Consider the following 72,089-nt stretch of genomic DNA (forward strand, 5'->3'; position numbering starts at 1 on the left):
ATCAGATGCCTTGAAGTTGCGAGTGAGAAGAGCTTGGATAAAACACAAATCTCCTTTTGACCAGCAAGAAAAGAAAACTAATAAAGTGATATTATTCTTTAAAAACATTTCATAACTGTTAAACATTCGTTACCTGTGTTACATTCCTTTGTGGTTTTATCGCTTAATGGTCATTTTCATAATAACCCAAATTACATCCACCAAGCAAATGCAATTTTTTTAATGCTTTGTTATCAACAAATAGCATGTACAAGAGTAACTTCCATATAGAAGTACACATCACGTTTTACAAAAAAAAAAAAAAAAAAAATAACAGAGAATAATAAATATTGTTGAATAAGCATAAATTAATACTTAATTGAGCGGGTGCTTGTTGATAGAATTTAGAGTTTATTTGAAGTTTTTTAATTTTATAATTGCACATTAAAATAATTTGTTTGCCACCTTAATGAGAGTAAATATACAGAGGGGTTATATTCCAAACAGACCATGGGTTTTGAAAATATTGTCCAAGCCAGTTTATTTTAAAAGCATTGTTCAGAAAGCTGAAGTCTATAAAATGTAGACCATGCAAGCCAAAAATAATTATACTGAGCAACTGAATATTAATGGTGATATTGCTGAGGACCCCAAAATCATTGCATGCATATCCTCACCAATTTACCAATTTCAAATAAAATATTTATCCACATTTTTTTGCTTTATTCCAACAAGATGAGATTAGTTTTTCTATGCTGGTGATTCTCTCATTATGTTGTAGTATTGAATTATTCAGTTTCCAGTATGCTGATTTTCTGTTTAAGTTTTACAAAGATTTAAAGGGAATACTTATAGAGCCTTGTGGTCTAAAAAATGGATAAAGTATTATATCGGTGATAATATTTTCTAAATACTTGGATGTAAACCAATAATCAATCCTAGACTGCCTTGATGATGAATTATTACTCCAAGTAAAGGATACTTGTGATGAGTGAGATTTTCTACATGCATCAACTAAGAAAACAACTCCTCCTTTCTCTTGAAGCTCATGAATTCTCAGATTCCTGTGCGAATAGCCTACCAACAAGGTTAGTCGTCTCTCTTGCTCCTTAGCACACTTGAACAGCTTGTTTCAGTTGATATTCTGCATGAGTAACTTAGCATGTCGTAAGGCATTGATGACGGTGCAAATAAACTCAGTTGTTTCCTTTAGTTTGGGGATTTGTTTCATGACTTTCATTTCATTAAACATGCTCAAGTTTCTTTCCACCAGCTTCTCCAGTACACCTGATCTGTTCTGCACCAGCCGAGAAAGTTCTGAGATCTGTGCGAGGATGACCATTGTGTGTCTGTCTACTGGGCTGCTTGAGGGCTCGAGACATGGAGTTTCAGGGAGAGATGGAAATTCTTCCTCCACCAGCATAAATTAATCCGGATCAGTGTCTTGTTTGAGATAATCATGCAGGTTGTCTGAAATCAGATCACTGGAAGGGATCTTCATAAAGTTTCGGCCATCTGCGTGCATTAGAGTTAGCTACCTTTCAACGTCTTCTTTGCAACAATGTTACAAGTCAATTTAAGTATTTGGGAATGCAGAGCTGATCAAAACACGTGCAATCAAGGAGCCATCTTGGTACCTCCCCAAAATGCTAATTTTCCCATGAGTTGTCTTGGTTTTTTTATTTAATCCATTACATAGACTCAATTTTCATCTTGGGTGGAGGCTGAAATCAATAAAACATTCCTTTGGTTCAATTTCTAGACATTTTCCAAAATTAAACTTAAAATGAACATATTGCTGACTTCGTTTAAAACACTGTATACTCACATGGAGTAGGGGAGTATTCATTCTGTGACGTCTCAGAGCCTCGTCCTGAATAAGATGAAATAAACCAGAATAAAAACACAAAATCACAATCACAAAACTGTAAACATTGAAAGAGCCTCTTCTAATGATGTTTGGTTTCATTTTCTAATTGAGCATCAAACGTAGTGAACTGGACTGTAAAACATTTACCAGCAGCACGTCTATTCCTCCATATGATGAGTGCAGTTACGATGAGAACAGCCACACACATTAACACCAGCACACAGATAACTACAGACAGACTGACGGATCCTCCTGGCTCATATTTATCTGTATCTGAAATTAAGGTAAAAAAACAAAAAAAAACAAAGGAAAATAAATACAAAAGCTAAAGATATGTACTAAAATAGTTTTTATTATTATTAAATCTATGTTGTTGATATCAAAAAGGACATTTAGTTTGTTTGCTTGCTGGTTTGGGCATTTTTATTTACCAAATATAATGTCCAGTTTGTTGTCCAGATTGAGGTGCTTCATTGTACAGTTGTATTTATGTCCTTCACGTAGTTCTTCATCGCTGATCACTAAACTCTTCCTCATCTGGTAAGTTCCGTCTCCGTTGGGCAGAATCTGTCCTCCTGTGATCTGATCATCATCCACAGGCTGATCGTCTCTGAACAGGGTCAGGTTAATGTGACGGGGGTAAAAGCCAGTGGCCAGACAGCTGATCTGAAGCCCTTGAGAGTCTGGGAGTTTCTTCCTCATGAGTCTGACTCTGGGTTTCACTACAGAGAATAATGAGAAGTGTTACTGTTGTTATTTATTTATGGTTCTCATGTTTTATAACGCATTCAGAGGCCCGCATTTTCTGTCAGTACTGCTGTCTGGGTCATATTTGTTGATTATACTTTTTTTTCTATCTTAATTATACTGAAGATAATCAGGTTGATTCTCTCACCTTTTCTCATCACATTGTTCTTTTCCAAATGCAGGAACCTCTGCAAAGTTTTAATGCAAATAGGATGATAATCATGTTCATATAGAAACTGTATATGAAGCTGTTTTACTTGGTCCCATGATATCATCCATGGCTTTTTCACATGGATATCATTTTTTTCCAGGTCATAGGTGAACTCCTCTATACATTGTCCATCAAAAGCATCCCAGGAATGAAGTGGACCTGGTTTATCATCATTCAACAGTTCACATCCAGCAAGTCTCTGATATACATGTACACCTTCAAATAAAATAAATGTATTTTTATTAGTCCTCACTCTGACACAATGTAAAATGTAGTGAACTGAAAATGAATATTATGGACTCTATGATTACCCTCTTAAAGTCTTACATCTAATTTTTTAAATAAAATAAATAAAACACATAGAAGCTACATCTGTTATTAAATGATTTGTTAATGATGATAATGTATAGTTCTCACCATTTGTGTGATTGAGGTGTTTATTAGCATAAATATCCCGAGTTTTCATGCTAATATACATATCTTTAAATACAGCACCAGCATCACTTTGCTCCTCATCATAGTATTTTGAATCACTGTTAGTGCGATAGACAGGTTTCCATGTGGTTGAGTCATAATATACTATTTCCAGATCATCCAACATCAGCACAACACTAAACTCAGGAAATGGTGTCTGTCCAACTATATATGTTGCCAAAGCCATCAGTGAGTGAGAACCTGTTGATACACAAGGACAAGAAATCTTAGTACAGATTAGTCAAATTAGACCATAATTCAATTCAATTCAATTCAAAAACTTTAGACCATACTTAGACCATAACACATGACTATACATTTCATTTCAGACTTATCTTCCTCTGGCATTATAACTGAAGAAGAAATTTTAACTTTAAGATGTGTGTGACCATCATATGACAATAGAAGAGTGTTGGTACGTGAAAGGAGGTCAAGGATAAAATATGATGAACAAGTCTCATAATGTTCCACATATGGTTGAAAACACCATCATTGGCCTTGAGACATTCTCACATTACATGTGATATATTAAATCAGTACACAGTATTTATAAATTGTAAAGTTGATTAGAAAAGTTGTCATCCACATTAAAATATTCAAAAAGTTATGTTCCTCTTGTCCTTGATGTGGAACAGTGAACCAGAAGGGCAAAAATAGGCAGGATGAATCAAGAGAGATTTGGATGGTTGCAGCATTTGCTGATAACGGGTGAAAGAATATATAAACAATATAGGCACAACTGGGATTAGTGTTTTCTGCTAGTTAACGAAGCATTAAAGAACCATATCAACTGTTAAATAACATATTGGAGATTAAAATAATATCAAATTTGAAATTTAGAAAACACCAAAAATAGACATGAAAAATTTGTCAGTAATTTACTTTTGCTATGGTTAAATAAATGTTCAGTGATATCTTCCAAAGATTGTGAACTTTGGCGCAATTTTTTCTCTTTATAGTGTTAATATGGCAACTAGCATGCGCGTAATTTGCACGGGGGTTACGGGGGTCATGACCCCCTCAAAAATCAGATCCAGCTAATATAACCCCCCCCAATATCATCACATCATTCAGATTAAAATAAATATGAAATATTCCTAATTAATACTTTTGTTCGTTTTCTTTATTAATTTCATTTGCCAGCAAGAAAGATAGTATCATATTTTTAAAAAAATCTGTAATGTACCCCCGCCCACCGCACCGACTACTTGGTATTACCCAACCCGCTTTCTCTACCAAGTTTGTTAACTATTTTGCGCAGTCGCTGGGATGAATGGTTGGAGAAGCATGCTAACGGATGGAAAGATGAAAAGGACACTGAAAGGTAGCCAGACAACGATTTTTCATTGTTGGTCGACACCAGCCAAAAAGAGGAAAAATCCTGACCAAACGGAGGTAGCCTACCCCTATATTAGCTCGGCGTTTCTCAAAGTGTGGGGCGCGGGCGCGGCCCACTGGTGGGAAATAGAGACATGACAAGTGGGGCGCGACAAACAGGATTTGTGCCCAACTTTTTAATTCCTTTATTTATTGACCATACACTCAAAACAAAACAAAGACACGTTTAAATGTAAGCCTTACTTAACCTTTACACACGTAAGTTTAAAAGTTTTTCAAGGCGACCGTTATTGATATATCACTTTATGGTTCCCATGGAGACGCGTCATTCATTGCTTGTCACACCGCAGCCGCGCTGAATGACTGATGATCTGCTTTTATTTCCTTTTTTATTCAAAATTTCACAAATTTGTTAGCTATAGCAGGATATATATGATATTCCGATTGTCAAATATGTGCAAGTGCAAGTGGATGTGTTTTGTTGTTCAAACACCTTTATAACGATCGCGTTAGTTGAGCTGTATGCGCAACGTATTTTAGGTAGCTGCTATCTTATTAAAATACCTAAAAAAAAAAAAAAAATTACGTACATTATTAGGAATTTACCACCTCCGGCTCAATTTGAGATTATTATTATTTAATTTTTTTATTATTATTATTATTTTGTTCTTTTTGCATGGAGTTTGCAAAGTGACAAAATGAATCAAAGCACAACTAACGTTAGTCCACACTTGTATTTTCTCAGTTTCTGAATTTGATGTTATCAGAGGCTAAATGCAAACACACATTTTTTTTTAATCTACTTTTGAGTCTTATTTCATGCAAAGTGATAATATAATTGCACTTTCATTTTCTCTATTTGAAAGTTTTTAATGCTGTTATTTGATGTACAGTTTTTAAAATGTGATGTTAATAAAATACATTTTAAGAGTTAAACTTAAAGCCTAGTTTATTAACATTTTGTTGGGGTGATTGGGGACAGGTGGGGCTCGGAACCCTTTCCTACCTCCGAAGTGGGGAATGGCAGAGAAAGTTTGAGAAACACTTAATTTAACTACTGTGTCATTATGGCATACATAGTCAAGTGAACAGCTGCATTTACATTAAGTAGCCTAAATCAGTAAAAGTCTCACAATGTATTTCTAATACAGGAACGGCAAATTAGCATTTTACACAAGAAAATTATTCAATAAATTAATTAATTAATAAATATGCCGCGAGTTTAACCCCCCCAATGGTAGACCCAAAGTTACGCCCTTGGCAACTAGTAAATACATCAATGCTGCGTTCGAAACCGCATACTTCCCTACTATATAGTAGGGGACAAAGAGTAGGCGAGCGAAAAAGTATATACGAATCCTTACTATTCATAAAAGAGTAGGCGGGAATTACCTGGGTGACGTACTAATTCTATCGAGATTCGGATGTACGCATACTAATAGTGCGTTCGAATATGCCTACTTACCTACTAGGCTATATAGTAGGAGAAAAAAGTATGTGAAAGAAAAATTATGTTCGAAAAATCAGTATTCATAAAAGAGTAGGCGAGAAGTTCCCGGATGGCTTACTACTTCCGTCCAGATTTTCGAGTGCTCAACCGATGGATACTTTTTCTATCCCAGGCAGGGCCGGAATCAACCATTAGGGCAACTGGGCACTTGCCCAGGGGCCCATGAGATCTAGGGGGCCCTGACAGGAAATTCACAGAAATTTAATAAAGTTATCAAACTCTTTTGTCTTCACTGCATAAACTGCATCTACGCGGGTTCACGCAGACTTTCCTCCCTCCCCGCTGAACGCCAGCGATTACTAATTCGTGAAATGCACTCCCGCTGGTTGAGTGCGGTAAAGTTCGTTTCAGGCTCGATATTAGCCGGACATTTGTTCTATAGGGTCGGTAGTCTAACAAAGATATCAATAGCAAGATTAGTTTTAACATTATGTGACCATTGTATATCGACATGATGAAATATTCGTTCAAAATCATTCATGCATTCATGCTGCATAATACCTGAGAATGCTTTGACGCGTTTCCACAGCGCACGATGCTTAAGGGAACGTCTGCCAATTCCACCAACTGCGGTAAACGTATTCTATAATTTGTATTATTTAAAATTACTTTTAACATTTAAAAACAGACGTTTTCAAATCCCAAAGCTTGCAGAAGGTTCCTAATGGCAATACTGACTTAGGCTACAACTTTCCTGGTAGCCTTGAGTAAATTAACATGTCTAAGAAAATGATTCATAAAACGTATAAATATCAGTTGAGCCTATGTTTACTTTCGTCACTGACACAGACGAAAATGAAAAGACTATCAGTCAAAGTTCAGCTTTAGGAGGGGTAGAAATAGGCCAGGATAAGAAGACTGAGAGAATAAGAAATATGAAGATGAGGAGAGAGCAGGTATTGACAAATAATCTAATGACAAGGTTTTAAAGCTAGCCTATTTCTTATAATTTTTTGGCCTTCAAAAGTCCTAAATTGCACATATGTAGGTCAGAGAAATCCAAATTTTCTCGGGGGAGCATGCCCCCGAACCCCCCTGTGCCCTGGGCAACAAGACTCAAGGCCCCCCATAGTTAGGGCCCCTAACTATGGGGGGCCTTGAGTCTTGTTGCCCAGGGCACAGGAAATTGTTAATCATATACATCTTAAGGTTACTTAACGAGCGCTAAAAGAGTAGGTAGCATACTTTATAGCCTGATCTCGTTTAGTATGAATGCGAACCGGACTGCTGCCATGTTGACGTTATCATGGGACCTACTACGACGTGTTATCACAAGCGCAACAACTGACAAGATTTGAACTAACTTACACGTTAATTCCTCTATCTGTAAATGTCTTGATATTGATTTAACTTGCTCATTTTGTGGTCTTGTTGGAGAAACTGCAGCCCATTTATTTTGTGAATACATTTAGGGTTGATTTAAGTTCTTATATTTTTAACCCTACTAATGTGACCCACCGTTTTATACGTCGTATCGATATTATTTATTTTTATAACGAAATCACAAAATCGTCATCTCTTGAATATGTTGTTAATTTCTTTATTTTATATCCAAACATTTTCATCAGCAAGCAAAACTGGCTTACTGCTTTGTTTTTCTCTTTTTCTTGTTGAATTTAACTCTCATTTCATCCCTCAGGCCTAGGCCTATAATAAATAACAACAAATGCATTTTTTTTAAACGTATTATAATGAATTATTCAAGAAAATTAAGATATTCAACCATGTCAGTTCTTTTTTCTTGTGTATAAAAGCTCATATTATGTACGCAAACCCATGACATGTGTGTATATATATATTTTTTTTTTTTTGGTCATTGTGATTGTGTACGTTTATTGTTAAAGATACAACCATGGTATCTTTCCCTGATCTTGTATAAGTTCTGCAATAAACAATATTAATATGAGCGACAGGTGCACTGACACCTCATAACATCAGTAACTCGACAGCCCTACCTAGAACGGTTTTCCTCAGCGTTTGTAATGTCTGCACAAAGGAGGCAGCTGCGCGAAGATTCGCCTTTGGAGAAAACTGTTGATTTTATACTCGAAAAATGTAAGTATCATTGAAATAAAAAAATTATATTACCCCAGAATGAACTGCATTGCTATCCCACCCCAAAACATACAATAATAACAATGATAAATGCTGACCAATACTTAGATAATTATATTACTTTTTACTGAAAATGATATCATTCAATAAAACAAACAAAATGTAATATATGTCATATGACATAGCTATGCATGAATACACTCTAGATGTGTATATAGTGAACATATCTACATTTTCAGTCAAACAATTAATGAATGCATTAATTAATTAAATAATTATATTTAATTTACTGACAACAAGAAGAAATATGAATAAATTAGTAAAAGAATGAAAGTCACCATCACACAATAAACAAATGCATATACAAGTCAACACATTTAACACAAGCTTTATTCAAACTACAATCATGTATGTAGGCTACATCTGTTCATCTGTCCCTGTAACATCCAGACAAGATTCACCTTACCTCTGTGATTTATGAGCTCAACACTACATTTACATGTTGAGGTTGTTTTAACTTTTTATCCAACATAAATGTTCCTCAATTTATCAACAGTATAGGCTACTAATGGACAAATAAAATAGATAAATTATGTTAAGTTACTTTATAGATTTGTTCTACATAATAGCACTCAGATGTATATTTCATGTTGTGGTGTGCTCTTCTGCAATAGGCCTACTTATTGAAAATTTTCCTATCAGATTTAAAATAAGCGTCTTTAAGTACTACCTACTCATTGAGTATGCGGTTTCGAACGCAGCCCAAGTTTCGTCATGCTAACTAGCCCCGCGTTAGTTTGAGCCCCGCTCTCCCCCTTTTCTTACCATATTATATGTATTGTCGTAATTATAAACACACTTGTTTGTAGCACAAATAGTTTTACTATTCTCACACGCATTAATAGAAAATAGCTTATAGGCATACTTCCGCGTTGCAAAATAAGGTGGATAGGAAAGCATTAAATGAACTTACCTGCATTGACAACTGTCAAGCATGACAGCAGATACGCAACCTTGAGCATTCTTAAAATTAACGAATCCAGGTGTTATGGATCATCTCTGTAAAAAAAAAATTACGCGCTTAATTGTCCCTTGCACGATCCCAGACCATAGTCCCAGACCCATACACACCCCCATACTGTCTATGATACACACCCTGTTTACACGAGAACGCTCGCGGGTGAAAACGTAAAAATATATCAGATGTGCGTTTTTGGGGCTTAAAAACCATAGACAGTATATAAACGGTTAAAAACGCAAAAAAGTGAAACCACCCTCCAGAGTGGAAATCTTAAAAACGCTCCACCGTTGCATTTCCGTCTAAACGGTAAAAAAAACCATAGACTGTAAAAAAATAGGTAAAAACGCAAAAGTCTGCAGTGAAGGCACCGATCAGTGCTTCACATTGCCACCTAGCCGCCTGGAGTGCATACTACATCGAATTTCACACACTTTTGCGTCACCATATGCACGCAGATTTCCCCCCATAACGCTCGTCTAAACGCAGAATAAAAAGTGATCACTTTTGCGTTTTCTCTCTTCAGATCGTTTCCGTGTTGACGTTTTTGGTGGGCGGATCTTAGGGGGTGGAACGATCCCTCTGGCCGCTTCACTAACGTTAGTTTGCACGTTTTTTTTTTTTTAACAATGACTGGAGAAAATCCGATTTTATCTTAATGTGCAAGGTCACTCTGTCCAGGACCACGATTGTTATTTGCAAAAGTTAATTTTAACGGACATCCCAGATTGGCTGACACGTAGGGGAGACCGGGGACAGTAGGACAACACTTTTCAGTAAGTGTAAAATCTGAGACTATTTGGACTTGACAAGCCAAATTTGTATATATTAAACTTGCATCTGTCTGCTAATTACCCATACCATTTAAAGATGATTACATATGACATATCGTTCACAGTATTTATTTGAATGGAAGAAGCCAGATGTTGCAACTAGTGATGTGTCGTTCGCGAACGAGCCGGCTCTAAGAGCCGATTCTTTGTCACGAACAAGAAGAGTCGAATCTTTATTTGGGACAGGACTTCACCATGCGGCCAATCACATGGGAGGACAGACTACGATCACACCATAGAGCTGGTAAGTCCCGCCCCTTCCGTAAAACCCCGCTGGACCTCAAAGTTGAAAAACCGTCAATGCAAGTGAATGGGAGAAAATAATTATTTTCTGGTCCCGTTTGAATTGTGCCATGAATGTGAACATATGTTGTCTGTGAATTTTTTATATAATCTTTCATGTTACAAGTTTGACAGTATATGGTATGATTCGTCGGCTAGCAGTTGTGGAAAAGACATAACGAGAAAGACTACATGTCGCCTATGTGACGTCACCCCATAAAGTTGACTTACCCGTGGTTTTCACCAACCTCGACGATTTTGTCCTCTCCCTGAAAGAAGGCGGTGAAGTGCACCAAAGACACAGCATGTTTAGCGGGATCCGTGAGCTAGAGCCGTGTGCTAGTGGTGGTGACGTTTCAAACGCGTCGAAAGCATGCAGCGAAGAGTTGTAGTCCACAAAGTGCTTTCACACAAAGTCTAACCGTATCAAACTTCTACCCGCTAAATTGTAGCATTCTTTACACGAAAAGTTCTATAAAAAATTCACAGACAACATATGTTCACATTCATGGCAAAATTCAAACGGGACCAGAAAATGATTATTTTCTCCCATTCACTTGCATTGACGGTTTTTCAACTTTGAGGTCCAGCGGGATTAGCGGAAGGGGCGGGACTTACCAGCTCTATAGGGACACTCCGAAGAGAGCGAGTGTAGTGGTGGGGGAGCCGGATTTAAATGCTAATGTTAAGACTTTTGCCTTTATTTATTTGATTTGTTTGCTGTGGTTCTGTGTTCAGTTGTTCAATTAAAGTTGTATTAAAATGTTAAATAATAGTAACTGTGTATTTTTTGTAACGAACAAATGCATAAAAAAATAAGGCTTTTATGAAAACACTGAATTAAAAATTGCTTACCAACACACAATTCATTCACAATTGCTAAATTGGACTAAAATATAAAGCTCCGAGTGATCCTAAAAGAAGAGCCATTGAACTATATGAAGAGCCGGCTCTTCTAAGGGAGCCGAGCCAAAAGAGCCGAATCTTTGAAAAGAGCCGGACTTCCCATCATTAGTTGCAACTGACCCCAACCCAGACAGTTGCAACACAACCATGGGACGGTTGCAACCTGTTAAAAATACCTTAAATTTCATTAATTAACTTTAGCTTTTTGTCTCAATATTTCTGAAAATATTAACTGTTTTAGGCCTACTATAATATTATAGTATTATTTATTTATACAATAATATTATAGTAGCCTATTATTTATTTATTTAGTCATATTTATCAAATAACAGTTATTGAGTTTTGTTTGTTTATGTGTAGAATTAGGCCTACATAGATTCAGTGTGCAGGTGTTACAGATGCTATTCAATCTCTCCACAGTTCAGTGTCAGACAGGAAGAATTGAACAATTTGCAAAGCAACAAACTTTTATTAAACATGCAATTTATAACTTGTTGCAACCGTCCCCAACCCTATCAGCCATGACAGAACATCATGTGCCTGCTAGACACACTGACTTTGACACATGCTAACCATGTCACTTAGAAGTCAACAAAACAATAATTCAAACTAAGTAATTTTTGATTAATTCATACAAAATGTCAGGACAGTATGACAAAAATACATCTCATGAAAAAAATTACTTTCATACCTCCAAAACAAGTTTCGTTCAATAAATGCAGCAGCAGATGCTGAACATGTCTACTGTCTTCTTGGTGGGGGGAGGGTCTAACTGTGCATGTTCAGTACAGGGATGGAAATTACTAGTACCAGCCACCAGCCAAATGCGGGTGATTTTGTGTTGTGGCTGGTAAACTCGCTTCACCTACCAGCCACCGTGGCGGGTAAATAAAAGTAGCATGCTGTTTCACCCGGACACTTTTAGAGGAGGCACACCTTAAAAAAAATGTGGCGTTACATCGTAGGTGTTAAGAGGTCTGCAGAGAAAACATCTCAGGAGACAGTGGGCAAAGAGGCGAAGGTCAAAAAAAGTTTTTTTAAAGAACAATGGAGAAAAGCAGACAATGGGGAGTCCCACGATTGGTTAGTTTACAACGAGATAAGTCTGACAATGTTCTGTTCGGTATGTCGTCAACACGCTTCAGAAGATGCCAATAAGAGAACTAATAGTTTCATTGTTGGGACTAAAAACCTAAAACTGGAAGCCATAAAAGGCCACGAATCATCCAAATGCCACATCCAGGTAAAAAAGATAGCAGGGAAAAGCAGTTCCAGAGAATACGGTTGTGGTTTAGGTTCATACATAACATTTCATCTACAAAGTCATGAAAGCATATAACTCAATGTTGTTTCATTATGTCCGTCTCTTTTCAGAATTTGGTGAATCAGAAGTGGAGGAATTAACTAGACACTTCCAGAGCATCCTGACATCCTCGGGGGTCGCTGTTGAGCTCATCCCACCGTACCATCCTCTACTGCAGACTGTGAAAGAGGCTTCAATCAAATGAAGTTATTGAAAAGTGACTGGAGGTCCCATCTTACATCCAGAAGCCTCTGTGACCTCCTGACTGTCCAGCTATCCAGTCCCTCTATTGAGGATTATGACCCCACCCCTGCTATCCAGCTCTGGCATCAGGCTAGCATCTGGCCTAGAAGGCCAGAGTTCATGGAGGGGAAGAAGAATGCTCAGGAAAGCACCTCTGAGACTTCAGAATCTGAGTAAATTGGACTCGGAATGGGGAGGATGGGTGGAGGAATGTTTGTTTTTTGTTTAATCTGCCCTACTCATTTCATGAAATGTGTATCAGTTCATGGTTTGTGTGTGTATAAGAGAGAAAGAGAAAATGTCAGTATTTCCTTGAGTCTTGAGACCCTATGAAATAAACGACTTAAGTATTGTAGATCTTGTAGTGTTAATTTTCACATGCAGTTACACATTGTCGGTTAAAAACAAGAAAGTGGCTGGTAAAAACGTTGAGTGGCTGGTAGATTTTGAAATCCATCAGCTACAGTGGCAGGTGGACAAAAAAGTTAATTTCCATCCCTGGTGCAGTATGAGTGTCATCACTCTAGCTTGTTTCTGATTGGAGAAAAATTACATGTTGCAACCATCCCCTGTTGCAACTGTCCCCAGTCTCCTATACACGCTCAGTCAATGGATACGATTTGACAGGATTAACGTTAACGCTACCTCCGGTTGAGAAACTGAGCGTAAAGAGAAACTGAGGGCATATATTTAGATACCTATAAATGTACTAAATGGTACGATCCGCAGTTCTGCCTAGCCAGCGCCAAGGCCAGAAATCTATTTTGCTATCCTCACATGGATATACATAAATGAACTATAGTGTCCTGCACCCAGTAAAAAAAATATATATATCTGGTGTCTGAATATTTTTTGGATTGACTGTATGTGGCGAAAACCATCAGTGAGTGAGAACCTGATATTCTGCTTTTCTGGCACTGGAATAATAACAACTGCTTTAAAACATGGGACTCTCTTATCGACCAGTTGAAATTTGTTCAAGCGTGAAATGTTCTACTATTACTATTTCTGCAATGCCTTAAGCATATAATGCTAGTTTTCTATTCTGAATTCAACCATTCAAAAGATAAATCTGAACTTTGGCATGTCACACATTAGATTACATAACGCTTCTTCATGCAGCATTTTTTGAACGCATGAGTGGCAATTTCAGTTTTAAGCTTACACAGTCAAACTGAAAATCTTACTCCAAAATATGTCATATGATAAAATGATCTTCCCTTGGTTTCTGGCACAAAATTCCAAGTCCTTTGCGTCAGTCTATTGATGGCAAAGGTTTCTCTTTGAAAGTAATATGTCACATTATGGGCACTTTGGGCATTTGTATAAGGATGCACATTTTTCTTCTTGGACATGTGACAATATCAGATGCCTTGAAGTTGCGAGTGAGAAGAGCTTGGATAAAACACAAATCTCCTTTTGACCAGCAAGAAAAGAAAACGAATAAAGTGATATTATTCTTTAAAAACATTTCATAACTGCTAAACATTCGTTACCTGTGTTACATTCCTTTGTGGTTTCATCGTTTAATGGTCATTTTCATAACAACCCAAATTACATCCACCAAGCAAATGCTAATTTTTTAAATGCTTTATTATCAACAAATAGCATGTCCAAGAGTAACTTCCATGTTACATAAGAAGTACAGATGTTTTACAATACAATAGAAAGAAAAAAAGAGAAAAGAAAAAAAGAAAGAAAACAACAGAGAGCATATCTATATATTGTTGAGTAAGCATAAATAAATACTTAATTGAGACTCCAAGCAGCAAGTGCTTATTGATAGAATTTAGAGAGTTTAATTTGAAGTTTTTCAATTTTATAATTGCACATTAAAAGAAATTCTTTGCCACCTAATTGAGAGTAAATATACAGAGGGATTATATTCCAAACAGACCATGTTTTGAAAAGACTGTCTAAGCCAGTTTATATTAAAAGCATTGTTCAGAGAGCTAAAGTCTATAAAATGTGGACCACCTTTATCATATGAATTTAATATCACTGATTTCTTAGTAGTGAACTTTGTTTTTTCATTCAAATTCACAGATTCTGTCAATTAATTTACATGTTTGTTTGTCAACATAAAGTGACTGAGCAGTAAATAAGCGAGAAATGCCTTCTGGTTTAGTGAGAAGAACTCTCCCTTGAGTGACAGATCTCTCAGAAACAAATGATTCAACCTTGCATGTCTTTTGAGGCAAAAAATGGAGGGACACCTCTTATCATCTTATTATCAAATTATTTTAACCCCCAAAAAGGTGATGCTTTCTCTTACATAAATGTTACAAATTGAGGACTCCAAGCAGTTGCCAACTGGACGCAGCTCACATTAATTGATATTAAGATAAAGACCTGAGGCTTTGGAAAAGGGCTTAAGAGTTTCTAATGCAATATCTACTCGAGAGACATCCTTCAGAAACAGGCAGTGTCATCGGCTAACTGACTTATCACTTTGGTATTGATTCCTTTTAATTCCCTTTAAAGGGCTTTCCTAAAGACTCGAAATCTTTATAATAGTCCAAAACAATCATTAGAGATCTATGTAAGATGTCCAAAACCAAACGTTACTATAACGTTATATATAATGCGCCTTTTTTCTTTTTTAAACAAATCAGATTGTTTAAAACACATTTCAGTCTTTTTGATAAAAGCAATTATTTTATAATCATTATTTAGCAACATATTTGGCTGACAACTATCAATTAAAATGGGGTCTTTATTTGGTTTTGAGGGTGATAAGTCCTTGACACATCAGGGTTGGAGGAAGCAAAGCTCTTTCAAGGCTCTCCATTAAAACTTTGAACAAAACAGGAGCAACGGTCTTTCTAAATGCTTTATAAAATTCAGCAGTTATACCATCCATTCCTGGAGACTTATTTTTCAAAAAATGTATGGCATCAATAATTTCTTCTAATCTGAGAGGGGCTTCGTATATTAGAATCCTCTATGCTAAACTGCTTTATGTTGGGCAAGGACTCGGAAAACTCAGTAGTAGATTGTTGACAAAAATTTGAGGTGTAAAGATAACTATAAAACTCAACAAAAATGTGCAATGATTTTGGGGTCCTCAGCAATATCACCATTAATATTCAATTGCTCAATATAATTATTTTTGGATTGCATGCCTCAAGTCTAAACAATAGGCAGAGCTCTTCTCACCCTCTTCAAGCCATTTTGTTTGAGATCTTATAAAGATCTTCAGCCACTCTTTTGTAAATTTCCTCTAATTTAAGTTTCTGCTCAGTCAGTTCTGTTTTGTCCATTTCAGAAATTTCCTCTATTTTTTTAGAAGATGGAAATTTTACCTAAAATTTTATCCTCACCAATTTTCCTAATTTTTGCCAGTTCACTACAATACTTTAAACAACAAAAGATTCCAATTTCAAATTAAATTTTTATCATTTTTTATCACAGAAAAGTTCTGAGATCTGTGCGAGGATGACCGTTGTGTGTCTGTCTACAGTGCTATGTTGTTTGGGGATGGAGACTTGCATGGAGTTTCAGGGAGAGATGGAAATTCTTCCTCCACCAGTATAAATTCATCCAGATCAGTGTTTTGTCTAAGATAATCATGCAAGTTGTCAGTAATCAGATCACTGGAAGGGATCTTCATAAAAGTTTCGGCCACTGCGTGCTGCTGCTAGTTTTGCTAGCAGTGTTAGCATTTACGCTTTGGTTGGACTTTCCAGTCTTCTTTCTAGCACTTTTCCTTTTTTCAGATCCACCCATTGTTGTGTCCGAAGAATCACTGTGTTATTAGAGTTAGCTATCTTTCAAAGTCTTCTTTGCAACAATGTTACAAGTCAATTTAAGTATTTGGGAATGCAGAGCTGATCAAAACACGTGCAATCAAGGAATCATCTTGGAACCTCCCCGAAATGCTCATTTTCCCATGTGTTGTCTTGATTTTTTTATTTAATGCATAGACTCAATTTTCATCTTGGGTGGTGGCTGAAATCAATAAAAAATTCATTTGGTTCAATTTCTAGACATTTTCCAAAATTAAACTTAAAATTAACATATTGCTGACTTCATTTAAAACACAGTATACTCACATGGAGTAGGGGAGTATTTATTCAGTGACGTCTCAGAGCCTTGTCCTGAATAAGATGAAATAAACCAGAATAAAAAGTCACAGTCACAAAACTGTATACGGTAAACATTGAAAGAGCCTCTTCTAAAGGAACATGATGTTTGGTTTCATTTTCTAATTGAGCATCAAACGTAATGAACTGGACCGTAGAACATTTACCAGCAGCACGTCTCTTCCTCCATATGATGAGTGCAGTTACGATGAGAACAGCCACACACATTAACACCAGCACACTGATAACTACAGACAGACTGGCGGATCCTCCTGGGTCATATTTATCTGTATCTGAAATTGTGGTGAATAAAACAAAAACAAACAAAAAAACAGAAAAATAAATACAAAAGCTAAAGATATGTACTGAAATAGTTTTTATTATTATTAAATCTATGTTGTTGATATCAAAAAGGGCATTTAGTTTGTTTGCTTGCTGGTTTGGGCATTTTTATGTACCAAATATAATGTTCAGTTTGTTGTCCAGATTGAGGTGCTTCATTGTACAGTTGTATTTATGTCCTTCATGTAGTTCTTCATCGCTGATCACTAAACTCTTCCTCATCTGGTAAGTTCCGTCTCCGTTGGGCAGAATCTGTCCTCCTGTGATCTGATCATCATCCACAGGCTGATCGTCTCTGAACAGGGTCAGGTTAATGTGACGGGGGTAAAAGCCAGTGGCCAGACAGCTGATCCGAAGCCCTTGAGAGTCTGGGAGTTTCTTCCTCATGAGTCTGACTCTGGGTTTCACTACAGAGAATAATGAGAAGTGTTACTGTTGTTATTTATTTATGGTTCTCATGTTTCATTACGCATTCAGAGGCCCGCATTTTCTGTCAGTACCGCTGTCTGGGTCATATTTGTTGATTATATAAAATATATAATCATATATAATATGATATAATATATGATATATAAACTTTTTTTTCCTATCTTAATTATACTGAAGATAATCAGGTTGATTCTCTCACCTTTTCTCATCACATTGTTCTTTTCCAAATGCAGGTACCTTTGCAAAACTTTAATACAAATAGGATGATAAACATTTTCACATAAAAACTTTATATGAAGCTGATTTACTTGGTACCATGATATAATCCATGGCTTTTTCACATGGACATCGTTTTGTTCCAGGTCATAGGTGACCTCCTCCATAGATTGTCCATCAAAAGCACTCCAGAAATGAGCTGGACCTGGTTTATCATCATTCAACAGTTCACATCCAACAACTCTCTGATGAACATGTACACCTTCAAATAAAAGACAAATGTTTTTTTTTTAAATTAGTCCTCACTCTGACACAATATAAAACGTAGTAAACTGAAAATGAATATTTTGCACATTATGATTACCCTCTTACATCAAAAGTTTTAATAAAATAATTAAAACACAAATTAAAGCTACAGTCAGAGGTGTAAAGTCCAGGTTCAGAAAGTAAAAGTCCTCCTCTGTATTTTGTTCCAATCACCTGGATTTGCTAATTAGCAGTTTTTCAGCCAGGAGATAGAACTAATTAGTGAAATCAGCTGGCTGAGTTCATGGGTGGAATAAACATATGGCAGGACTTTTACTTTCTGACCCCTGGACTTTACACCTCTGGCTACAGTACATCTGTTATTAAATTAAGTATGTGTTAATGCTGATAATGTAGGCTTTAGTTCTCACCATCTGTGAGATTGAGGTGTTTTTTAACATACAAATCCCGAGATTTCATGCCATCATACATGTATTGAAATATAACACCAGCATCCTTTTGCTCCTCATCATGGTATTTTGAATCACTGTTAGTGCGATAGACAGGTTTCCATGTGGTTGAGTCATAATATCCTATTTGCATATCATCCAACATCAGCACAACACTGAACTCAGGAAATGGTGTCTGTCCAACTATATATGTTAACAAAGCCATCAGTGAGTGAGAACCTGTGTACACAAGGACGAGAAATATTAGTACAGATTAGTCAAATTAGACCATAACATATGAATATACATTCCAGTCCAGACTTATCTTCCTCTGGGCTCTGGCATTATAAATGAATATTGTGGAACAAATTTTTATCTTTAAGATGTGTGTGACTAGCCTGGGTTTCCCCATGCTGCCTTGTGCGTAGCACGATTTTATTCACGCTGCTAGGCAGCCTGGACGCCATGGACCAGATTTTCGCCTCAAAAAGGGAACCAATCACAGAACGGGGAGGGAGCAGCAAGACGATGACGAGGTCTATGCGACACACTGAAGCAGTTTGTTATATCTATGGATCCAACATACGCAAAGTTACCTTTCGATGCAGCCTTATAGTGTTCTAAGTAGTTTAGTCGCTGAACGCCATCATGTACACATAAATCTCTGACCCATCGTCTTCTTCCTCGTCGAATTTCTGTCGCTCTACATACGTCACCTGGTATAATTGAAACGATTGGCTATGAGCTACGTACAGGCGCTTTTGATACACATTCGTAGCGCCCAATAAACGGCTCTGGACATTCGTAAACCACGCCTCAAATACGAGAAAATGAACATGTGGTTCCCAGACCACGTCTCAATGAGACGAGGTCTGACGTTAGCCAGGCTAGTGTGTGACCATCATACACTGTAAACCCGAATAAGTAAGCAGAACTTAAAAAAAGTGAGGCAATCAGTTGCCACAATTTTTTTAAGTTCATAAACTCAAACATTTGAGTACATCATCACTTATATTTTTGGAGTTTATTTTAAATATAATTTTAAATTATAATTAACTTAAATTTACTGATTAAGCAAACTCAAACATTTTCAGTTTCTGCTACTCAGAATATTTATTCATCTTTCTCATTGCAATAATTCAAGAGAACTTAAACATTTCAAGTTAAGAACAATTAAAATCAGAGTACACTAGTTCATACATTTAACTTAAAACCTTCATGTAATCTCAATGAGAACACTAGTTTTAACAAGCTAGTTTGCTAACATGTTATCATGCTAACAATAGTATGTTATACAGCACTTGCTGTATGAGTACTACAATATAAAGATTTTATTTGCTCTCAAATCAAGCCGCATGCACCACTTGTCACCATGATGGTAACTATCCTAAAACCAACAATAACAGAAATTCTACTAAATTAGCATAACAAAACATTAATCACTACTAAATCTCCCACTTAACATTAATATATATATATAAAAAAAAAACATTATATTACACTTAATTTTAGCATTTACTCTCCCATTCAAGTGACATCGGCAAAGCATGCTGGGAAATAGACATCCCAGCCGTTTCAGTTAAACTTAAGTTTGTTTAAATTAAAATAAATCATTTCATAAAACTCAAAACAATGAAACAGTTCAGTTTACTTAAAATATATCAGTTCTGTGAACTTGAAAGAAAAAGAAAGTGCTAAATACTCATAAAAGTTAATTTGACTGAACAAATTAGTTTAATTTAAGTTTGTCCTACTCAAACCAATTAATTATTTTGAGCGTTAGGGTTTACAGTGTATGAAAAGAAGAGTGTTGGAGGGCCTCCTGTCACGAATATCGTTGAAAATAACATCATTGGCCTAGACTAGAGAGACAAAAATCTGAGAGTTGAGGCTATAAAAGAGGAAGGATGCCCTCCCCTCACTGTCACTCTGTGTGACTGTATGACTGCTGACCTTTTCTTGCAAGAAAATTAACCTCAAAGTAAATTAGTATTGTCTCTTATTCAGGATTGTTTGTTTATTTGTTACCCACAACAATATACGTGTGATAAATATTACATTATAAATTGCTAAGTTAATTAGAAAAGTTGTCATCCACAATAAAATAATCAAGAAGTAAGGTTCCTCTGTTAAGAACCTTGTACTGGACCTTGTACTTGATGCAGAACAGTGAAACAGAGAAGCAAAAATAGACAGGATGAATCAAGAGATTGAGAGAAAAGATTTGGATGGTTATTGTAGTATTTTCAACCATGCTGATAACGGATGAAAGAATCATCAGCTAATTTGAGACAAAGTCCAAGCCAAGACCAGAGTTGAGTTTATGCAAGACCATGATACTTCAACTCTGTTAAAAATATTATCACACACACACACACACACACATATATATATATATATATATATATACACATATATATACACACACATATACACACATATACACACATATATACACACACACACACACACACACACATATATATATATATATATATATATATATATATATATATATATATATATATATATATATATATATATATATATATATGTATGTATGTATGTATGTATGTATGTATGTATATATATATATATATATATATATATATATAGAAAGCAGCAGGCGGCCATTGTGCAATTTTACAATTCACATATAGATATTTCACACGTATTAACAATTGTTTATGTAGGCCTATGCCACACAAAAAAAGATATTCAAATCTGAAAAACTGTCCAACATTCCCAGACAAAATATGAAAATTGCAACATTAAAGGGATTGGTCACCCAAAATTAAACTCTGTTTACATTTACTCACCCTCCAAACTTGTATGACTTAAAAAAAAAAAAAAACTAAAAAAAAAAAAACCCATCTGATCGTTGTTTTTAACTATAAATAATAAATTACAATGAAATACCGACAAATGATAAATTGCCATCATACTGTAAACAACTGTTTAGGTAGGTGGCTAAACATCACAATTAATATACAACCATTTGCACCTTCATGCGTACGTGCATGTCATGCTAGTTTATAGGTTTATAGACACAAACACTCAAAACCATTTGTTACCATCGACATCAAATATGTTTTCTTTCCTTTTTAATGAAATAAAAAGAAGTAGGCTATTTAGGCCTACCTTATTTTTAAGATCGGGCGCGGCGGCCATTTATATGTGTGGTGTCCACTTTCAGTTATTTTTAGCTGTACAACAGCTCGTTTTGCTGTTTGATGTTGCAAACTGGTACCTTTTTCTTACCATGTAGCCTATTGTCGTAATTATAAAAACACTTGTTTGTAGCACAAATAGTTTTACTCTTCTCACACATCTAACAGAAAACAGCTTACTTCCGCGTTGCAAAATAAGGTGGATAGGAAAGCATTAAATTAACTTACCTGCATTGACAACTGTCAAGCATGACAGCAGATACGCAAGCTTGAGCATTCTTAAAATTAATGAATCCAATTACTGCTCGCGCTTGTCCCTTCTTAACACGATCCCAAGTCGATGCAAAATCGGTCTTCAGACAAACAGGTGTTGTGTACCCTACTTCTATGTTCTTTGATAATGATCGTCTATATAACTTAAAGTAAAAGACAGTGACATTTTCTTCCTCAAGACGTTCTTCTTTCGTTTTATTTTGAATTCCACTTCTGTGTGGGTGGTATAGCCTACCTGAGGCGCATGATTTTGCTGTAATAAAGTTGTGATTATGATGTACCTAGTGTCATATGATCTCATATCTCGCGTGGGTTGTGCTTGGGTCGGAGTGTTGGCGAATGGCGATAAAGCGCAACGCGGACATTGCGGAGAATGCGGACATTGAATCCTATACAAGAGACTGGTAGGCTAATACTTTACACTGAGGTTTCATTTATTAATGTAGCCTATTGACTAACATGAACTAACCATGAGCAATATTTTTGTTTTACTGTAGGCTATAATCTGTAATCTAACGTTATTGTTAATAAAAATAGCCTAGCTATTCATTGTTTGTTCATCTTAGTTCACAGTGCATTAACAAATAGCCTACAACTATTTTTTTTAGTTGCATATAAGAGTGCATATAAGTCCCTCAAATGTACATATTGGTACCAAACGTGTACATATTGGTACCAAACTTGTACATATTATGACCTAAATGATAGCCTACATATTAGAACCCTTTTGAAGGGTACTGTCCCAGTGACAGCTTTTGTACCTTTTTTTCTGAGAGTGTAGGACTATAGGAGAATGGAACATTGCGTGAATGCTACTCTTTATCAGTGTTGCCAAAACGAAGATAAATATATGAATAGACTTGTGTAACCCAGGTCAGAATTGAGCTGATCAGAAAATAAATATAATTAGCAATAATTATATTTTCACTCAAAATACTGAAAGAAGTTATATAATGTGTTATCAAAGTCGTTCTGCTGCATTATGAGCATCAAAATAATTAAAATAATCAAAGCGTGACATTTGACAAAAGATGGGCGCTGTCTAAAGTAAAAGTAATTAAAAAGTGACATCAACCTACAATAAAATTTAAGTGAAGCTAATTAAAAATACAAATACTTATATAAAGATTAGTTATACTTATTTAGAATACTGAGAATTACTACAGCTTTTAAAGCAATAACAACATTTTTGGAGAAAGCAACTATCCCCAGTTTTAAATGATTGGTTAGATTTAGTCAACATATGAAGTGGATCAAAAAAGTTCATCAAAGTTGTCCTAAGAACTGGTACTGTTCAAAATTCATGTATAACTTTGATTAAAGGTTTTGATCCACTTGTTGACTACTATAGTTTCTAAAGTACACTATGCAGGATAACATGAAATTAAGAGCAAAAGTATACATTTTGATATGGGCACCTCTTAAATCAAAGACTCTTCTAAATAAATGAATACATATTACATGAATTACCTTTTTTTTTATTTACTCCCTCCCTTTTAATTTACTTATTTATTATTTTATTTATTATTGTTATTATTATTTGTTGTTTAAATAATATTACTTGAATTCCTTATTAGGAATTATGTGTAATTATAAGAGTTTGATATAAATATGTGAATGTTAATTTTTTTTTCCTTCTCTTTTTAATTTTTTAAATTTTTTCATATGTAAAAGTGTCTATTTATGTACTTATGGAAGCCCGTTTCCACCATAGTTGAGTAAAAAAAAAAAAAAAAGATTCTTTAAGTCATAATAATGAGAAAGTTTCTCATAACTAGATGTACCGCATGGCGGTACAAAATATGACCGCCGCTCAGGCCTGCACTGGCTTTCCACAAAAATAAATGACGTGGAGCAATTTGGCTGTATTGCGTGTTTATGAATATACCTAAAAAAAGTAGTAGTATGTGCATGTCTGTCTGTCTGTGTGTGTGTGTGTGTGTGTGTGTGTGTGTGTGTGTATGTGTGTGTGTTTGTGTATGTGTGTGTCTGTGTGTGTGTGTGTGTCTGTGCGTCAGAGGTGGGAGTAAGTCACTAAATGCAAGTCTCAAGTCAAGTCCAAGTCTTAACATTGCAAGTCAAAGTCAAGTCAAGTCATTCTGTTGTAAGGGTCAAGTCAAAGTCAAGTCAAGTCATTCTGTTGTAAGGGTCAAGTCAAGTCAAGTCAAGTCATACTCTTTGTCAAGTCAAGTCAAGTCAAGTCGCAACTTAGTCATCAAGTCATACCAAGTCACGCACAGGCTCGTTTTACACATTTTTTTTAACTCTGGGACTTTTATTACTTATTTAGACACAGAGGGCTGATGGGTTACAAAAATAAATAAACTAACTTGTGTGTAATAAATAAAATATCATTAAGAAGCACTTTAAATGCTCTAAAATAAAAATAAATTAAATGAACACAAGTAAACAAGAATTAATAAAACTTTTCCCATCTTGTGCTAGCCATACATATAGTTATTTTGCTGTGATGTCAAATTTCCAGATACTTACATAATTGTGATGAATTTAATCCTTTTTAAGTTATTATTTTGCAGTGTAAGATTCCAGTTAACACCTTTAAATATTACATAAATGTATTATGCATTTTTATTAAACTTAATGTGTATAAATCAGCAGCAAAAAGTAATTCTTGAAAAAATCTGCACAGTAATTTTATAAAATCTAAACATGTTAATAAAAACAAATTACTATTAGTACTCTTTCTATCAGTACTCAATTCAATCAGGCAGTCATACATTTCACAATTTTATATTTATATATTAATGTCAAGAATTCAGAAGTGTATTTATATAGCCTACACTACACAGAAATAATATACAATTAAATTATGCTTATTTTAAATGTATTGAGCAGGCTAGGTATAAACAAATATAAGCTTTTAATAATCTTTCAGTGCGCAAAACTATGATAATGAAACGCTTCAAAACAGAACGCACAAAGCGCGTATGCAGAATGATGTGCTCAAAGCAACATGGAGTCAGTGTTCAGCGCTGCGCTGCACAAGTGCGCATTTAAAAGTTCACGGCACAAAGCGAAGAAATGTCGAGCGCACAAATCCTAGTGTATATCTGTCCAACAGTTTATTGATCATTTGTTTCACAGTTTTAAATTCCAGTTATTGTGCGTTTGATGCCGATTCATAGTCCTTGTGATGTGCGTGATCTAACAAGCACACGGTAGTGAGTCGTTTAAAAACAGCAACAAACTCCAACAAAATAAAGTCATTTTATGCAAATCCACAGCCTTTTATCTACAGATCATGCATTATAATGTGAATATATCATATTGGAGAATGGAGAGAGTTTTACCGTGCATCCAACCGGAAGAGGCGCGAGCGCTGTTTGAATACTGAATGGAGAATGATTGACAGCCACAGGGAGTTTCCGTTAAAAAAAAAAAAAAATCACAATAATTGAAATAAATTATTTTCCACAAGTCATTTCAAGTAAATAGGCACAAGTCCGAGTCAAGTCTAAAGTCACAAGGAGCAAGTCTAAAGTCAAGTCGAGTCTTTTCAGAGATCTAGTCAAGTAAGAAAATTGCGACTGGAGTCTGACTCGAGTCAAGTCATATGACTCGAGTCTCCCACCTCTGCTGTGCGTGTATGTATGTGTGTGCGCATGTGTGTGTGTCTGTGCATGTGGATTTGTATGTGTGTGTATGGGTGTGTGTCTGTGCGTGTGGATGTCAGTGTGTGTGCATGCTTGCGTTTGTTTGTATTCCTGCATGTGTGTGTGTGTGTGACAGTATCATCCTAAACCAGCAACCCTTCGCTCAACACCACCATCTACAGGCCGATGAGTGTACAGTCACTAAATGTGCACATAAATGAATTTATTTTATACCTCCCCATGGATGAAATTCTACGAAACTTAGCATACCCCCAGAGGATGTCAAGTTAATCATACACATGAAATATGGTGCAGTTCTGAACATCTCAACTGAAGATAGGGGCGATTAAAGCAGAATAATATTGCATTTTCATTTTTTATGGGAGGGGCGCAAATCACAAATGAGTGATTATGGGCTAGGTTGATGTGGGCCCTTAAGAGCAACATACCATAAAAATTTCTTCATCCTCTGTGCCACGGTTCAGGTAGTTATTTAGGAAAAACTGTATTTTATGGGTTTGGGGGGGCCCAGTGCGGGGGGGGGAGTGGCCCCCAGGGACCAAACGAAATTTTTCCATAAAAGTCTAGTGGGGCTACATGCTCACCAAATTTCATGTTCCCCGGTGTTTCGGTGTCCCTGGTATCCTTGACGAAAAATTCAGATGAGAAAAAAAAAAAAAAAAAAAACGTTGACAATCGATTATGGGCTAGGTTGATGTGGGCCCTTAAGACCAACATACCATAAAAATGTCTTCATCCTCGTTGCCACGGTTCAGGTAGTTATTTAGGAAAAACTGCATTTTTTGGGTTTGGGGGGGGGGCCCAGCGCGGGGGGGGAGTGGCCCCCGGGGACGAAACGAAATTTTTCCGTAAAAGTCTAGTGGGGCTACATGCCCACCAAATTTCATGTTCCCCGGTGTTTCGGTGTCCCTGGTATCGTTGACGAAAAATTCACGGGGGGCCCAGCGCGGGGGGGGGAGTGGCCCCCGGGGACCAAACGAAATTTTTCCGTAAAAGTCTAGTGGGGCTACATGCCCACCAAATTTCATGTTCCCCGGTGTTTCGGTGTCCCTGGTATCGTTGACGAAAAATTCACGGGGGACCCAGCGCGGGGGGGGGAGTGGCCTCCGGGGACCAAACGAAATTTTTCCGTAAAAGTCTAGTGGGGCTACATGCCCACCAAATTTCATGTTCCCCGGTGTTTCGGTGTCCCTGGTATCGTTGACGAAAAATTCACGGGGGGCCCAGCGCGGGGGGGGAGTGGCCCCCGGGGACCAAACGAAATTTTTCTGTAAAAGTCTAGTAGACCAACATACCATAAACATTTCTTCATCCTCGGTGCCACGGTTCAGATAGTTATTTAGGAAAAACTGCATTTTTTGGGTTTGGGGGGGCCCAGCGTGGGGGGGGAGTGGCCCCCGGGGACCAAACGAAATTTTTCCGTAAAAGTCTAGTGGGGCTACATGCCCACCAAATTTCATGTTCCCTGGTGTTTCGGTGTCCCTGGTATCGTTGACGAAAAATTCACGGGGGGCCCAGCGCGGGGGGGGAGTGGCCCCTGGAGACCAAACGAAATTTTTCCGTAAAATCTATAGTGGGGCTACATGCCCACCAAATTTCATGTTCCCCGGTGTTTCGGTGTCCCTGGTATCGTTGACGAAAAATTCACGGGGGGCCCAGCGCGGGGGGGGAGTGGCCCCCGGGGACCAAACGAAATTTTTCTGTAAAAGTCTAGTAGACCAACATACCATAAAAATGTCTTCATCCTCGGTGCCACGGTTCAGGTAGTTATTTAGGAAAAACTGAATTTTTGGGGTTTGGGGGGGCCCAGCGCGGGGGGGGAGTGGCCCCCGGGGACCAAACGAAATTTTTCCGTAAAAGTCTAGTGGGGCTACATGCCCACCAAATTTCATGTTCCCCGGTGTTTCGGTGTCCCTGGTATCGTTGACGAAAAATTCACGGGGGCCCCAGCGCGGGGGGGGAAGTGGCCCCCGGGGACCAAACGAAATTTTTCCGTAAAAGTCTAGTAGACCAACATACCATAAAAAATTCTTCATCCTCGGTGCCACGGTTCAGGTAGTTATTTAGGAAAAACTGAATTTTTTGGGTTTGGGGGGGCCCAGCGCGGGGGGGGGAGTGGCCTCCGGGGACCAAACGAAATTTTTCCGTAAAAGTCTAGTGGGTCTACATGCCCACCAAATTTCATGTTCCCCGGTGTTTCGGTGTCCCTGGTATCGCTGACGAAAAATTCACGGGGGGCCCAGCGCGGGGGGGGGAGTGGCCCCCGGGGACCAAACGAAATTTTTCTGTAAAAGTCTAGTAGACCAACATACCATAAAAATGTCTTCATCCTCGGTGCCACGGTTCAGGTAGTTATTTAGGAAAAACTGAATTTTTTGGGTTTGGGGGGGCCCAGCGCGGGGGGGGAGTGGCCCCCGGGGACCAAACGAAATTTTTCCGTAAAAGTCTAGTGGGGCTACATGCCCACCAAATTTCATGTTCCCCGGTGTTTCGGTGTCCCTGGTATCGTTGACGAAAAATTCACGGGGGCCCCAGCGCGGGGGGGGAAGTGGCCCCCGGGGACCAAATGAAATTTTTCCGTAAAAGTCTAGTAAACCAACATACCATAAAAAATTCTTCATCCTCGGTGCCACGGTTCAGGTAGTTATTTAGGAAAAACTGCATTTTTTGGGTTTGGGGGGGCCCAGCGCGGGGGGGGGAGTGGCCCCCGGGGACCAAACGAAATTTTTCCGTAAAAGTCTAGTGGGGCTACATGCCCACCAAATTTCATGTTCCCCGGTGTTTCGGTGTCCCTGTTATCGTTGACGAAAAATTCACGGGGGCCCCAGCGCGGGGGGGGGAAGTGGCCCCCGGGGACCAAATGAAATTTTTCCGTAAAAGTCTAGTAGACCAACATACCATAAAAAATTCTTCATCCTCGGTGCCACGGTTCAGGTAGTTATTTAGGAAAAACTGCATTTTTTGGGTTTGGGGGGGCCCAGCGCGGGGGGGGAGTGGCCCCCGGGGACCAAACAAAATTTTTCCGTAAAAGTCTAGTGGGGCTACATGCCCACCAAATTTCATGTTCCCCGGTGTTTCGGTGTCCCTGGTATCGTTGACGAAAAATTCACGGGGGCCCCAGCGCGGGGGGGGGGAGTGGCCCCCGGGGACCAAACGAAATTTTTCCGTAAAAGTCTAGTAGACCAACATACCATAAAAATTTCTTCATCCTCGGTGCCACGGTTCAGGTAGTTATTTAGGAAAAACTGCATTTTTTTGGGTTTGGGGGGGCCCAGCGCGGGGGGGGAGTGGCCCCCGGGGACCAAACGAAATTTTTCCGTAGAAGTGTAGTGGGGCTACATGCCCACCAAATTTCATGTTCCCCGGTGCTTCGGTGTCCCTGGTATCGTTGACGAAAAATTTACGGGGGCCCCAGCGCGGGGGGGGAAGTGGCCCCCGGGGACCAAACGAAATTTTTCCGTAAAAGTCTAGTAGACCAACATACCATAAAAATTTCTTCATCCTCTGTGCCACGGTTCAGGTAGTTATTTAGGAAAAACTGCATTTTTTGCGGTTTGGGGGGGCCCAGCGCGGGGGGGGAGTGGCCCCCGGGGACCAAACGAAATTTTTCCGTAGAAGTCTAGTGGGGCTACGTGCCCACCAAATTTCATGTTCCCCGGTGCTTCGGTGTCCCTGGTATCGTTGACGAAAAATTTACGGGGGCCCCAGCGCGGGGGGGGAAGTGGCCCCCGGGGACCAAACGAAATTTTTCCGTAAAAGTCTAGTAGACCAACATACCATAAAAATTTCTTCATCCTCTGTGCCACGGTTCAGGTAGTTATTTAGGAAAAACTGCATTTTTTTGGGTTTGGGGGGGCCCAGCGCAGGGGGGGAGTGGCCCCCGGGGACCAAACGAAATTTTTCCTTAGAAGTCTAGTGGGGCTACATGCCCACCAAATTTCATGTTCCCCGGTGTTTCGGTGTCCCTGGTATGGTTGACGAAAAATTTACAGGGGCCCCAGCGCGGGGGGGGGAGTGGCCCCCGGGGACCAAATGAAATTTTTTCGTAAAAGTCTAGTAGACCAACATACCACAAAAATTTCTTCATCCTCGGTGCCACGGTTCAGGTAGTTATTTAGGAAAAACTGAATTTTTTGGGGTTTGGGGGGGCCCAGCGCGGGGGGGGGGAGTGGCCCCCGGGGACCAAACGAAATTTTTCCTTAGAAGTCTAGTGGGGCTACATGCCCACCAAATTTCATGTTCCCCGGTGTTTCGGTGTCCCTGGTATCGTTGACGAAAAATTTACGGGGGCCCCAGCGCGGGGGGGGGAGTGGCCCCCGCGGACCAAATGAAATTTTTCCGTAAAAGTCTAGTAGACCAACATACCATAAAAATTTCTTCATCCTCGGTGCCACGGTTCAGGTAGTTATTTAGGAAAAACTGCATTTTTTGGGGTTTGGGGGGGCCCAGCGCGGGGGGGGAGTGGCCCCCGGGGACCAAACGAAATTTTTCCTTAGAAGTCTAGTGGGGCTACATGCCCACCAAATTTCATGTTCCCCGGTGTTTCGGTGTCCCTGGTATCGTTGACGAAAAATTTAAGGGGGCCCCAGCGCGGGGGGGGAAGTGGCCCCCGGGGACCAAACGAAATTTTTCCGTAAAAGTCTAGTAGACCAACATACCATAAAAATTTCTTCATCCTCGGTGCCACGGTTCAGGTAGTTATTTAGGAAAAACTGCATTTTTGGGGGTTTGGGGGGGCCCAGCGTGGGGGGGGAGTGGCCCCCGGGGACCAAACGAAATTTTTCCTTAGAAGTCTAGTGGGGCTACATGCCCACCAAATTTCATGTTCCCCGGTGTTTCGGTGTCCCTGGTATCGTTGACGAAAAATTTAAGGGGGCCCCAGCGCGGGGGGGGGAGTGGCCCCCGGGGACCAAACGAAATTTTTCCGTAAAAGTCTAGTAGACCAACATACCATAAAAATTTCTTCATCCTCGGTGCCACGGTTCAGGTAGTTATTTAGGAAAAACTGCATTTTTTGGGGTTTGGGGGGGCCCAGCGCGGGGGGGGGAGTGGCCCCCGGGGACCAAACGAAATTTTTCCTTAGAAGTCTAGTGGGGCTACATGCCCACCAAATTTCATGTTCCCCGGTGTTTCGGTGTCCCTGGTATCGTTGACGAAAAATTTAAGGGGGCCCCAGCGCGGGGGGGGAAGTGGCCCCCGGGGACCAAACGAAATTTTTCCGTAAAAGTCTAGTAGACCAACATACCATAAAAATTTCTTCATCCTCGGTGCCACGGTTCAGGTAGTTATTTAGGAAAAACTGCATTTTTGGGGGTTTGGGGGGGCCCAGCGCGGGGGGGGGAGTGGCCCCCGGGGACCAAACGAAATTTTTCCTTAGAAGTCTAGTGGGGCTACATGCCCACCAAATTTCATGTTCCCCGGTGCTTCGGTGTCCCTGGTATCGTTGACGAAAAATTCAGTAAGGTGACAAAAAAAAAAAAAAAAAAAAAACTTTGACAATCCCTATATGACCGCTTTCGCTAGCTATGCTAGCGGCGGTCATAATAATGACTTATTTTCTCGCACTTCTATGCCAGGATTCGTACAGATTCTGTCAAATTAAATTCCAGAACTTTCAAGGACTTTTCAAGCACTACTTTTTGGATTTCAAGGACTTCAATCAGCACTTATCAAACAATATCTTTATTATTATGACCGCCGCTAGCATAGCTAGCGAAAGCGGTCATATAGGGATTGTCAAAGTTTTTTTTTTTTTTTTTTTTCGTCAATCTACTGAATTTTCCGTCAACGATACCAGAGACACCGAAACACCGGGGAACATGAAATTTGGTGAGCATGTAGCCCCACTAGACTTTTACGGAAAAATTTCGTTTGGTCCCCGGGGGCCACTCCCCCCCCCGCGCTGGGCCCCCCCAAACCCAAAAAATGCAGTTTTTCCTAAATAACTACCTGAACCGTGGCACCGAGGATGAAGAAATTTGCAAAGTATGTTGGTCTTAAGGGCCCACATCAACCTAGCCCATAATCGATTGTCAAAGTTTTTTTGTTTTTTTTTCCCGTCAATCTACTGAATTTTCCGTCAACAATACCAGGGACACCGAAACACCGGGGAACATGAAATTTGGTGGGCATGTAGCCCCACTAGACTTTTACGGAAAAATTTCGTTTGGTCCCCGGGGGCCACTCCCCCCCCCCGCGCTGGGCCCCCCCAAACCCAAAAAATGCAGTTTTTCCTAAATAACTACTTGAACCGTGGAACCGAGGATGAAGAAATTTTTATGGTATGTTGGTCTTAAGGGCCCACATCAACCTAGCACATAATCACTCATTTGTGATTTGCGCCCCTCCCTTAAAAAATGAAAATGCAATATTATTCTGCTTTAATCGCCCCTATCTTCAGTGGAGATGTTCAGAACTGCACCATGTTTCATGTGTATGATTAACTTGACATCCTCTGGGGGTATGCTAAGTTTCGTAGAATTTCATCCATGGGGGGGTATAAAATAAATTCATTTATGTGCACATTTAGTGACTGTACACTCATCGGCCTGTAGATGGTGCTGTTGAGCGAAGGGTTGCTGGTTTAGGATGATACTGTCACACACACACATGCAGGAATACAAACAAACGCAAGCATGCACACACACTGACATCCACACGCACAGACACACACCCATACACACACATACAAATCCACATGCACAGACACACACACACAAACACACATGCGCACACACAAACACACACACATACACACACACACAGACAGACATGCACATACTACTACTTTTTTTAGGTATATACATAAACACGCAATACAGCCAAATTGCTCCACGTCATTTATTTTTGTGGAAAGCCAGTGCAGGCCTGAGCGGTGGTCATATTTTGTACCGCCATGCGGTACATCTAGTTATTATTATTATTATATTATTATTATTTATTTTTTTTTTTTTTACTCAAATTACATATATATGGTAGCCTATCTGATGTTTCACTTCATAGAGATCAATCCATTGACCAGTGCTGTCAGGCATGGGATATCCCCTTAACCATTGAAAGGATATTGAAACAGATTTTTTTTTTTCCTATGAATATATGATTGACCTAAAGAATCAAAGTTGTATTATATACTTATCATATACTTAATATCATGCTCATAGCCATGTGAAATAGACGGGCTGCAGCGTTAATTTAGCGTGAAACGATTGTATTTTTTCAACAACAACAAAATATTTTTAATTAGGGATGCACCAATACCAATTTTTGCAGAACGAGTCCGATACAGATACTTTCATTTTTGGTACTCACCGATACCGAGACCGTAACCGATCCCTGAATTTTCACTGCATTTGTAATTTTTAAATGTATTAGTAGATACACCAAAAGAATATAAATCATATTAGTTGGCTTAATTTGTTCATCAAATATACTTGTGCAAAATGCCCGTGCAAAATCAGTTTTTGAGTGTGTTTTTAGTAATTGTTGGTTTGGTGTGTTTGAGTGCTCATTGTTACAATTACACAACAAAAGTTCAGTGACATTTTTATTTGTGCATGGTAGAAAGCACAACGTGAACTCTGAGAAAACACTATGCTTGAGCAAACAGTTTGTGAATAGGCTACTACAAATGATGGCCGTGAAAGATAATGTGAACGCATTGAATAGGATATGTTTAGTTGTTGAATAGCATAGGCTACTATTACACAGTAGCAATAACGTTAAGCGCACCAGAATGAAATATAATATTCAGAAGTAAACAGCATAGCTGATTTACAGATTCAGTTAACATCCACAAATGAATAAGCGCGTCGATTCAGGGAGCAGTGCAAAGTGCCCGTGCAAAATCAGTTTTTGTGTGTGATTTTAGTAATTGTTGGATTGGTGTGTTTGAGTGGTCATTGTTACAATTACACAGCAAAAGTTCAGTGACATTTTTATTTGTGCATGGTAGAAAGCAAATACTGATATTGACATAATGACATACAATAAATGTGGAAAATGGAACTACACGATTCAGGGAGCAGGCTACACAGTGAACTCCGAGAAAACGCTACTTACGTGCTTCTTTTATCGATATATATTTAACAATATCTTTTGCATTTCTAATCCAAACAACGTCAAACTTGGCACTGCACTTACTCATGCCCGTAGTAAGACACCGGTCAAGTTTGAAATCCATCAGACTAACGGTTCGAGAGATATGCGAATAACACACACACACTCCCGCAATTTATAGATAGATATAATATACAGAAGTAAACAGCGTAGGTGACTTACAGATTCAGTTAACATCCACAAATGAATAAGTGCGACGATTCAGGGGGCAGGCTACACAGTAAACTCGACGATTCAGGGAGTAGGCTACACAGTGAACTCCGAAAAAATGCTACGCTTGAGCAAACAGTTTGTGAATAGGTTACTACAAATGATGGCTGTGAATAAAATATAATATTCAGAAGAAAACAGTGTAGCTGACAGAGTGTTTATGTCAGAATGTTTATTTTTAAACCACAACCTTCTTGGGGCTTCTTTGGCCCCGTCCACACTACTGCGTTTTCGTTTAGAAACGGAGAATTAAAACGAATACGATCTCCGTCCACACCAGCGTTTTAGCTGCGTATTAGAATTGATCTCCGTCCACATTAAAACGACTGAAAACGCGGATCACGTGACCATTCACCAACACTGGGCAGTGGGCACGCGCGAGCCGGTGTAAACACAACTTCATTGATAAAATTATCCCACCATGCGCTGGTTCTTCCTGGGTTAACCCAAAACCGACGCTCCATGTACACGGTCGATACCGGGAATTGTCAAACGTAAACTATTTTATCGGGAATTGTCAGTTGCACACGGGAATTGTCACATTGTCACTATTTTACCGGGAATTGTCACAGATCGCTCGAATAATAGCTTGCCTCCAGTGCATGTAGGCAGTTAGCATTGTAAAATGCAGAATTTACTTGCACAACAGCTGCTAGAAAAGATATAGCCTACGCCATGACTGATGACACCCAATTATAGAGCCGAGCGTGAGCCTCTACTACGTCATCGTTTCTAAAGTCCTCCGTTTTGACCCGTCCACACTAAAACGCCCTCCGGAGATTCAAAACGAAAAACGGGTCGGCAGCGTTTCTAAACTTCTCCATTTTGGGTCTCCGTTTTTGCCGTTTTAGTGTGGACGGGAGGTGCAAACGTAGCAAAAGGTCTCCGTTTTTAAACGAAAACGCAGTAGTGTGGACGGGGCCTTTGACCGATACAACCCTCTAATGTCAGAATGTTTATTTTTAAACCACAACCTTCTAAAAATGATATATTTAACAATATCTTTTGCATTCCTCATCCAAACAACGTCAAACTTGGCACTGCACTTACTCGTGCCCGTAGCAAGACACCTGTCGAGTTTGAAATCAATCGGACTAACGGTTCGTGAGATATGCGAATAACAGACATACAGACACACAGACATACAGACAGACAGACGTTTCTGTAATTTATAGATAAATATTTCCTTCAGTTATTTTCATGCTTAAGCCTGCTAAAATGCATTGTATGAGCTTCTGTTACTGTCACTGTTCATTCTAATATGATATATAATATATATCAACAAAAACTACCAGCCTAATTAATGTGAATTTAAAACATTATTAAAGGTAAGCAGTCAGTAACAAAATAAGAACAAATAATAAACTTACAAATAAATACGATAGAACAAAGAAAGGCTACAAATGAAATAAACAGTGTTTTTAGATTTTTTCGGGTAGATCTAACAGGTAGGGGTGATATCAGCTAAACTGGGCCACTTTTTGGTAAATCGTTTGGGACAATAATACAATACCATATATGCCTTTTCCATGTGTTTTTATGATAAATAATGGCTGTTTTTGATAATTTTGTGTTGAAATTATGTAATAAAATATAATTATTTAGGCCCTACAGTTCTTGAAACATCAGCTTGTGCCAGCTTTTTTTGCATGAGCAGTTTCAGGTAAAATGGGCCAGCTGTTCCAGGTACAATGGGCCAGTCAAACTGCAAAGGGAAATAGTAATTTAACATAAATTTTAATTTTAAAACACAATTGCTTATACAGCCACATAACATTTAAACTGCATTAAACAAACATATTCATATGTGCCATTAAAAAAAAAAAAAAACATTTTGGGTGCAAACCCACATATTCAAATGTGCAATTAAAAAAGTCCATTTTGGAACAGCATAGATCAGTGAACTGATGTCAGTGGTGTGTGTGTGTGTGTGTGTGTGTGTGTGTGTGTTAACAACACATTTAGAACGAAATGTGCAAATTACAAAAATTCACATTCAAAATTGATATCTGATGTGTGTGTGTGATGAAAACATTTTTCAAACACAGTCTTTGCAAATGAAACCATCGTCATCACAGATACCATTCTCTTCACCACAGCTCTCATGAAACCAGGCAGAACATAGATCACATTTGACCCATTCCTCAGTAGCTTTTAGGGTCTTTTGGGTCACCATAGTAGGTGTTGCAGACTTTGCAAGGTAATTTGCTTCTCTTGCCCTGCTTTTTTTCCCTTTTGGTTGCTTGCTGCCCGGGTACTTGCTGGCTTGCTTGGCTGGTTGCTTGCCGGATGACTGGATGGATATTCAATGTGTTGCTCACTTGTGAGGTTATATGATGGTGGCTTCACTCTCTTTCTGATGGCCCTCTCCCTTTGCGGCACTGAGATCAAGTCAATGAATGTGTCCCATCTCACTGACTGAACAGAAAGAAAATAACAAAAAGAGCCTTCCTGTCTCTCACTTCCTGTCTCCTCTACTTGTCTCCTCTCTCATCCTTCCTCCTCCTCTCGCTTCCTTCTCATTTGCCATACTGTAAATAAAACATCTACTACCATTATTACTGTTGGGGGGGTCATGGTGTGTGTGTGTGTACCAAACTAACAACATTATTTCTGATTAATGCCATCAAGACAGATATTATGCATAGTTTTTTATGTGCATGTTTTTTTATATATATATATATTTTTTTTTATAGATTTATCATCCTTATAATAGTTTAGTTAGATTTGGTATGCCAGGCTACTTACCATGCGGCTTTCTGATGCATTCTTGATTTGAATTATTGCCCGCCCACCATAGCAACCATAAACCAATCAAATCACCTGTTACTTGTCAAGCACAGTTATGACAACAGTTTGAAATCCTTTGCAGTCATTGGCTCTAAATTCCAGAGCCAAAAAAAAAGTTTGTTTATTATTCAGGCCTTTAAGCTTTAATGTGAAACATACTGAAAAACTAAAACTAAGAAACACTGAAAAAATAAAAAAAAATAAACTAAAACAAACACAAAATCACAACATGAAAACTATCTAAACATTACAAGCTCAAAACTATAATTTAATAACATTGTAAAAGAAATTGTAGCACGTCAACTTACTGTATCAGTAGGAGAGCAAAAGTTATAGCTTACTGCATTCGGTGTCTGTCTGATAACGTTACATTATGTAGTGTTGCGGTGCGAGAGTAAGAGGATTGAGAAAGGTTTACCACACTTTTAACAGAAATGGCAATATATGATCGACTACGCCACCCCGGGAAACCGGGGAACTAATTGAATTGAACATGGAGTAGCCTACAACATTGATACATTTTCCAAAAACAAAACCAAACAAAAATAAATAAATAAAGGGAAAAGAGACCAAGAGACTCAGCAGTAGACACTAAGGAATGAGTCTGCATAAGTATTCATGAAAAATTAGGGCTTTTTTTGTTTTGCAACATTTCAGGGATTGTTTATACAGAATTATATCATTTAGAAAGGCATTAAAGACAGGGGATGTTTTAAGAAATCGACATTTGTGTATGAAATATTTTGCCATTAAAATCAGATTATTCACTCCAAACTCATTTGTTCTGTTCTCCATTTGAAGACCAAATTTAACGCATTCATATGTTAAAATTGGGATATTTTGTGTATCGTACATGATCCAGTACTGGAAAGCATCCCAGAAGGTCTGGATTACATTACAAGAGAAGAAGAGATGTTCTGCGGTTTCAATATCAGAATTACAGAAAGTACAAACATTCACATTCTTATTAAATCTTTGATGCAAGAAGTTGTTTCATGGATAAATCTCATTCATCACTTTGAAGTGAACTTCACCTTCGGTGAAATAGGAAAAGAAAGGTAACTGGTTCTTATCTTCACTAAACAATTGCTGGTAAATTTCTGGAAGATATGTTTTCTCTTGAATGGTGAAGGGAAGCAGATCGAAGTGAGAACATTTCTAAAAAATGTATTATTACATTTATTTTTATTGAAGAAATTATATGCATCTATGATTAACGTGGGCTCTCGAGGAATAACCACAGAGTATGTTAACATGCCTTTTACTAAAGTGATCAGAGCTTGTGGGATTGCCTGAATTGCGGCTTCCTGCTGCGGTGTCCATATATGGTAGGCTATATCCTACTACCTCATGACGTCAAGAGGGAGCTGAAATCAAAAGGCTTGTTTGAGATGAGCAAAATCTGCGCAGAACCGATCACCGGTGATCAGCGCGAGATGCATGCCGGTTAGAAATGTGTCCGAGTGCGGTCCGCCTTGCTCTGATGTCATGCTGACGTATGTCAAAAATCTCTCGCGAGCGCAAGGCACACCTGTCGGATTCTGCAGTCGAGCGCAGTTGCTTTCCACCGACTGCGCTGATCAAAAGCATGATGGGAAACGACTTGCTGACGACACAGCTCAATGTTCATTGGTTTAAACAACCGTGATGTATTGTTCTCTTTTAAAATGTTTGATTTTAAAACTCTGATATCATGTTTTATGTGTATACGTTATGTGTGAATATTCCCAAAATATCTAACAGTGCGATCTCTATGGGTTACGCAATGTAATTTTTATAAAAAAAAAAAATTAAAAAAAAAAAACACGTCTGTATTAAAGAAAAAAAGACTGATAAACATGTATTTGGAATGGAATTTAATAAGTAGGCTACTTTGGGTGTCTTGTTCATTATATTTACTTTCATATAAAAGCAACAGAACTTAAATTCCATCCAGTTTAATAACAACACGTGCACGAGCGTGAATCCCGCGATATCCATCTTTGATCTCGCAGGTGTCAGATCCACTGCGAGAAGAGAGAACTGTCCGGCTTGCCTGCGCTTTTTTCACTCCTCCTCTCACTGCAGCCGCCTACTCTCGCATACATTTCAGGCGAGGCAAGGCGCATCTCAAACAAGCCTAAAATCTCGTATTTGAGTGCGCGTGCACGCGCGCTGGTTTATTTACCCTGAGGTAAACAAACGCTTCACTTTTAAATATCGGCTTCCCGGCCAGTGTATAATCGTTAGTCGATCATAACATACATTGATTCTCGTGGAAAAGTGAAAATTGCAGGTTATGACTCCTTTAAATTGCCTCTCAGTGCACATCAAACTATATTTCCGGATGAAAACATCATATGTTAAGAAGTTACCACAATTATCTAATAAATGAACAATCGACCAGACACCCTTTTCCATCCATTCACTGTAGAAAAAAGATTTTCTCTTAATTAATATACTTCTGTTATTCCATATTGGGACCGTGTGAGGAGGAGTAAAGTTATGTTTGTATATGAGTTTCCAGTATTGGAGAACCTGTTGATGGAAAGTTGAAAGCTTAATCGGTAGTTTGGAAATGTTGAAGTCACATCTTAACAAGAAATGTATGCCACCAAACATTTTGAAGATTTTGAAGGGGAAATCAAACCAGAAATTATCACCTTTTATAACAAAATTTTGTAACCATTTTAATTTGATGGTAGGCCTACCATTCATTGTGTCAAAGTCAATGGCATTTAACCCCCCTTCTTTGGCAGGTTTCACTGTATCGCTTTTATTTACATAATGATATTTATTTTTCCATATAAAATTGAAATTATCTTGATTGATCTTCTTAATTAATTTGTCGGGTATATCCAATGAGTAGCTGGGAAGGTAAGTCTTGACAAGCTTTGCATTTTAGTAAGTAAAATGCGTCCAAAAACAGATAAGTCTATTTGAAGCCAACTGTTAAGAATAGTTTTATTTTTCTGAATGATATTTTCTATGTTGGATGTTTCTCTAACCTTTTTATCTTTAGAAATTATAATACCCAAGTATCTGACTTCATTTTTAACTGGGATATTATACATATTAATCATGTCATGGTCTTGAATAGTTAAAATTTCACATTTTTCCATATTCAACTTTAAACCAGATGCTTTGGAGAACAAAGAAATCTCTTTTAATGCCATTGGAATTTGTCTTGCATTCTTTAAAAAAAAGTGTGGTGTCATCTGCCAATTGACTTATTACCAATGAATTTCCCATGACATTTAGGGGTTGGATGTTCGGGCTATTTTTTACATGGATTGCTAGTAATTCGGCTACAATGATAAATAACAAAGGCGAGGTTGGACAACCTTGTCGAATGCCTCTCTTTATATCAAAGCGCTTAGATGTTCCAAATGGCAGAGACACTGAACTATTGATGTATGTATATAGCAGATTGATTATGTCAATAAACTTATTCCCAAACCCAAACCACTCCAGAGTCCTTAAAAGAAATCTATGTTCGACCATGTCGAAGGCCTTGTACAAGTCCAAAAAAAGAATAATTCCATCATCCTTAATTAAGTGCTTATAGTCTAACAGATCTAATACCAATCTTATATTGTAATGTATAGATCTGTCTCGGAGAAAACCAGATTGAGTATCACTTATAACATCACCCAGACCATTCCTCAACCTGTCGGCAATCACATGAGAAAACAGCTTATAGTCAGTGTTCAATAAGGTGATAGGGCGAAGATTATTGATTAATCTTTTGTCTTTGCCTTGTTTGGGAATGAGAGTTATTAACCCCTGTTTCATTGTAGGTGTAAGTGTCCTATTGCTCAAAATGTCCTTTATAGCTTCCAATAAAAATCCTTTCAGGTCAACCCAAAAGAATTTGTAAAAATTAGATGTCAGGCCATCTTGTCCACTCAGCTTCCTGCTCAGCTACTGTTCGGACGCTCTTGCTTACTGCTCCGCGTTTTGCTCTATCGCTCTTACATTTTATCTCCTATTTTTTCTATATTTTATTTCCTTTATTTTATTTCCTTTTATCACCTAATTTTAACTTCAGCAAATCAGCACAGTGCTCATACGACAAAGTTTGGATTACTACAAAAACTGAGAATTCTTTTACCCGACCAGCTTACATACCGGGAAAGGAAAACACAACTGCCTACAAGGAAAAGAGAAAATGCCTCTTCTGGAATCTACTTGCTGCACCAACTGCCACAGACTTTTACAAAGGATTGCAGTTCTAGAAACAAAGTTACTTACGGGACCACCAAACCAGACGGAACACACAACAGAGCTTCGTCATGGACAGCCTCAGCATACAGCCGGTGAGTCCCATGAAACTAGTACTCCTCGACAGGTAGAGAAACAAGCCGATCGACTTACTAATCGATGGCACAAACGGAGCTAAACCCAAAGGCACTCGAGACATCAGATTGTCACGAGCATCACATATTACCGCAGTAGCATCCTCTACCCCAGATACAGCTCTGACAAGGATTGCAAACACTGGTCTGCTACCACTGCCTATACATCTTGAGAACAGATTTGAAGTACTAATGAATGTAAATGAGGAATCCACAAATGTGATGAATGTGATCGAACACAGACTGAATAGGCCAGTAGCTAACACTGATGCTAACTGGCGCTCAAGGTCGAGCAGACAGCGGCACTCAGCTCAGAGCGCAGCCGGGCCCAGGACTCTGATAGTGGGGGACTCCATAATCAGAAACATTAGCAACAGGGATACAACTACGTGCTGCCTTCCACAAGCAACAACTTCTGATATAAACAGGGAACTTCAGAACATTCTGATGAAACATAAGACTGCTAATCGACTCATCATACATGTGGGGAAGAATGATATTCATAAAGAGCAGTCAGAACTCCTTAAGAAGGATTTCAATGAACTTTTTGAAACACTTAAAAGACTGAAAGTTCAAACATTCATCAGTGGACCACTCCCAGCAAGAGGAACAAACAGGTTTTCACGGTTGCTTGGGCTAAATACATGGCTGCAAAAAACCTGCAATATAAAAGCAGTGAACTTCATTGACAATTTCAATCTTTTCTGGAGTCAACGACAACTGTTTCATCGGGATGGCCATCACCCAAACAAACTTGGTTCAAGAGTGTTAAAGGACAATATCTACTTCTCCCTAAATCATCCTTCTGCGGTTTGTGCCAATCCACTCAATCTGAACGGCACACACACACCTGGACACAGTATGAATGACCACGGGACTTCACTTCAGCAGCAAAATGGACATGATAACACCACTCCGCCACAACAACCTCTGCTCACGGACACAATCTCAGCTGAGCCCTGCACACAGAGCTCACCACAGACAGCCATATCAGAACTGCTTGAAGATTCAGCACCCAAGGACGACTTCCTGGAAAACAGCCAGGGAAGCCAGGACAGCATATTACAGCCTCCTATAACACCAGAGCAACAGCCCCTTTCACCAGACACTTTCTCCCTCTCCCCTGCAACGCCACTACTGTGCTTCTCACAGAAAATGGAAGAACTGGTGCATGCTGGAACCAGACTATCCCACTCTTTTGCTGCAAGCCCCCAGATACCAACTAAAAAAAGACAGGCACCACTACCACCAAAGCCTGCGGGCCCAGCTCGCCCTCCCCCTCCTCCTGTGAGAGCTCTTCGGCCTCTGCCACAACGCCAGGGCCCACACCCTCCTCCTTCTGCTCGAGGTGAACCAAAAACAACTGATACCAGCTCTCAGTGATATGTGTCGGGTCCCCGTTTTGATAACAGTAACTTTCTCAAATGTTTACAAAACAAGCGGGAACCCAGTGTGCCTGTATCTTTCTCTATTGCTGTTCTATTACATGATAGAAAGTCTAAGGCCTTCAATAGCCGTACAGCAAACCCAACTAATCTGGTGCCTATTACACGTCAAACTAATATTGCTGTGGGGAAAAGTAAGTCTGTTAAGTTAGCTCTTTTAAACATTCGCTCACTTAAAAATAAATCACTTCTAGTCAACGACTTAACCACAAACAACCTGGATTTTATGCTTCTAAATGAAACCTGGCTAGAAGACAGCTGCAGTGCAACAATCCTCAATGAAGCAGCCCCTCCTAACTTTACTTTTATGAGTGTCTGCAGAGCTGTTAAGAGAGGTGGGGGTCTAGCTGCTCTTTTTAAAGATATCTATCAATGTAAGCAAATATCATTTGGGAATTACTTGTCTTTCGAATATCTGGGTATTGTGTTAAAAGGTGCTCCACGCATTTTACTTTTCATTATTTACAGGCCTCCAAAATACTCTCCAGCCTTTGCTGAGGACTTTACAGAACTGTTATCAATAATTACCTCAGAGTTTGACTGTTTTGCCATTGCTGGAGATTTTAACATCCATATAGATAATGCAGAAAACAATATGGCAAAAGAAATCAAAACTGTTTTAAAAACTTTTGATCTGACTCAGCATGTACATGGACCCACACACAATCGTGGACACACTTTAGATTTACTTATCAGTAAGGGTCTAAACATTTCATCGATTGTTATTAAGGATGTAGCACTGTCTGATCATTTCTGTATTTTCTTTGATATATTGATCTCTCCTGCCACTGAAGCTAGATCTGTGTCTGTCAAGAAGAGATGCTTAAATGAGAACACTAGTGTACTATTTATGAAGGCTATATCTTTAACACCAAGCATATCTGCTGACTCTGTTGATTTTCTCCTTGATTCTTTTAACTCAAAAGTTAAAGGTGTAATTGATGATATTGCTCCTGTTAAAGTCAGGAAGAAGAGTGGCAGACAAAAGGCACCTTGGAGAAACTCAACAGCAGTGCAAAATATGAAAAGACAATGCAGAAAAGCAGAGCGCATGTGGCAGAAGACAAAACTTGTAGTCCATTATAACATCTACAAAGACAGCCTTCATGCTTTCAATATGGAACTAGGCAAAGCTAGACAGACTTTCTTCTCAAATATTATAAACAGCAATTTAAACAACACACGCACTCTTTTTGCTACTGTAGAGAGACTGACAAACCCCCCAAGCCAGATTCCCAGTGAAATGCTCTCAGACAGCAAGTGCCGTGAGTTTGCTTCTTTCTTTTCTGAGAAAATCAATAATATCAGAAAGGTGATCAGCACATCCTTGACTTGCGCTGGGGTCAGACAGATCAAACCACCTGAGAAAGTAGTTACTATGTCTGATTTCAAAGAAATTGATGGCAACATTTTGGAAGAAACCGTACAGCACCTTAAAACATCAACCTGCGCTCTTGACACACTTCCCACATCGTTTTTCAAAAGTGTGTTAAACAGTTTAGAAGCAGATCTTCTAGAAGTGGTAAATGCTTCACTTCTCTCTGGGAGTTTTCCAAACTCCCTAAAAACTGCAGTTGTCAAGCCCCTCCTGAAAAAGAGCAATCTGGATAAGACCATATTAAGCAACTATAGACCGATCTCAAATCTTCCTTTCATAGGTAAGATCATTGAAAAAGTTGTCTTCAATCAGCTGAACAAATTCTTATGCTCGAATGGATACTTTGACAATTTTCAATCTGGTTTCCGACCGCACCACAGCACAGAGACAGCGCTCATAAAGATAATAAACGATATTCGCTTAAATACTGACTCAGGCAAATTATCAGTGCTGGTGCTACTCGACCTCAGTGCTGCATTTGACACTGTCGACCACAACATACTTCTGGACAGGCTGGAAAACTGGGTGGGGCTTTCTGGGATAGTCCTAAAATGGTTCAGGTCATACTTAGATGGGAGAGGTTATTATGTGAGTATAGGAGACCATAAGTCTGAGTGGACATCCATGACATGCGGAGTCCCTCAAGGCTCAATTCTTGCGCCACTCCTGTTCAACCTGTATATGCTCCCAATGAGCCAAATAATGAGAAAGAACCAAATTGCTTACCACAGCTATGCAGACGACACACAGCTCTACTTAGCCCTATCGCCCAACGATTATAGCCCCATTGACTCCCTGTGCCAATGCATTGATGAAGTCAACAGTTGGATGTGTCAAAACTTTCTTCAGTTAAACAAAGACAAAACTGAAGTCATTGCGTTTGGAAACAAAGATGAAGTTCTCAAGGTGAACGCATACCTTCACTCTAGGGGTCAAACAACCAAAAATCAAGTCAGGAATCTTGGTGTGACACTAGAGTCAGAGCTTAGTTTCAGTAGTCATGTCAAAGCAATAACTAAATCAGCATACTATCATCTGAAAAATATTGCAAGAATTAGATGCTTTGTTTCCAGACAAGACTTAGAGAAACTTGTGCATGCTTTCATCACCAGCAGGGTGGATTATTGTAATGGACTCCTCACTGGCCTTCCCAAAAAGACCATAAGACAGTTGCAGCTCATACAGAACGCTGCCGCCAGGATTCTGAGCAGAACCAGAAAATATGAACATATCACACCAGTCCTCAGGTCTTTACACTGGCTCCCAGTTAAATTTAGGATTGATTTTAAAGTATTATTACTGGTATATAAATCATTCAATGGCCTAGGACCTCAATACATTGCAGATATGCTCACTGAATATAAACCCAACAGATCACTCAGATCATTAGGATCATATCAGCTTGAAATACCAAGGGTTCACTGTAAGCATGGCGAGTCCGCTTTTAGCTATTATGCCAGCCGCAGCTGGAACCAGCTTCCAGAGGAGATCAGATGTGCTCCTACTGTAGTCACATTCAAATCCAGACTCAAAACACATCTGTTTAACTATGCATTTACTGAATGAGCACTGTGCCAATGTTCGTCCGACTGTTTGTACTGTATTTTATTTTTTATTTTTCTAAACTGTTTTAATTATTCTTATTTCTTTTTATTATTTTAATTTCTTCTATGTAAAGCACTTTGAATTGCCATTGTGTATGAAATGTGCTATATAAATAAACTTGCCTTGCCTTGCCTTGGTGCTTTCCCTACTGCTATTCTCTTAATTGCTTCATCTAATTCTGCCATTCTGATCTCAGAGTCACATATTTCTTTAAAGGCTAATTCTATTTTGGGGATATACAGCCTCAAACCACCAAGGAAAATATCTGAGTCATATCTTGAATATTCAGAGCCATAAAGTTTGGAGTAAAATTTATACATTTCTTCAGATATTGTTTTATGATCTATGCACTCTGTATCATTAATCATTAATAAATTAATTATCTTTCTCTCCTGTCTCCTTTTCTCTAATCCACTAAAATAAGATGTGTTTTTCTCCCCTTCCTCTATCCATTTAGCCCGAGACCTTATATAAGCCCCTTGAGCTTTTTTAAAATACAAGTGATCTAGTTTTTCTTGTAGGTTAATGAAAGCGCTTTTATCAGCATTGGACATTAGAGTTTTATCACAATATCTATTAGTGTCCTGTACCAATTGGATCTCATATTGCTTTTGTTTGCTATGTTTGGATTTACTGTATTGTATCGAAAACTCCCTTGCCTTAAACTTAAAGTACTCCCATCTACTACTATAATTGCCTACATGTATATCATTTTTAATTTTCTCTATCAAATTTCGGATAATTTTATTATATTCCTCATCTTTTAGAAGGTCTGCATTAAATTTCCAGTAATCTTTTTTATTTTTGGGCCTATTATCTGGATTTAATACAAGATTTATCACACAGTGATCAGTTAAAGGTGCACTATTAATCGACACATTTGAGACATTGCTAGAAATTCCAGGTGTTGCTAACCATAAATCTATTCTGGATTTACTACTACCATTGGGTTTGATCCATGAGAATTGAATGACCTCTGGGTTCCTATCCCTCCAAATGTCTATTAAGCTGTTTGAATTTAGGAAATCAAAGAATAGTATTCCAGTGGTTTGTATTGTATTTAGAAGGATATCTATCCTGCCATTCATCAGGTGTTAGATTTAAATCTCCACCAATCAAAATAAGTTCGGTATGATATATCTCCTTATATTCAGTGACTACATCCGTAACTTCTGAAAACAGCATTTTGTTCTGATTACTACCATTAAAGCCATAAATGTTTACCAAAATATTAAAAATCCCTTCAATATTTAACACAACAGCAAGCCAGTGACCAAATCCATCAGCTTTAAAAGTGATTACTTTCCCTGGACATTTATTGAAGCAGATGGCTACACCGCCAGATCGATTGGAACCATGACTGAATATAATCTTTTCCCCCCATTGGTTTGACCAGAAGGTGGGATCAGCGTCACAGGAGTGAGTCTCTTGTAAGAAAGTACAGTGGGCATTTTGACCCTTACAAAACAAAAATATTGCTTTCCTCTTCACTGAATCTCTAAGGCCTCTTGTGTTCAAAGAAGTTAACAATAAACTCGTCTTTAACATAGAAAAATATTTTTTTTAACAAAAAATACTGCTGTAACAATAAAACAGTAACAATAACCACCAAAGGAAACAAATATATATATATAGCCTAATATATAGCCTAACTATATTAGTAAAGATCTCTTTTTAGTTCTTTAGAAATATAACTAATGGGTAATCCTCAACAAATAGGGATGTAACGTTACCCTGCCTTTAAATGATAATTTTCAAAAGTCTTTCCATGCCTATGATGACTTGTTTTTTATTCTTTGGCATATATGCGACGACCGTTTATGTAGCCAAAAGGTCCCCTGTAATATGCCTTCTCACCCGCTTTCCTTGCTTGCAGAATTTGCGGACAGAGTTTTCCCCTTTCCAGCATGTCGTCCTTAGTCAAATCCTCGGCGAAACGGATCCCTGCCGCCTCACAGACCTGATGGCAGATGGCATCTCTATGTTGACGCTTGGTGAACTGCACAGTCACCTGGCGTGTCTTGTTATCCTCCTTCCTCCCCAGGCGGTGTACAGTGTCCACGTATTCCTCCATTTTCTGGGACCATTCTGGTGTGATCTCCCCCAGCAGTCGTATCACCTCTTGCCTGATGTTTTCATCCAACGTTACCTTCTCTTTAATTCCCTTTATTCTCAAATTCCAGCGTCGTCTGTATCTGTCTTGCTCCTTTGATCTTTCTGTGAATTCGTCAACTTCTTTCCGTAAAACAGACACTTGGGTTTCCAAGGTAAAAATCTTCTCCTTGCATTCCTTGACCCCTTCAGCATTGAATTCAATTGACTTCGTAAGATTAGCAATCATCGCAGTGTTCTGAGTTAGCTTAACGTCAAGCTCCGCCACCTTTTGGTCTTGACTATCAAACCTGGAGTGAATTGCTTCTAAAACCTCCAGACATTTTCTTCACATGTGCTCCTTTGGATGGAGTTGATGGCGGGGAGTTATTTATCTCGTCATGGCCTCTTTTTTGTTCTTTTGTTCGTTCGGCATGGTCAGACAGTCAATTCCAGCTGTTTAGCAGGGTAACTAATATAAAAAACTCAAATTAAGGAACTTCCCCAGGTGCACTAATTTCCTCCAACCGTTCAATCCGCCATCTTACGCAGACCAGCAGCTAGAAGTTACTATCCTGATGGATGTCGAGGCAAAACAGCGGCGCAGTCGCAATTATACGCGATCACAGTTCAGCATTGATACTCGATTCTCACGAATAGCCAAAGCGACCCTCAGTTACGCAGGGAGGCCTGCCGAGCAGAAAGATAATGTTAAAAACAGAAGCAAATTATTAACACACAAAACTATAATCTTACCGCGGGATGATCCCGGCACACAAACCGCTTTGCAGTCGCGCACCATATTGCAGTACAGCAGCTCAGTCAGGAACACATGCTATCAATGACATGCTATCAATGCCACCGGAAACAAAACGTAAATCGTAAATAACCAGCCGCAGTCAATTTCTTCTTGTTATAGAACCAAAAAAATGGCTACTCATACCTGTGAGGCATGGGCAGCCAGCACACAGCAGACGAGGAAGCCAGCTTACAGTCTAAGCCTGCGGCAACCACAGATGACGTCACAAGGGCGATACCAAGACGCATGCCATGTGGTAACCACACATCCTTTGGGTGTTTCTCAATATGCGTTCTTCAGCGATCTTGCGTCCTTGTGTTCTCGTTTTACGTCATCATTAACCGTCGAAGTTCAGACCCAATTCTCAAGAACGCAAGTACAGAGGACGCATGAAAGAACCCGGATGTGTTCTTGATACCGAGGATGCATCGAATGCAGACTTGAGCTAGTACTCGCCTGGTGTCCCAGAAGTCATTGCGGCCGGTTCCGAGTTCGTTCTTCCAAGGAAGCTTGGCAAGACCGGTCTCCACGAGAACACAAGTCCGTTCTCTGCGTTCTTGGAATTGAGAAACAGCCCTTATATCAAATAAGAAATGGGCGGGGGCTTAAACTAAGCACAGGTGAATGAGATCCTCATTAGTGGATTCAGTCACCCTGCTACAATTATAAAGCAGTTAAGAGTTTCAAAATCAGTGTAGGCCTATAACTAGCTATTAACGTACACATTTTAGAGATTTAAATCGAATTTTACAAAAAAAAGTTTGTTTACATACAGTTTAAATTAGCATTAACATTAAATCTGCATGCAGCATCGATGTAATGGTAATTATAATACTCTTACAATAACGGCGAAAGTAAGGAGGTGGTTGTTTGTCTCCTGTCGTCGCCGATTCGGGATCCTAGTCCGGCTCGAACATATAAGGCCGGATAACATTTCCCTCAGCAATGTCCATCATTGCAGGTGTTTTATTTACCTTGTGAGCATCACCAAGCCACAGCAGGCTACACAATACATGACCCTAGTTACCTGTGGTTGGCCTGGCTGTGCGTCACTCAGAAAACAACAGGCCAATCAGAAGAGAGGCTCATGAATATTAATTAGACAGGCCAAAATCGACCTGTTCTTAGCAGAGCTCCTGAGAAAGGAGCTGTAAAAATGTATTGGGATGGTTTTTAGTACTTATACCGCAAATATATATTCTTAAGGACATCAAAACCTAAAATAAAACTTTCTTTAACCTTTAACATTCCTGATTGTTTAAATGATCAGCCCTCAGGGACCCCCTTAAAATGCGCCGGGGCCCCAGGACTACTGTGGACTTCGACCGAAAACAGGATGTAAATACAGGTATGTGCGCTGGCTTTTTTATATATTTCTTTCACATCTACTGCAGTCAGATTCACCCGCGTTCACTCCGAAGGAATCACTCACATGACCTGTGCACTTGTAATGACACATCAAGGATGTTAAGAGGCTAAAAGCAGGTTTAAAACTTGCCCCATTGAAGTCAACAGGGTGCAAATTTTAAAAAGAGGATAACACGGTGTAGGCAACGTTTTGTCGTTGTTCTCTGTACTGACAGCACTCCAAATGTACAAAAAAATGAGCTCAATGTTAAAATTGACCGGAGTTCTCCTTTAATTATGTTTATGCTTAATGAGAGATGTTTTGCGAAGTAATTATGTATCGCAAAAATTTACTAATGGCGATTAGCCAAATATAATCGTAAAGATGTACGCTCGTATGCGACAGTACATTGTTAGAACAGTAGCTGTTAGTCTAACTTGTAACGGTAGGTATCTGTCATTAACGTAAGTACAAGCACAAGCCTAAGTCACTATGTGTAACAGATATCAAAGATATAGCTATTCAGCCGTCTCCATCTTTCAAAGGCATCTCCTATACAAGTCAAGTCAAGTCAAGTTTATTTATATAGCGCTTTTCACAATACAGATTGTATCAAAGCAGCTTCACAGTATTAAATTAAAATAATACATCAATGTTTGTTTCTAATGGAAAACATCCACGTTTGGTAATGCTGATCAATAGTATTGTTGATTGATTAATTAAATTAAATATCCCCAAATATCCCCAACTGAGCAAGCCAAAGGCAACAGTGGCAAGGAACCGAAAAACTCCATCAGGTGACCTAATGGAGAAAAAAAAAAACCTTGGGAGAACCCAGGCTCAGTCGGGGGCCAGTTCTCCTCTGGCGTTTATGAACTAGAGGCCGGATTTAACTGTAAGATTAAAAGTATTATATGAATGCCTGGCTGAAGAGATGCGTCTTTAATCTAGTTTTAAACTGGGAGAGCGAGTCTGAGCAACGAACAGTATCAGGAAGACTATTCCAGAGTTTTGGAGCCAAATGTGAAAATGCTCTCCCTCCTTTGGTGGATCTAGAAATCCTAGGTATGACCAAAAGCCTTGAATTTAGTGATCTTAAAGAGCGCGATGGATTATAGGGCGATAGAAGATCCGTTAAATAGACTGGAGCTAAGCCGTTTAGGGCTTTATAAGTCAGTAGCAATACCTTGTAATTAATACGGAACTTTATAGGTAACCAATGTAGTGATGATAAAATTGTTGTTATATGATCATATTTTCTTGATCTAGTAAGAACTCTAGCGGCGGCATTTTGGACTAACTGTAGCTTGTTTATTGAGGATGCAGGACAACCGGCTAATAAAGCATTACAGTAATCTAATCTCGAGGTCATGAATGCATGAACTAATTTTTCTGCATCAGAAACTGATAGCATGTTACGTAGCTTAGCAATGTTTCTAAGGTGGAAAAAGGCTGTTCTTGTAACATATGAAATATGATTTTCAAAAGACAGGTTGCAGTCTAGTATAACACCCAGGTCTTTTACTGTAGAGGATAAAGTAACAGGACATCCTACTATGTTAAAGTTGTAGAGTGAGAGGTTTTGTGGGCGGTTTGTTGAACCGATGATTAGTACCTCTGTCTTGTCTGGATTTAATAAAAGAAAATTGCGCATCATCCAATCTTTTATATCTTTAACACACTCTGTCAATTTGGATAATTTAGCGTTATCATCTGGCCGTGATGAAATATAGATTTGAGTGTCATCAGCATAACAATGGAAACTAATTCCATGTTTCCTTATAATATTTCCAAGTGGCAGCATATATATTGAGAATAACAGAGGGCCTAACACAGATCCCTGCGGCACTCCATAGTTTACTGGAGTTATGATCGATTTTTCTTCATTTAAATAGACAAAATGGCAGCGGTCAGATAAGTATGATCTGAACCAGCTTAATGCTTGTCCTTGAACACCAGTATAATTTTGTAGTCGATCTAAGAGTATTGTGTGATCTATAGTATCGAACGCAGCACTAAGATCAAGTAAAACTAGTATTGAGATACAGCCTTGGTCAGAAGCTAAAAGTAAATCATTTGTGATTTTAACGAGCGCAGTTTCAGTGCTATGATGCGGTCTGAATCCAGACTGAAACTTTTCATAGATGTCATTTTCTTGCAAGAAAGAGCCCAGTTGAGCGGACACAACTTTTTCTAGTATTTTAGACATAAATAGAAGATTTGAAATGGGTCTGTAATTTGCTAGATTATGTGGGTCTAATTGTGGTTTCTTAATGAGAGGTTTTATAACTGCCAGTTTAAATGTTCTTGGAACATGACCTAAAGATAAAGATGAGTTAATAATATTGAGGAGAGGCTTTTCCACTACAGGTAACACTTCTTTCAGTAGTTTAGTGGGTATAGGATCTAATAAACATGTTGTTGTTTTAGATGAAGTGATACGTTTATTTAACTCTTTTTGTTCTATAGTTGTAAAGCACTGTAATTGTTCTTGCGGGGCGATAATTGAGGCTGAATTATAAGGCGCGATTGAGGATTGAACGTTTACAATTGTGGTTCTGATGTTTTCTATTTTCTCAGTGAAGAAATTCACAAAATCATTACTACTAAACTGTAACGGAATATTTTGTTCAGGTGACATCTGTTTATTTGTTAGTCTAGCCACGGTGTTAAATAAAAACCTAGTATTGTTTTGGTTGTTTTCTATTAGCTTGCGGAGGTGCTCAGCCCTAGCTGCTTTTAGGGCCTTTTTATAATGTGACATACTGTCTTTCCATGCGATTCTAAAGACCTCTAAATTTGTTTGTTTCCATTTACGCTCCAAATTACTGGTTTCTCTCTTTAGAACATGCGTAGTATTGTTGTACCATGGTGCTTTACTTTTTTCTCTGACCTTTTTTAATCTAATAGGTGCAACAATATCCAATGTTCCAGAGAGAATGGTGCTCATAGTGCTAGTTAATTCCTCTAGTTCATCTGTTTGTTTGGGTTCACTGAGCAGCTGAGACAGATCAGATAAGCAATTTGAAAAATTATCTATGGTGGATGGAAGGATTGTTCTGCCTGATCGATAACGCGGCGCAGCATGATATATTACAGGAGTACGTAATATGCAAGTTACCATGTAATGATCAGTGACATCATCACTTTGCGGTATAATATCTATATCGGTTGGATTGGTTCCATGTGATATAATTAAATCGAGTGTATGATTAAAACGATGAGTTGGTCCTGTAACGTTTTGCTTGACCCCAAAGGAGTTTAATAAATCCGTAAACGCAGCCCCTAACGCATCATTTGGATTATCTATGTGTATGTTAAAATCTCCAACAATTAATGCTTTATCGACATTGACCAATAGGTCTGAGAGAAAATCTGCAAACTCTTTTAGGAAATCAGCGTAAGGCCCAGGCGGTCTATATACGGTAGCCAAGGCTAGAGATAATAGGGATGTTTTTCTAACATCTAAGAGCGTAACATTTAGTACAAGTACTTCAAACGAAATAAACGTATAACCCGTTTTCTGAGTAACATTCAGAATATCTCTATAGATTGTTGCAACACCGCCGCCACGACCAATCAGACGCTTGCTTATAGGAGTATCCTGGTGGAGTAGACTCATTTAGACCGAAATAATCATTTGGTTTAAGCCAGGTTTCAGTAAGGCAAAGTACATCGAAGCTATTATCTGTGACTATTTCATTTACAATAACCGCCTTAGGTGTGAGTGATCTAATGTTTAGAAGACCTAGCTTTAGAAATTGTTTTAGTTTACTAATAGCAGTATTTTCTGTTTTAATAACAATTAGATTTTTCCTAGATCCTGCAGTAGATTTATTATTTGATCTCACTAAACGAGGAATAGACACAGTTTCTATGCAATGTTCTACATTAGTATTTATATCAGTTAAATTGGTGCAGCAGAGACTATGATTTGGACTCCTTGCTTTATTTGGATTTGAAATCCTTGTTTTATTTGGACTTTGTCACAACGTATTTCTGATTCATAACGAGGTCTTTTATGTTTTGTGGTGGACTGGAGCTGGAGGGGTTTGAAGACAATTTTGATCTAAAGCAGAGAATATCAAACAAAAGCATGTTTCAAACAAATTATTATAATTATTAAACATTAGATACTCATATTATGGCTATTCTTCTGTTAAAATGTTTTATTTTTTGTTTTTGTTTTATTTTTTATTTCTTGTTTAAATATTCATGACATGTCTTGTAATAAAAAAATGTATCTGATTATTGGCTTGATCAAACTTCAGTTGTATTTTGATATAATATGGTGTGGTCATATCTGGTAATTAATGACACTCCAGTGATATTCTCCAATGGTCATTTGACTTACCCTCAGCTCTTCTCTCATTTATCGGTGCAGTATTCTTGTCTGAGATGATGCCGCTCCAACGAAGCTTCACAAAACTATCCATCCTCCTCCTCTTTCTCATTGGCATCTCATTTTCGGTGCTGGATATTCTGGACACAGAAACAAACTCACAGGACAGAGGTGTTAAATGTCCAGGAATAAGCTCGGGGTGTGTCCGGGTCGGGCCTTGCATCCTCCTTCAAACTGCAATAAAAACAATACAAATACAATACAAAATACAATACAATAAAATACAATGCTCCTCAGAAATACCCCTTCCCCCCAAAATAACTCCAAACTCCCTCTAAAATAAGAAAAGAACAACACAATTAAAGAGTCCTCAGAAATAATATGAACTTAAAAATAAATAAAACGATGTAAGTACGTTAGATGATATATTAGTCTAGCGCGTGAGCGCACATCGAATCTGCAAACAAACCGAATCTGTTCATGCAGGACTTAATGTAATTATTAAATAACCATTTAACAAGTGATATTATGCTGTATAATTACTGCTTAGCTATACAAAATGGAAGTTTACAATTCAACTGTTAAAGCATGAAATAAGGTACCATGAATCAGTGAATTTGAGTTTGATGAGGCTATATTATCAGTAGCCTAATAAAATAATCATTAAAAAATTTAATCGTTTAAAAAAAGTATCAGACGTTTATGTCAATTCGATTCAGAGTTGAGTACTAATGTTGTCCACCCGAGGGAGCCACAGGATAGCAAATACTTTAAGATCAAAGTTAATAATAATTAAGTTATAATGCTAACTTTGTTTTAAATGGTTGATATAAAAACTTTTGGATTGTTAGATTTATTCAGATATACAGAAAAAGAAATGTACATATATGCAATATAGTGCAAAGAGTTATTTTCTAGAGTTATTTTTTCTAATTGCCTAATGAGTTTATTGAATTTATTTTATGAGGTAAATCTGCTCTCAAGCTTTCTTAGTTTGAGTGATTACATGAGACATGATTAATTTATTCATGATAGTTTATTTAGAAATTAGTAAAAAGGAAAAAATGGTATTCAGATAAGAAACTGAGGAGCTACAACACGCAACATTAAAAATGTCAAAATGGTATTTTTTTTTTTTTTTTTGATAATAATATTGACAATTTTAAAGGTGCCTTGTGTAAAAATAAATAAATTCATACTCCACATTCCATACCAGATGGGGGCAGTATACCTCCAGAAAGTGAGTTGGTCTACTCTAGAGCAGGGGTGGGCAACTTCGGTCCTGGAGGGCCACTGTCCTACAGAGTTTAGCTTCAACCCTAATCAAACACACCTGAATAAGCTAATCAAGGTCCTCAGGATTACTAGAAAATTACAGGCAGGGGATTTTTTCAGGGTTGGAGCTAAACTCTGTAGGACAGTGGCCCTCCAGGACCGAAGTTGCCCACCCCTGCTCTAGAGTATGAATATCTTCAAGCTACTCCCCTTCACCTTTACCAGTGAATATGTTCATATTCGTTTTGTTCATATTACATTTTTATTGTTATTTTGAATTACATTAATTTGACAGACAGCATTCGCTGATGTTGACCAAGCTAGCGCCAACGTAACTTACAGAGCTTCCAACTCTCACGCATTAACCGTGAGACACGCAAACACTTTTCACACGCTCTCACTCACCCCACACATCAATTTTCTCACGCACAGAAAAATCGCGAAGCAAAGAGGACACGGATACCGACAAACTAGACAGAGCAGGTTAGTTATGATATAAAAAAAATCTCAGCTCTCAGATTCTGTCAATTTTATCACGCAATTCAAACAATAAATACCGTTTTGGCGCTTGTAAATGTTACACGACAGATCCCTAGCGCACGTAAACCGAACATCTCTACTAGCTAATAATAGTAAAAAAACACGAACACTGAAAGATACAGTAACGTTAGGCTACAACTTACCAAAATGTATTCCTCATACATAATATCGACCAATCAGTGTTTTTTATCAGCGTGAAGAGGTCAATAACACAGCTGGAGAACAATTATGTCAGATTTACCTCAGGAAAGCCATTTATATACATAATATAGGTCACGTAAGTTAGTTGGCAAGAAAAAAAGAGCAATAGAGATTGTGCTATGTGTACTATATTACAATACTGTATTTATGAACGTTATATACGTTTATCGAACAGCCTTCGATACATTTCTATGTTATAACTTCCTGAAAATCTACACAAACATATAAAACAAACTTCTAACGAAATACAAACAGCATCTTTGTAGAAAAGGCCCCAAAGTTATGTTTGTGTTGCTATTATTTAGTACAGTTGACCATATTGGGAGTTATGTTTTACGTTTACTGCCGTTATTCAGTGCTTGTAATAGGATAGTGGACGCGCGCGCTGGTTTGTATATTGTATGTGACGTCACGCAGTTAGTATGCAGTATGAAAGATAGTCGGTCGGTTGTCAAAGTTAGTACGCAGTACGATAGAGATCGTCAGTCAGTTGGATTCTCATTGTGAGCGACATTTTCCTCAGAGTGTGCGTGAATGAGAAAAGTAAGTATTTCTGCTGTATTACTCGTGATATTGCATTTCTTTGTTAGCTGTTATTTCTGTTATTTGATATGGATGAGAGTTAGAAGTTTAAGGGTCTCTACGCGAGCGTTGTGTTAATTATATTCGCGTTCGGACGTTACTTTCTAGCTTCGGTCCACCTGATTTATACTATACTACTTATCAGTACTTTGTGGTTGAGTAAAATCTGAAGTAAGTTGTGTTAAATATTATTATCTGGACCATTATAGGCTATCTAGGCTATTGAGTAGCTATATCATAGATGACAGAAAGTTCGTTATTGGTGACTTAATGCATAGAAAATCTGAGAATCCCATAAACCACACTCAAATTACACTGAAAATTACTGACACAAGAAAGAGGAAAGAATAAACAGAATAACAAGAACTATCTATCAGCTCGTCATTTCATACTCTGGAATATTTGGCCTTAAGTGGTGTTCTGGCCGACACTCCTGAGTGAACCTGGTGATAAACCCAGAATTAGCACCTAGACTGAGCGTCTACCCATTATCTTCACTTCAATCTTACTTACCAATCCAAAAGAAATGTTGCAAGTTCGGAGTCAAACCTCATTTTTTTCATGTCCATTAGTTGTCTCCAGCGATGGAAAGCAGTGCCAATGTTTACTCTGGTTCTGTTCCTTTTTTATCAGATTTTATTTGAATGTAGTAGTGGGGCTGTAAGCTACTTTCCACACGATTGACATCAGGTTCAAGTAAGCCCGCAAGCCGTGCGAGTTATTCGTGTATTGCATGTTTGGCTGGTGGTTATGTTGCCCGCATACCGCCTCCCATGGCCGAAACTGGTATTACGACACCTGTCGGGCCGTGGCTAGTAATGCTAATGCTAATTTAGGTTGATATCTCTGCAGCACTATAACTTGACATTTTTTTAATGACATCATCGCCCTTATTTCTTCTCATTCTTTTGATGCGTGTAGCTCATTTTTTGGATATTTTTACCTCAATTTTTACACAAGGCACCTTTAAATCTGAAACTTTATAACAAAGCACAAAAGCAAATTGCAATTTATTGGATAGTAGGTGCACTACAATGTTCTGTTCGTTCATCAGCTAAAAATGACTGACTAAAAGATTGATTCTTCGAATTTAAGAATTGATATTCCTTCATAAAAATAAGAAGCGAATAAAAATGACAATTAGTCATTTTTAAATATTCAATATTCATATGGATTACACAAAACAAAAATGCATGATGGATCAATTATATAAACAATAAAAAATAAAAGGGTGTAAAATAATTTATTAATCATTTCTAAAGTGACGATATTAGAAACTGAACGATAGAAAACGGGAATTATCCATTAACTGCAAACTGAACTGTAAAGCGTCACACGGCACCTTACATAATTAATACTGTAACGAAGCACCGGACTCAGTGGGATCCATTTGCAGCTTTTATTAAGAGTAGTCGTGCAGGCAGGGTCAATAACAGCAAACAGGGCAATGGAGAGAAAACAGAGAATATCCAGGAAACAGGCAGAGGTCAGGGCAGGCAGCAATAATCAAAGTCCAAAACACAATCCGAGTCAGGCCAGGCAGAGATACAATCAGGAAACGGGTAAACAGTCCAAAGTCAGAATCCAGAAAACAACACACGGGGAATAACGCTCAGTAGTGATGGCCGAGGCAAATCAAGACTTCACAGAGATGCTGTGTGTGGAAGTGGTTTATATGTGTGTGTGAATGAGGTGCAGGTGTGTTGCGCAATCAGTCCCAGGTAAGAGGCATGATGGGAATTTGAGTTCGTGAGAGAGTGGTTAATATTCCGGAGATGGATCCCTCTGGTGGTGCGGAGGAGGCGGTACGGGAACCGCCTCTGTAACAAATACATTCATTTCACATTACTTTTAAAAACTATGCGTAGATTTGTGTCGATTTATGCACCTCAAATATACTTTAAGAGTTCAAAAACTCTATATTTGTTTAATGTTGAACGGTGCAGCATTATGATGTCGTCGTCTTCTTCTCGAGTTTTATGGCGGTTTAGAAAACCAACTTAAAATACGCATTTCTGCCTCATACTGGTCTGGAGTGTTGGGCGTACATACTAGGTTTAACTATAAGAATAACAAGGGATAAGGGAAAAGAAAAGGAAAGAAAGGAAAATGGATATTCCATCCATTATTCCTGTGTTAAAAAAAATAAAAATAAAATAAAACAATCCTCATATACTTTTGATTGCATTAACCCATTTCCTAATAGTTCTAATTCTTAAGATAGCTGAAATACTGTTTCAGAAACTCAATAATTTTTTTCATGCCGCAATCCATGAGTGGTCTAAACTTTAAGAACATGCTTTTTTTATCACAGTGTTGAATGTGAAGTGACAATGACAATAAAAAAAAGTTCTTACAGTATTTATGTTAAACCATTGTTTCCAAGCATGACCAGGTTATGAAAGAAATTCAAAGTCTTTTTTATTTCAACCATATAACACCTTTTCCTGATTGGCCAGATTAGTCCATATACAAGTTTTGGTTATTTTGGTGGTAGGCTATAAAATAAAAGTTATAAAGAAAATTCAGCACACTGAAAATAAGTCCATTATGAATAGCCTCATACGCACGCACAACACACACACACACACACACACACACACACACACACACACACACACACACACACACACACACACACACACACACACACACACAATAGTATACGTTTTCTGTTTACAGTGATGCAAATAATGTAAGAATGGTATTTACTTTCTTCAATGGACTTTTTAGGAATTTCTAAATTTTGCTACATCAAAATTTTATTTAAAACTATAGGCTTATCATAGTGTGTTGCGACAAGAGACAAAGAGCAGAAACTTAAACACAAGGCACCATAACGTGGACGCCACAAAAGTCACTTGTTACTATGTAAAACATTGTCAGGTTTTTCTCCAGTATAGATTTGCTTTCTTTTCAAGTATAGCTTGCTCTGGAATTAGGTTTCACACAGACATGAAATCTCCGATGCGATCTTAAATTGCAGAGCCATTTAAAACTCTTTCCACCCCGAGAACACAAATAGGGTCTTTTGTCTGCATGACTTTTCAGGTGTATCTCTAAGTGTGATGGCAAAATAAATGTTTTGTTACACCGATTACAATTAAATGACCTTAGTCCAGAATGAATGCGCAGATGATTTTGGAAATTGGTCTTTTTTGTAAACCTCTTGCCACACTCAGAACACTGCGATTTCTCTTCAGAATGAGTTTGCATATGAATTTTCAGCTGTGTTGAATAAGAAAAACTCTTTTCACACTGAAGACACTTGTAAGGTCTCTCTCCAGTGTGAAGTCTCATGTGAGACTTAAGGTTTCCTCTATGTGTGAAACTCTTTCCACACTGAGGGCCGCTGAAAGGCTTCTCTCCACTGTGAATTCGCATGTGAACTTTAAGGTTGGCTTTGCCTGTACAAGTTCTTCCACAGTGATGGCACATGAAAGGCTTCTCTCCTCTGTGAATCTTTACATGCCTTGTAAGATGTTTCTTGTCTGTAAAAGTCTTTCCACACCGCTGACATTTTAAATCGTTCCCTCTTTTGTGAATTTTCATGTGACAATTAAGGTGTCCTTTATGTATGAAACTCTTTCCACACTGAGAACACGTGAAAGGCCTTTCTTCAGTGTGAATCCTCATGTGAGTCTTAAAGTTTCCTTTAAGTGTGTAACTCTTTCCACACTCAGGACAGAGGAAAGGCTTCGCTTTGGGGTGAGTACTTTTATGCATTTTAAGCTGTTTCTTGTCTGTAAAACACTTTCCACATTGATTGCATTTCAAAACATTCACAATTGTGTGAACTCTCGTGTGATTTTTAAGCTGTCCTTTTTGTATGAAACTCTTTTCACACTGAGGGCAGGTGAAAGGCTTCACTCGAGAGTGAATCTTCATGTGGTAATGAAGGGATCCTTCATGTTTTAACCACTTTCCACATTGATGGCACTTAATAAGCTTCTCCGCACTGTGACTTATCATGTGTCTCTTTAGGTCCTTTTTTATTTTGAACCCCTTTCCACACTGATCACATTCGAAAGGTCTTTCTCCAGTGTGAATCCTCATGTGATCCTTTAAGGTACTGCTTCGTGTGTAACTCTTTCCACACTGATCACACGTGTATTGCTTCTTTCCAGTATGAATCCTCATATGAATTTTAAGGTTTCCTGCTGTAGTGAAAACGTTTCCACACTGTTGACAGGTGAAAGAACTTTTAGATCCCGTCTCCTCACCTCTTTTTTGTGAGGAAGACTTTTCAGTCTGTGAGCAAAGCTGATCTTCAGTTATGGATGTATAAAGTTGATAATTCAGCGTATCATGTTTCTCATACTGATCTTTCTCCAGTTCTGGACTCTCCTCTTTAAGCAGCATCAGGTCTTAATGGTAAAAAAAGAAAAATACAAGTTAACAAAAACCATAAAAGACATCAAACAGCTATTTTTATTCAATGTGCTAAAGGTTAATTCTGTCATTATCATATTAATGGAAAATTTAAAAAGTCTAGATACCTCCAGCAGTTATTTTGAATATTTAGATCAGTGGTTCCCAACCCTGATCCTCGAGTGCCTTCAACAACACACATATGTTTGATTTCCTTATCAGCTTTTTAGTAGAAAACCTAAAATGTGCATGTCAGATAAGGGAAACATTCAAACTGTGTACTGTTGTGTTACACCAGGAACAGGGTAGGCTTCTCAGACAGATTACACTACATCACTTCTCAGACATTCCATGATAGAACAAACACCAACTGAATGTGTTCCATCAATGAAAACAAATGCTGAACACTGGCAACAGACGCCGACAGGGGTAACACTCTGGCCCTGTTAACAAGATTTTGGTCAATCGGATCACAAGTGGACAACGCTGTCCATGAATCTCTCACCCAAGCGGAAAAATGGAGGAATGTGTTGCTGCCAGACCTTTTCACATTCACAATGTGAATTTATACAATTGATATTTACACATTACACATTGTATTTGATACAAAACTAACTAGACTAAAAAAAAAGAAAAAATATCTGAAAGTCATAACTGAAACAAATTTCATTTTCTCCGTAGGGAAATATAATTTTTTTAACAAAAAGGTATACACCGTTAAAGACAGGTCTACTGTAAGTAGACTTAGGACCACTGTAACTATCCGAGGTTGTTAACTGATATGCATTTGTTAAAGTAATCAATTTGCATTATTTCAACTTATTTTTTTTAAAGAATATTTATTTTTATTATACTTATATTTATTATATATTATTTATAATAGGCTCCTTTTATATATATATTACTATATTTGTAATATAAGTATTACACTATAATAATATATATTAGTTAATCATTAAAAGATTGCGATCTTATTCCTAAATGACATCGATTCGCCTGCAAACCTTCAACAAGTAGCCTATGAACATTCAAATCTGTGTTGGTGCTGCAGCTGACCTTGAGAGAGCATGTATGAAACATGCTCTCTCAAGCTCTCTTTGTAACACTTTACAAACAGTCTTTTCAACCACACAGTGTCATTATTTTTGTGTTATAAACATTATCACAGAAGTATACTGGAAAATAAGTTATAGTTCGGATATAAACGCTGATGTCTACGGTAGTGATCAAAATAGAGTGAAGCACCTTTTGAAGGTAGTAACTTGACGCTTCAAATAAAAATGGTTTTAATTACATAATTTCAAGTGACAAATTAATGTTGAAAAAAAAATGGATCTGTTAATGAATCATTCACTTGAAATTTAGCTCAGGAGCATTCCAATTTCGTTATTTAACCTGTGGCAAATTCAACTGAATGGGTAATTGGGTATAAATTGGAAAGGTACACACCTCTCAATAAAAGGTCTAACAGCTGAAAATGCCTATCAGAGCAAAAACCAAGTCATGAGGTCAAAGGAACTGCCTGTAGAGCTAAGAGACAGGATTAAACCAAGACACAGATCTGGGGAGCACTACAAAAAAAAGAATAATAACTGGTTAGAGTCATTATATGGGGATGGGAGAAACTTACAGAAGGATAAACCTAAGCCACTAAATGACAAGCCGCAACCTTTAGCCAAAAAAGCGTAACGGCAAATACCAACACTGGTACGCTGGGAAGGAGAGACTGAGGCTGTTTTTTATGAATGGATGTCAATAGAGAAGAGGCTTCACTACACTGAATAAACCGCTTTTGTAAGGACACACCCAGGGGCGGCTGGCCAATAGAGGGCGCATTACAATTAAGTTTTTAGTGTAATCTTAAAGGGGCATTCCACCCATTTGAACATTGTTTTTTATTTAAAGTGGGTCATATATGTAGTCGAAATGTAAAATAAATTTTGAATTTGGTGCCTTCGTGACCGAGGAAAGACAAAAAATAACTTCAGGACGCATTTGTATGAAAGACAACAACTCCCACAATGCACCACATTGCACAGCTCCGCAAGCCACTCCCACTAATCCAGAAAGCACATATCTGCCTATAAGAGAACTCACTCTTCCGTCTACAAGGCTAGCTACCACCAGAGCTTGAAATTCATTTCACATTCACACAAAATGTCTGGTTAGTTGGCGAACTCATTACTCCTCGTTTGTATTTCTTTCGAAAAGGTGAATTATTGCATGGTACCTGGATGTTCAGTCAGAACATATGCGGTGCGAAACTAGGATAGTTCTCAACACAAACGTCCGTGTCCTCGTCTGATTCAGAGATTTCGTCCAGGAGAAATTGTCATCGTTGAAATTCTTTGCCGCAGACGGACTCTATCTCTGTGTTCGTAGTTGCATCTTACAGTCTATGAGTTGCATAGTGAGATCACCGGCGCCACCAGTCCGCCCTAACTCGAGCCAGTCCGGGCTCCTCGTCCGCGGCAGGCAGGTCTTCTGCCTCGGCTGCTCTTCGCTAAAATGCGGCTTGTAAAGGTAGCCACAAACACCTGATTCAAGCATCAGACTTCCGAAATCCTCTTCTTCTATATCATATTGAGCACTCTCCTCCACTATTGTCATAACTTTACATCTGTCTCCACAGCGCCTGTTAGCTTAGCTTCAAACAAGATGGAGGATATTGCTTTCAGTTTCAGAGAGTAAAGTCCCACCCACTGATCTGTAATAGGTCTGTAGCGTGAGCGGGTCCCGCCCCTTGGGAAAGATGAGGAACTAGTGCTTGTAGTCTCAACAGAAATCCCCCCTCTTACACTTCCTCCTACAATGACGCAAAATGACGATTTTTGCGTCATTGTAGGAGGAAGTGTAAAAGGTAAATAACGGATTTCTCCCGTCTCAGGGGAAAATGAGAGAGTGTTGCACGACCATTCAATAGTATGACTGGGTTTCTAACAATGCAAAGCTTAATGCAAATGGGTGGAGTGTCCCTTTAAACATAGCTTTATGCACCCTGCAGTGACTTACTTTGCAGCTTATAGAGATATTCGCACCTTTTTACGCAGTAAAGCACATTCCACAAACAATGTAGTCCTACAGTACCTTTACTGGCAATATAAAATCCAAATATAGAACATTTATTCAGAAGACTAACGCGCTAATAGTCCACAAGAAACTGATTAATATAAGCTGTAACTGACTGTCATAAAACTTTGAACTGCAGGTACTGACATCAATGCCATTAGGCCTACACGATAGGCTGAGGTGATCACGTGATCCAAGTTAGCTGTTACGCTTTCTCCAACGGTAAGATATCACACAGACCCTCTCATCTCCCTATAAAATAATACAATCTCTGGATAAACATCACTGCAACACTCCACCGATCTGGGCTTTATGGCAGAGTGGCCAGGCTCAAGCCTCTCCTCAGTGAAGACACATGAAAACCTATTTGGAATTGGCAAAAAAAAAAGCACCTAAAAAACTCTCTCCAACTGTGAGAAACAATATTCTCTGGTCTGATGAACAAGCGTCAGTTCCAAGCCTCATGTCTGGAGGAAACCAGGCAGTGCTCATCACTAGCACAATACCATCCCAACGATGAAGCATCATGCTGTGGGGGAGTTTTTCAGCAGAAAGTACTGGAGGACTCGTCAAAAGTAGAAGGAAAGCTCACCGCAGCAAAATATAGAGATAGTCTTAATGAAAACCTAGTCTGGATTATTCAGAACCTCAGGCCCAGCAGGACAATGAGACAGCTAAGACAATGCAAGTGGCTTAAATTTAACATAAGGCAGCAACATAACAAAATGTGATTTTTATTTTTTTATTGGTTTTTAATATTTTTGCAAGGCAAAAAAGCATCACTTAAAAAGCATGGATTTAACCACGTACTTCAGTGGCTATGGTGGTTTATTTATAGTTCCACTTTATTTATTTTTTTAGCTAATCAGCTTTAATTATGGCACTTATGTGACTGGATTCTTCATCTCATGTCATTTACATGACTTTTCAAAATGATAATTTATTTGTTTAAATATCAACATTTTAATGAGAACAAAATTACTGAGTTCACATTTGAAATCAAACCTGTTTGTTCCTCAATATCTTCATGTTTCACTCTGAATGGTTCTGAAATTCTCATGTCTCCAGTCTCATCTTTAATAAATGCCATCTTGAAAACAGTATGTCACGTGAATCTCAGTTGTTTCACCAGGAGCTTCTTGTTCCTGTATGTTTTGACATTTTGCCATGTTTAATATGAGGAAAGCAATTAAAAGAAAGAAATAAAAATCCAAATCCTAATTTGTTACATATAAATGCACTTTAGTCACATACAGATATCATAAAAGACATTTAAGAGACAAACTATCAGTTTATGTAACGCTTTTCAGTTTTCCGACACAAAAATATAATTATTTAATCATTTCTGAAGTCACGATTTAGAAATTGAATGAGAGAAAACGGCAACTAGGCTATCCATAACTGAAAACTGGACTGTAAAGCGTCACACGGCACCTCACATAATACCATTCATTTCACATTACTTGTAAAAACTATATAGTGTAAAAACTACATAGACTGAACTATTTGTATCGATTTAGTTTAGTTTAGTTTATTAAGATCCCCATTAGCTGCTGCAAAAGCAGTAGCTATTCTTCCTTGGGTCTATAGACTTCAACAAAAAAAATATTCTTATAACATAAAACAATACATTATATAGACAAAAATTTAAAAGATTTAAACACCTCAAATACTTAAGCGTTCAAAAACTCAAACCTCTGTTGAGCCAGGGGAGGGCGGTGCAGCCTTTTGATGTCATAACACCAGACCAAAATAAAAGTCCCGTCCACAGAAGGTTCATAGAAATGTAGGCCACATATTCAATTCAATTCAATTCAAATTTATTTGTATAGCGCTTTTCACAATACATATTGTTTCAAAGCAGCTTTACAGAAAGTGCATTTCAGAAATGTACATAGAAAAATGGCGTCGAGTCGTCACTGCACGGGTGTTGGGGCATCTGTAGTTTCCATGGGAGGCTGGATACAAACTAGAGCTGACGATCTGTATTTACCTCGGGACTAGCGTCCCGAGATAACAACTGAAAGCAGATGGGAAATAATTAGCGTAGCTGCTGTTCATAATATTAATGCATTCAGTCTGATTCAACTGTAGTATAAAAGGTAAGTATTATGTGAATGCTTGGCTAAAGAGATGCGTCTTTAATCTAGTTTTAAACTGGGACAGCGAGTCTGAGCCTCAAACAATATCAGGAAGGCCATTCCAGAGTTTAGGAGCTAAATGTGAAAACGCCCTCCCTCCTTTAGTGGACTTAGATATCCTAGGAATGACTAGAAGCCTCGAATTTAGTGATCTTAAAGAGCGCGATGGATTGTAGGGCGATAGAAGTTCCGTTAAATACCCAGGAGCTAAACCATTTAGGGCTTTATAGGTCATTAGTAATACTTTGTAATTGATACGGAACTTTATAGGTAACCAGTGTAGAGATGATAGAATTGGTGTTATATGATCATATTTTCTTGACCTAGTAAGAACTCTAGCAGCTGCATTTTGGACTAACTGTAGCTTGTTTATTGAGGATGCAGGACAACCAGCTAATAAAGCATTACAGTAATCTAGTCTCGAGGTCATGAATGCATGAACTAACTTTTCTGCATCAGAAACAGATAGCATGTTACGTAGCTTAGCAATGTTTCTAAGGTGGAAAAAGGCTGTTCTTGTAACATATGAAATATGATTTTCGAAAGACAAGTTGCGATCTAGTATAACACCCAGGTCTTTTACTGTAGTGGATAAAGTAACAGGACATCCTTCTAAATTAAAGTTGTATTGTAAGAGGTTTTGTGGGCAGGTTTTTTGACCAATAAGTAATACCTCCGTTTTATCTGAATTTAATAGCAGAAAATTACACGTCATCCAGTATTTTATATCTTTAACACACTCTGTCAATTTAGATAATTTATTGTTTTCATCTGGTCGTGATGAAATATATAATTGAGTGTCATCAGCATAACAGTGGAAATTAATTCCATGTTTTCTTATAATATTACCAAGTGGCAGCATATATATTGAGAATAGCAGAGGGCCTAACACAGATCCTTGTGGCACTCCATAGTTTACTGACGTTATCTTCGGTCTGATAAGTACGATCTAAACCAGTTTAATGCCTGTCCATGAACACCAGTGTAATTTTGTAGTCTATCTAAGAGTATTTTGTAATCTATAGTGTCGAACGCAGCACTAAGATCAAGTAAAACTAGTATTGAGATACAGCCTTGGTCAGAAGCTAGAAGTAAATCATTTGTCATTTTAACGAGCGCAGTTTCTGTGCTATGATGCGGTCTGAATCCTGACTGAAATTTTTTATAGATATCATTTTCTTGCAAGAAAGAGCACAATTGAGCAGACACAACTTTTTCTAGTATTTTAGACATAAATGGAAGATTTGAAATGGGTCTGTAATTTGCTAGGTTATTATGATCTAATTGTGGTTTCTTAATAAGAGGTTTTATAACTGCCAACTTAAATATTCTTGGAACATGACCTAAAGATAAAGATGAGTTAATAATATTGAGAAGAGGTTCTTCCACTACAGGTAACACTTTTTTCAGTAGTTTAGTGGGTATTGGATCTAATAAACATGTTGTTGGTTTAGATGCAATGATAAGTTTAAGCTCTTCCTGTCCTATAGTTGTAAAGCGCTGTAGTTTTTCTTGAGGGGCGATAATTGAGGCTGAATCATAAGACACCATTAAAGATTGTACATTTACAATTGTGTTTCTGATGCTTTCTATTTTCTCAGTGAAGAAATTCATAAAATCATTACTACTAAACTCAGGTGACGTCTGTTTATTTGTTAGTCTAGCCACGGTGTTAAATAAAAACCTTGGATTATTTTGGTTATTTTCTATTAGTTTGCGGAGATGCTCAGCCCTGGCTGCTTTTAGGGCCTTTTTATAATGTGACATACTGTCTTTCCACGCAATTCTAAAGACCTCTAAATTAGTTTGTTTCCATTTACGCTCTAAATTACGAGTTTCTCTCTTGATAACATGCGTAGCACTGTTGTACCATGGTGCTTTAGTTTTCTCTCTAACCTTTTTTAATCTAATTGGTGCAACAATGTTTAATGTACTAGAGAAAATGGTGCTCATAGTGCTAGTCATTTCCTCTAGTTCATCTGTTTGTTTGGGTTCACTGAGCAGCTGAGATAGATCAGGTAAGCTATTTGAGAATCTATCTATAGATGTTGGAAGGATTGTTCTGCCTGGTCGATAACGTGGCGCAACGTGACACATTTCAGCAGTATGTAGTATGCAAGTGATCATGTAATGGTCAGTGACTTCATCACTTTGCGGTATAATATCTATATCGGTTGGATTGGTTCCATGTGATATAATTAAATCTAGTGTATGATTAAGACGATGAGTGGGACCAGTGACGTTTTGCTTGACCCCAAAGGAGTTTAATAGATCTATAAACGCAGCCCCTAACGCATCATTTGTGTTATCTACGTGTATGTTAAAATCTCCAACAATTAATGCTTTATCGACATTGACCAATAGATCTGAAAGAAAGTCTGCAAACTCTTTTAGGAAATCAGCGTAGGGCCCTGGAGGTCTATATACAGTAGCCAAGGCTAGAGATAATAGGGATTTCTTTCTTACATCTAAGAGAGTAACATTTAGCACAAGTACTTCAAACGAATTAAACCTGTGACCTGTTTTCTGAGTAACATTAAGAATATCTCTATAGATTGTTGCAACACCGCCGCCACGACCAATCAGACGGGGCTCATGCTTATAACCAGGGCCTGAAATTAACACCCGACCACACGCCAAATGCGGGTGAATTCTGCAATTGGCGGGTAACACTGTCAATCTACCTGCCACATTGGCAGGCAGCCAATGAGAATCGACCCTTCGCGGGGAGTTTGATTGACAGGCGATCTGGCCAATCATAATCCGCCGAATCCGCCTTTTTTTGTCCGACAAAGCAGTCAGGAGAGTTCAACGTTGGAGGATTTGAACTTGAAAAAACGGAGTGTACTGAGTAAGCCTACTGACATCTTTCCGTAGTTAAAACTACATTCCTTCTTATGGTCATTCATGTTTATTTGATGCTATAAATTAACTAGAAGGAAGAGATGATCAGTTCACGAGCAGCTTTAACTTGAGGCACCACAGCGATCTGTCAAGATACATTACAGAGCCACAAAACGGTATTGTCTAAATTTCTTTAAAAATTACCAAATTTTAACGTTGAGACTTTGTTTAATATCAAAAGTAACCACTGTCTTGTCTGTCAGCGTGTTGTCAGTGTCCTCTCTGCTGCGCGATGTGTTTTTCATTGCGTGAGATCATGGTTTGGCGTGAGCGCGGTGTAGCTTGTCGGACATAGCAACAGTAACTAAAGGGGCGAAGTTTTTTTTTTTTTTTTTCAACTGTTGTTCTTTGACATTCAAACGAAGTTGTATGTTTCGTTGGATTTTAGCTGAAAATGTGGCGGCACATTACTGGAGTAAAAAAAAGCATCTGTGAAAGCAGCGCAGTTTGAGAGTTTCGGAACGTAACGTTATATGTGATCGGAGAGAAAGATGAGGCCCTTCTCTGACTACGTTTGAATGTGTGAGTTGTATTAAACTTAAAGATGAAATTATGAGAAATTATGTGCCTTTTAAGTTGTTGTTGTTTTTTGTCTGTAAAACTCTTTCCACAGTTGACATTTTAAATCGTTCTCTCTTTTTATAAATTCTCATGTGACAATTAAGGTGTCCGTTATGCATGAACCACTTTCCACATGGTGAAAAAAGGTGAAAGGCTTCTCCCCCGTGTGAGATCTCATGTGATTCTTAAAGGGATACTCCACTTTTTTCGGAAATATGCTCATTTTACATCTCCCCCAGAGTTAAACAGTTGAGTTTTACCGTTTTAGAATCCATTCAGCCGAACTCCGGGTCTGACGGTACCACTTTTAGCATAGCTTAGCACAGATCATTGATTCTGATGAGTCCAGTAGCATTTCTTTCAAAATGACCAAAGAGTTTCAATATTTTTCCTATTTAAAACTTGACTCTTCTGTAGTTAAACCGTGTACTAAGATCGACGGAAAATGAAAAGTTGCGATTTTCTAAGCCTATATGGCTAGGAACTACTCTCATTCCGGCGTAATAATCAAGGAACTGTGCGGCTGCACCATGAGTGCAGCAGGCGTAATGATATGACGCAGCGCCTGAAAATAGGTCTAATAGGTTAGACAAACTTAGTCCCGGTCACGTTGGAAGAAGTTACCGAGCTGGGGACTATTTTCAGGCGCTGCGTCATATCATTACGCCTGCTGCACTCATGGTACAGCCGCACAGTTCCTTGATTATTACGTGATTTTCATTTTGAAAGAAATGCTACTGGACTCATCAGAATCAATGATCTGTGCTAAGCTATGCTGAAAGTGGTACCGTCAGACCCGGAGTTCGGCTGAATGGATTCTAAAACGGTAAAACTCATCTGTTTAACTCTGGGGGAGTTGTAAAATGAGCTTATTTCCGAAAAAAGTGGAGTATCCCTTTAAGGTGTCCTTTAAGATTGTATCTCCTTCCACACTGAGGACAGGGGAAAGGCTTCTCGTTGGAGTGAGTACTTCTATGCATTTTAAGGAGATTCTTGTCTGTAAAACCAGGGCCCGACTGGGACACAATTTCAGGCCGGGAAATCCTACACCCATCCAGCCCATCCTATGCACCCAAATACAATTTAGAAACACTGACCCTATTTTTTCCTGAATTACATTTATTGGTCTAAATCCTTAGGCTGGGGCCATGTAAAATAATTAAAGGCTTTCTCTTGAACTGTATCCTCACTTCCCTTTTCCTTCTCTTCATTTACCCTAATATCTCTCTGTCTCTCCCTTACACCAGGATCATCAGCCTCATACACTAAGTAAAGTGGAGTACTAGTGTTATTGTTATATATGTATGTATACATGTATAAAGTGTGCGTATTTTTCTTGTACCTGTCTCTTCTTCACCTGTCACTTGTTCTGGCCTCATGTTGCAAACAGAACTGGCTCCACCTTGGTGTAAAACAACCACCTTATTGTAATTTGTTTGCCCAGAATCTACATTTATTTTAGTAAAAAATATTGTTGTTTTCATCTTAAAATTACTTAAATATCCAACATTTAGCGACACTACACTGTAAAAAATTTGCTGTAGTTATGCAGCTGTTTGCCAGTAACTTACTGTAGATTAAAATTTATGCTATTTACTGGCAACAGTTTGTTCAAAGTTAAATGAACATTAAACATTAACAAGTCTTTGTCTTTACAGAATAAAACTACAAAATAACAATCTAATGCAAAGCATTCTGGGAACCAGAAATCTTCATCAACCTTTTTCTGTTTTTTTCCTTCAGATTTTGGTTCCCAGAATGCTTTGCATGAGACTGTTATTTTAGTTTTATTCTGTAAAGATAAAGACTTGTTAATGTTTAATGTTCATTTAATTTTGAACAAATTGTTGCCAGTAAATAACATCAATTTAAATCTACAGTAAGTTACTGGCAAGTAGCTGCCAGTAATACTGTAATTTCTACAGATTTTTCTAACAGTGTATATTTCATACAATATGTTAAAAAAAATTATAATCTTATTTTGCTTCTCATGTCATCTCACTCCCTGGCTGAATGTGTGATCATTGCACCACAGCTAGTGCTAGGTTGACTGTCTCCTCCTTTATTTGATAAAAAAAATAAATAAATAAAAAAAAAGGAAAGGAAAGGAAAGAAAAGAAAAAAGTTTTAAACCTCACAAATGGGCAGACATCATTTTCTAAATTGTCTAATAAAATGTTATTGCATTATTTTTTGTTGATGTATGCACTATCACTCCTGTCTCCCTGTGCTCCCAGTAGCCTACCACATAAATGTTAGCCTAATATTTGTCTGCTAAATTAATGTAACTTTACACTATAATATTAATCTCCTTTAGCATACAGTATTTTGAGTGACGATAGTAATAGGGGCGCTATACCGCTTACATTTG

At 38.2% G+C, this 72,089-nt stretch overlaps 2 protein-coding genes across 3 annotated transcripts; both read right to left on the reverse strand.

Moving 5' to 3' along the window:
- Positions 1–1,242: 1,242 nt before the first annotated feature.
- Positions 1,243–9,527, reverse strand: LOC311278334 (DLA class I histocompatibility antigen, A9/A9 alpha chain-like). 2 transcript variants are annotated; one of them, XM_084389093.1, is made up of 7 exons: positions 9,158–9,527; positions 3,225–3,482; positions 2,745–3,023; positions 2,281–2,571; positions 1,997–2,122; positions 1,808–1,852; positions 1,243–1,703 (listed from the first exon to the last, which is right to left on the reverse strand). In XM_084389093.1, exons 1-7 carry the CDS (start codon positions 9,204–9,206, stop codon positions 1,681–1,683), a joined length of 1,071 nt encoding a protein of 356 aa, XP_084245219.1. In that variant the 5' UTR covers positions 9,207–9,527; the 3' UTR covers positions 1,243–1,680. The 2 variants fall into 2 exon arrangements, with proteins under 2 accessions (XP_084245219.1, XP_084245220.1); XM_084389094.1 differs by lacking the exon at positions 1,997–2,122 and having other exon boundaries at positions 9,158–9,497.
- Positions 9,528–15,935: 6,408 nt separating this feature from the next.
- Positions 15,936–22,272, reverse strand: LOC311278335 (major histocompatibility complex class I-related gene protein-like). Its single transcript, XM_084389095.1, has 7 exons — positions 21,935–22,272; positions 18,519–18,776; positions 17,825–18,103; positions 17,313–17,603; positions 17,022–17,147; positions 16,825–16,869; positions 15,936–16,720 (listed from the first exon to the last, which is right to left on the reverse strand). The coding sequence occupies exons 1-7, from the start codon at positions 21,981–21,983 to the stop codon at positions 16,698–16,700; spliced, it is 1,071 nt and encodes a 356-aa protein (XP_084245221.1). The 5' UTR covers positions 21,984–22,272; the 3' UTR covers positions 15,936–16,697.
- Between the last annotated feature and the right edge of the window lie 49,817 nt (positions 22,273–72,089).

Source organism: Rutilus rutilus (genome assembly GCF_951802725.1).
Source record: "Rutilus rutilus genome assembly, chromosome: 19".
NCBI lineage: Eukaryota > Metazoa > Chordata > Actinopteri > Cypriniformes > Leuciscidae > Rutilus > Rutilus rutilus.

Excerpts from the sequence above, each read along its gene's own strand:
- LOC311278334 (XM_084389093.1), bottom strand. The coding sequence starts at position 9,206 with ATGCTCAAGGTTGCGTATCTGCTGTCATGCTTGACAGTTGTCAATGCA. Across the intron at positions 2,572-2,744 it reads GAACAATGTGATGAGAAAAG|TGAAACCCAGAGTCAGACTC; the intron begins GTGAGAGAATCA and ends TATTCTCTGTAG. Across the intron at positions 2,123-2,280 it reads CAAACTGGACATTATATTTG|ATACAGATAAATATGAGCCA; the intron begins GTAAATAAAAAT and ends CCTTAATTTCAG.
- LOC311278335 (XM_084389095.1), bottom strand. The coding sequence starts at position 21,983 with ATGCTCAAGCTTGCGTATCTGCTGTCATGCTTGACAGTTGTCAATGCA. Across the intron at positions 17,604-17,824 it reads GAACAATGTGATGAGAAAAG|TGAAACCCAGAGTCAGACTC; the intron begins GTGAGAGAATCA and ends TATTCTCTGTAG. Across the intron at positions 17,148-17,312 it reads CAAACTGAACATTATATTTG|ATACAGATAAATATGACCCA; the intron begins GTACATAAAAAT and ends CCACAATTTCAG.